Source organism: Cucurbita maxima, unplaced genomic scaffold, assembly GCF_002738345.1.
Source record: "Cucurbita maxima cultivar Rimu unplaced genomic scaffold, Cmax_1.0 Cma_Scf00006, whole genome shotgun sequence".
In the NCBI taxonomy this organism is placed as follows: domain Eukaryota; kingdom Viridiplantae; phylum Streptophyta; class Magnoliopsida; order Cucurbitales; family Cucurbitaceae; genus Cucurbita; species Cucurbita maxima.
In genome coordinates this window covers 1,169,873-1,241,961 of record NW_019272022.1, presented here as the reverse complement: position 1 = coordinate 1,241,961, position 72,089 = coordinate 1,169,873, and the positions used below count along the sequence as shown (strand labels likewise).

At 34.7% G+C, this 72,089-nt stretch overlaps 5 protein-coding genes and 1 long non-coding RNA gene across 15 annotated transcripts; 3 read left to right on the top strand and 3 right to left on the bottom strand.

The window, feature by feature from the left end:
• The first annotated feature begins 2,395 nt into the window (after nt 1-2,395).
• Nucleotides 2,396-5,318, top strand: LOC111480578 (2-oxoisovalerate dehydrogenase subunit alpha 1, mitochondrial-like). 3 transcript variants are annotated; one of them, XM_023125699.1, is made up of 8 exons: nt 2,396-2,642; nt 3,071-3,208; nt 3,270-3,452; nt 3,543-3,700; nt 3,797-3,896; nt 4,163-4,274; nt 4,349-4,674; nt 4,866-5,318. In XM_023125699.1, exons 1-8 carry the CDS (start codon nt 2,466-2,468, stop codon nt 5,013-5,015), a joined length of 1,344 nt encoding a protein of 447 aa, XP_022981467.1. In that variant the 5' UTR covers nt 2,396-2,465; the 3' UTR covers nt 5,016-5,318. The 3 variants fall into 3 exon arrangements, with proteins under 3 accessions (XP_022981467.1, XP_022981468.1, XP_022981466.1); XM_023125700.1 differs by having other exon boundaries at nt 2,397-2,642; nt 3,294-3,452; nt 4,848-5,318; XM_023125698.1 differs by having other exon boundaries at nt 2,400-2,642; nt 4,848-5,318.
• Nucleotides 5,319-6,717: 1,399 nt separating this feature from the next.
• Nucleotides 6,718-11,540, bottom strand: LOC111480676 (ras-related protein RABC1-like). The gene is made up of 7 exons (XM_023125839.1): nt 11,378-11,540; nt 11,121-11,283; nt 9,264-9,332; nt 8,145-8,210; nt 7,768-7,889; nt 7,393-7,521; nt 6,718-7,130 (listed from the first exon to the last, which is right to left on the bottom strand). The coding sequence occupies exons 2-7, from the start codon at nt 11,260-11,262 to the stop codon at nt 7,017-7,019; spliced, it is 642 nt and encodes a 213-aa protein (XP_022981607.1). The 5' UTR covers nt 11,263-11,283; nt 11,378-11,540; the 3' UTR covers nt 6,718-7,016.
• A 2,792-nt stretch (nt 11,541-14,332) lies between these two features.
• LOC111480605 (probable indole-3-pyruvate monooxygenase YUCCA11) lies at nt 14,333-15,929 on the top strand. Its single transcript, XM_023125747.1, has 4 exons — nt 14,333-14,953; nt 15,066-15,299; nt 15,458-15,580; nt 15,666-15,929. The coding sequence occupies exons 1-4, from the start codon at nt 14,342-14,344 to the stop codon at nt 15,834-15,836; spliced, it is 1,140 nt and encodes a 379-aa protein (XP_022981515.1). The 5' UTR covers nt 14,333-14,341; the 3' UTR covers nt 15,837-15,929.
• A 779-nt stretch (nt 15,930-16,708) lies between these two features.
• Nucleotides 16,709-21,834, bottom strand: LOC111480724. Of its 4 annotated transcripts, none has more exons than XR_002717890.1 (4): nt 19,589-21,834; nt 19,006-19,165; nt 17,495-17,790; nt 16,709-16,998 (listed from the first exon to the last, which is right to left on the bottom strand). It is a non-coding gene; the product is annotated as an uncharacterized LOC111480724 (long non-coding RNA). The 4 variants fall into 4 exon arrangements; XR_002717892.1 differs by lacking the exon at nt 19,006-19,165 and having other exon boundaries at nt 17,495-17,586; nt 17,680-17,790; nt 19,589-21,833; XR_002717891.1 differs by lacking the exon at nt 19,006-19,165 and having other exon boundaries at nt 16,709-17,086; nt 19,589-21,833.
• A 19,202-nt stretch (nt 21,835-41,036) lies between these two features.
• LOC111480587 (tubby-like F-box protein 8) lies at nt 41,037-44,853 on the bottom strand. Of its 2 annotated transcripts, none has more exons than XM_023125708.1 (5): nt 44,406-44,853; nt 43,318-43,744; nt 43,099-43,186; nt 42,326-42,458; nt 41,037-41,961 (listed from the first exon to the last, which is right to left on the bottom strand). In XM_023125708.1, the coding sequence occupies exons 2-5, from the start codon at nt 43,663-43,665 to the stop codon at nt 41,250-41,252; spliced, it is 1,281 nt and encodes a 426-aa protein (XP_022981476.1). In that variant the 5' UTR covers nt 43,666-43,744; nt 44,406-44,853; the 3' UTR covers nt 41,037-41,249. The 2 variants fall into 2 exon arrangements, with proteins under 2 accessions (XP_022981476.1, XP_022981477.1); XM_023125709.1 differs by lacking the exon at nt 44,406-44,853 and adding an exon at nt 43,869-44,365.
• Nucleotides 44,854-64,396: 19,543 nt separating this feature from the next.
• Nucleotides 64,397-66,492, top strand: LOC111480603. 4 transcript variants are annotated; one of them, XM_023125744.1, is made up of 2 exons: nt 64,397-64,581; nt 64,874-66,492. In XM_023125744.1, the coding sequence occupies exon 2, from the start codon at nt 64,889-64,891 to the stop codon at nt 66,035-66,037; it is 1,149 nt and encodes a 382-aa protein (XP_022981512.1). In that variant the 5' UTR covers nt 64,397-64,581; nt 64,874-64,888; the 3' UTR covers nt 66,038-66,492. The 4 variants fall into 4 exon arrangements, with proteins under 4 accessions (XP_022981512.1, XP_022981513.1, XP_022981511.1 ...); XM_023125745.1 differs by having other exon boundaries at nt 64,832-66,492; XM_023125743.1 differs by having other exon boundaries at nt 64,790-66,492.
• The last annotated feature ends 5,597 nt before the right edge of the window (nt 66,493-72,089 follow it).

The window sequence follows — 72,089 nt, the reverse complement described above, 5'->3', positions numbered from 1 at the left end:
AACACCATACCAAAACTCGATCACCAAAATTTTCAACGTAAATTGAGAAGAATACAACACACCACGTCGAAACTCGGTCACCAAAATTCTTTAACTTACCCACTAAAAGCCTTTGTCCGTTCAAATAAAAAAGCATATGAACAGTTCCAAACTTGGAAACTACAACCAAGTGGGATACCTAATTCTTTGGAAGTTTTCCATCATTATTTACCTTTTATTTCATTTTTGACACGAAAAATTTTAAATTATAAACAACAAAGTGTCTATTGAATAGAGAGAACTCTCCCTTTGAAAAGGATACAACATATTGAAATAAAGGAATGGGTGGATCTCCCCCATTGGCCAGATCAAGGGCACAAACATGGGATACAGAGGCAAGAGAGTTGATTTGACCAGACAGACCAGATGAGCGAGATTGATTTAAAGCGAAAGAAAGCGTTGCACCAACTTGTGTACAAAATTGATATATGAATTTGAGACGGTAGTCAAAATCCTCTTCAACGGTCTCAATTTAAGGATTTAATTGATATAATTATAAGTTAATTTTATAGGTTAAATGGTAATTTTAATTTCATAATTACCTAAATTTAATGGTATTAAAAAGTTGTAATAAATTGCTTTATTAATTTTTATTTATCGCACTTACTACCATTAGGGCAAAACTACAATTCTACCCAACTTATTAATGCATTTTTGTGCCACATAAGTTGGCTAAAAAAATATTAATAGTTTGTTCATAATTATTAATATTAATGCACTTTTTTTTATTTTTTCAAATGAGAACCGAATTAAAAGTTTAATATTATTGGAATGAAATCTTAAAATTTAAAACAAAGTTCATAATTAAATTTAAAAAAAATGAAGAAAGTTACAATATTATTGTTCAGAAATAATAGACTAAATTAAAATAGACCATTAAGAAAAATTAACTAGAGGAAGACTAGGAAATTGATTCTTTTCGAGCTATAATCTCTCATTGCATCATAGGAATTAAAAAAAAGGGTTTGGGGGAAGAATCCGCACGAATCAGATTTTTTGAGCAACATATCGAGAGAGATATTTGGTCAAACACCTAGTTACAAACTCCTATTTTCCTTTGAGTACAGTATTTTTCGGATAAAAAAAAGACCAAGATAAGAGTCAAAAAAATGAAAGGGCAACTAAACTATAAGACAAGTAAGTTTCTCCAAACCGTACAAGTGCTCGGCGAGCCCATCCCACCTTAATGCACTTCAAATTTAGTTGCCAGTGTGACAACAGTTCTTTTCTTTTCTAGCCTTGCCAGTTGCTTATCCATTAAGCAGAGGAAATCCTATTTAATAGAAGGATTATGACCTTATGCTTCCAAGAACGGACTAAGAGGGTCAGCTATATGGGTGCTTCCCTCTAAGGCGGAACGTTCTCCTACCGATGCATTTTTACATCTCACAGCTTAGCCTCGTTCATTTTCGTCAAAGTCTTAGATTGGCGACTAAGTCCCTTATCCTTCTCGTTTCCAAGGAAGGGGTGATTGCATTTGTGTTATGTGTCAAGAAAATGATCAAGAAATTCTCTCTACACAGCTGAGAAATGACCGTGTTGTTGCACATACGGAACAAACGTTTCTCCTTTAAAACCACCTTTTAAGAGCTTTTAAAAATTTTTAAAATGAGTAATATCATATTCATTTACAACCATTGACATTTATGATTATTATTATTATTAAAAAAAATCAGATTTATTGAATTTGTTGAAAATCTAAAATGTTGATCCAATTTGAAGTTTTAAAACCATTATAAAGTTTTTTAAAATATGAAATGTGCAATTAAAATATATTTTAAGCTTAAAAATAGATTATGGTCCGATTCTATACAAATAAAAGTACAAAGTATAAATTTTAGATTTTTTTTTCTTTTTAAATCTCAATTAAATAAAATAAATTCTAATTTCCATATTATTTTATCAAATTTCATATAAAAGAAAATACCTTAAAATTTTAATAATTCAATATAGTCTAAAATGATAAAAATTTATATATTCTAAAAACAAAACGGGGAAGATAAGACCGAGGAGAATATATTCTGTCACCAAATTCTAACACGTAAATTTTAAGGTATCTTTTCATCTATGAGCAAAATAAGGTTACAATCCAACTCAACTCATACTCAACTCATAGATGAAATATTTATGAAAAGAAAAAGGAGAGAGAGTAAAATTGGAAATGACAAAAATGGGCTTGCGTCTGATTTCTCCGGAAGCACATCTCTAGAGTTCCAGAAGTTGGCACCCCATGGGTAGCAATGGCAAGGCATTGGGGGGGGGTGGAAGAGGCAGTCCCCACCACGCCACCACCACCTTCCAAACAAAATCAAACCCAACCCAAAAACTGACACCTCTATTTATGCACATCCACTCTTTCACATCGTTTTCATCTCTTCCTCTTCTCTCTCTCAATTTTATTCTCTTTCTTTTCCCATTCCCTCACTATGATTCGGACTTCCCTCGGCCTTCTCAGTCGGGATTTTCCTGGCGGCGGCGGCGGCGCCCGTCAGAATGCCTCGGTGTTACTTTCCTCTTCTAACCGCTCCGCTTTGCTTTCGCCGACACGTCGTTTCGAATCCCCCGAAGCCGCGCGACTCCATGAAGACGAAAACGATGCTCAGGTTGGTGGCTTTATCATTTTTCTATCTCTTTATTTAAATATTAATAATAATCTATATTTGTTTTATAAAAATTATTTTCTAAAATAAAATGTTTTTTTTTCTTTTCATAATTATGAAAGGAAAATAATTTAATGTTTTTTTTTTCTTTTATTTGGGAAAAAAAAAGTCAAATCTGAAATTTCTTTACCATTTATAATGATCTTAAAATTTACTTACCATCCTTGTGTATATTATATAATATAATACAATAATGAGATAACTTTTAGTATTTAATATTAAAAATTTATCAAATAATATAATATCATTTATGTTAACTATTTCAATTAAAACATTTGATTATTAACTTTTTAAACTTTTAATTAAAATATATATATATATATATATATATATATATATATATATATATATATATATATTTACTGTGGTAGGAGTTGGATTTTCCGGGAGGAAGAGTTCCATTTACGAGTGAAATGAAATTCATTGCTGAGTCGAGTGAGAAGCGGGTGTCGTGTTTTCGAATTCTCCACGAAAATGGGGAGACGATTAAGCCCACCAATTTCAAGCAGGTTTTACTTTCTTTTTTTTTTTCTTTTTTTTTTTTTTAATAATAATATAATTTATATATAGTTGAGCAAGGATGTATCGATGAAGATGTACAAAGACATGATTACCCTTCAAACCATGGACACCATATTCTTCGAAGCACAAAGGCAAGGAAGAATCTCATTTTACTTAACTTCAGCCGGAGAAGAAGCAGTGACCATTGCTTCAGCAGCTGCGCTTCACTCCGACGACGTGGTTTTGGCTCAGGTACGTATGTATGTATGTATGTATGTACCTTAATTTAGCTTATAATATAATCTCGTTTTGGTTTAAGAGAGTCGGGTTGATTTATTACAGTACAGGGAGCCGGGAGTGTTGTTATGGCGTGGATTTGGATTGCAAGAATTTGCAGATCAGGTGTTTGGAAACAGAAGTGATTATGGAAAAGGTAGGCAGATGCCCATTCACTATGGCTCCAATCTGCTCAATTTCCTCACCATTTCATCGCCAATTGGGTAACACAACGCGCCTTCATCCCTCAATACTTCATACTTAACTTTGTGGCTATCAAATTGAAACAATGTGTGTCCTTTATTAACTGTCTGTTGCAGAACGCAGCTTCCACATGCTGTTGGCGTTGCTTATTCTCTTAAAATGGACAGAAAAGACGCCTGCGCTGTGACTTATTTTGGAGATGGCGGCACCAGCGAGGTAGATACCTTAAATATCCTCTTCTCTTTTTCCAATCTTGAACACTTAATAATGTTAGATGAACACGAGTCTTCACGATTGTATGATATTGTCTACTTTGAGCATAAGTTCTCGTGACTTTGTTTTGAGCTTTCCCAAAAGGGCTCATACGAATGAAGATAGTATTCTTTGATTATAAACCCATGATCATTCCCTAAATTAGTCGATGTGTGGGACTTTCAGCCTCCAACACATGGAACTTTAATTGAATTTTGTTACTTACACAGGGGGATTTCCACGCGGCATTGAACTTTGCAGCAGTGTTAGGAGCGCCGGTGGTTTTCATCTGCCGGAACAACGGCTGGGCTATCAGTACTTCCATCCAAGAACAATTCCGAAGTACCAAATCCATTCTAAAATCTCACACCTCTCAATCCCAACCTCTGATTCCCTTTTTTTGTTTCCATTTTCAGGCGACGGGGTGGTGGTTAAAGGTCAGGCCTATGGAGTCCGAAGCATTAGGATTGATGGCAATGATGCTCTGGCTGTTTATAGCGCCACTCGCAGAGCGAGAGAGATGGCGGTTGCCGAGCAGATGCCGGTTCTGATCGAGGCTCTAACTTACAGAGTTGGCCACCATTCCACCTCCGATGATTCCACCAAGTATCGGGGTGTGGATGAGATTGAGTATTGGAAAACAAAGAGGAGCCCTATGGATCGGTTTGCAAGATGGTTAAGAAATAATGGATGGTTGAGTGAAGAAGATGAGTCCATGCATCGATCCACTGTAAAAAAACAGGTCAGATCCTTTGTTTTTAAATACACCTTCACCTCTTATACCACTGTTTCAAGCTCTTTTCCAATACAAAATCGTTATCAAACAAGATCCGGTTGAAACTAAGATCAAGACATAACTGGATTACAGTAGAGTTCTTGTTGAAACTAAAAATAATCAAATTGTTGGTTTTTTGGTTGTTGCAAGCAATCCAGAAAGCAGAGAAGGCAGAGAAAGCTCCAGTTTCAGCATTGTTCAGTGATGTCTATGATCACATACCCTCAAACCTTCATGAGCAAGAACAGGTACTGAGGCAAACAATGAAGAGGTATCCCCAAGATTACCCTTCTGATGTTCCTCTTTAGAAGAAGATTCTATCCAAAAGTGTACATCAGCAGCGTGTGCCAAATAAATGTAAAATAAAGCGTACATCAGCAGCTTGTGCCAAATAAATGTAAACTCATGATATGATATGAATGATATGACTGTAGTATCAGCTTGGTGGGTTAAGATCATGCTACCGCTATGGCTCTTTAGAAGATCTTGACGATGATGATGATAATGTCATTACGTAAATTGATCTGAAACTCTAGAGCCTTATTCAGAGTTATTTGGATTAATGGGAACACGTTGTGTTCTTCAATGGACACTAATTTCCTTCAACTTAACTTCAGTGCTTCATTATGTACTCTCATAACCTTCTATTGGGCAAGTCATTCCTATGAAGAAGCCATTCACCATTATAATCACTCCATTGCCTGAACAAACAGCTACCTTTCAATTTAATTCTATGAAGAAGTGTTTTCAAAATCTAGCCAAACTGAAATAGTAATAATAATAACAATAAATATATAGTTTTTCTAAAAAATATATTTTTGTTTTTGAAATTTGGTAGGAAATATGTGTTTGCAAAAATAGTGAAAACAAACCATAGAAGTTAAAGGTGGGTTGACATAATTTTTAGACACAAAAGAGGAACCTTTTATTTAAATAAGCACATCAAGTTAGCATGTGAGATCCCACTTCGAATGGAGAGAGAAACGAATGTCAGCAAAGACGATGGGCTCTGAATGGAGACTGGATTATGAGATCCCACGTCGATTGGAGAGAGGAACGAGTGTCAGCGAAGACATGGAACCCTGAAGGGGGGTAGATTGTAAGATCCCATGTCGATTGGAAAGAGGAACAAGTGTCAATGAAGATATTGAGCCCTGAAGGGCGGTAGGATTGTGAAATCGCACATCAGGTGAAGAGGAGAACGAAACATTTTTTATAAGGATGTAAAAACTTCTCCCAAGTAGACGTGTTTTAAAAACTTTGAATGGAAACCCAAAAAGAAAAGTTTAAGGAAGACAATATCTGCTAGCGGTGGGCTTAGGCTGCTATATAGCATAGAGTTGAGCGAAGTGAAACTTGGTAACTAGATTTAGAAACATTTGCATTGGAAAACTGGTTGAACTACATAGGGAGGCAGCCAATGATCATCTTCAACAATCTAATTCAGAGTTACTTTCCCAAGGCTAAATCATGTTCTACTCCACTCATTGAATTCTACACAAGGTTTATGAGATTTGCACTATTATGATTGTGACATAATCTTAGGTCCCTCAACAGCTTAAGAGGTTTATGGTTGGGAAATATTTGCCACAATAAAGTTGATCCAACAACTAAAAGAGGTTACAGGTAGAACACCTATCAGATGTCAACAAACGTTTGATGTTGAAATGCAAATACTTGATTTCTTAGTTAAAATGGGGATCGATTTCAACTAAGATTGATCCTTCACTTAGTTGAACTTGATAACTTGCAACTTTTTACTTTCTTGAATCATACTTGAATCCATTTCTTGTTTTCCCAAAAGAGAGAAACAAACAAGGCACACATTTTCATACAGAAACAAGTGAAGGATAATAGCAAGAAAAGTTTTGGCAATTAGACAGGCAGTGGAATTAGTCCAAATATTCGTAGATGCAAGCAAGCGGGGTGAATCACATAGATAATCCCCTATTTGCCAACGTGCACATAGATATGGCAGGTGAAAAACGAAAGGGATGGATATCTAAACAATTAAAAGAACCCAGTCTCCAAACCGAAGTATTGATAGGATTCCCAAGGTTTTGGATCCTTTTCCATCTGTGAAGTTGCAAGTTCATGGTAAATCAATAAATTGTCAACCTAGTAACAAAGGCTAAAAGAAGACGAGCAAATAACTCTGGCAGATATTCTAGCTCAACGAACTCATAATCCATAAAAGGAAGATTGAAGAACATAAACCTTTTGACTTCAAGGGTGTGCTAAAATGGAATAACAGCATAACGAGTATCCTAAAACCAAATGAAGATGCTCCTGGAGTCCTTCACATAAAATCAATATGAGCAGCAGCCACCGGCTGATGCGTTCTCTTGAGGAGGTTTCTCTTTGAAGATGTTCTTTTTCAAACCTGTTGAGCCATCAGCCAAAAGACTGGGCGTATCCAAAATCTGCAAACACATTTTTGGAGCAGCAAGTTACTGAATGGCTTATGGAGGATTGGTGGGGCAAATTATAAACAATCTGAGATGTTCTTGAATAGGTTCTAGTTTTGGTTCTACCTAATAAAAAGCATTTCTAAGCTAAATGCCTATTTGAATAACTTGAAAATTTACAATTGCATTCTTGGGCTAACTTGAAAGCAACTCGACATTAATATAGGAGGTTCATGCTGTCCATATGAGTGCAGAAGAGGTTCAAGTTTTCACGCACCTTTAACACAAGCTCATCAAAGCATTGTTCCACATTGACTCGAGTTTTTGCGCTACATTCAAGAAATAGGCATCCATATTCTCGAGCAAAGTCGATTCCCTCTTTTTTACTGACTACCCTTTCACTTTCCTGAAAGATAAGATTGCTCGAATTTAAATATCTAAAGCTAAGAATAAGGATTAATTGATTTACAGAAGAAAAATATTCTAAACAATTTGTAGCCAATAAACCAAGCTCAATAGAATATACTGGGTTACTTCAGTAACTATGGCACTAATTAAGCCAGATGGTCATACTAATTCAAATCCATAGTTAATCAAATAGGGCAGGGTAGTTACTAGTTACTACTGAATTTCGTAAGAGTTAATGGCATACCTTATCCACTTTGTTTCCAACAAGCATCTTGATGCAATCCTGATTTGTTGAGTACAGGTCAATTTCTTTAGCCCATATGTCAGAGAGATTTGTGAATGTCTCACGGCGGGTCACATCATACACTAAATTTTTAGGTTGCAACAGTATTTGGTTAACTTAAGAGCTAATTGAATAATAGAAAAAGTAATTAAGACTTAAGAATTTATCAAAACAAGTCATCCCTAGAAGATTAGGAAAAGCCATAAGTTCCAAAGTTGAACCTAAAATCCAAGCTTTTCTGAGGCTCAAAAACCCAAACGAGATTTCATAAGTGGAGCAATGATAGCATGCTAGTATTATAATTGTAGATAGAAAGTGATGAAATAAAAAGAAGATACCCATAATGATTCCTTGAGCGCCTCTGTAATATGAACCTGTTAATGTTCGAAACCTCTCCTGCCCAGCTGCAAATAGAGAACATTTAAATAACAATAAAAAAATTAAAAAATTAAAAAAAAACTTAGACAGATACTAAGGAATAAAGAATTTAATTTTCTTCAAATAAAGGTATGGAAAATGTGCTTACTAGATCAAATCTCATCAAAATACACTTAATAATAGGAGGTAGCCACTTACGGAATAAAAGTTCGAACTTTCAAGTAAAGATGTGGAGGATGCGTTTACATAAATCAATTTTATCTTAGTATACCACTGCCAAGCTACATCACACAGACTTGAAAAGCATACTGCATGTCTTAGCTGATTACTTACAAAGACCAAAGTTTTTTATATTCAACAGCTATCATAACAAGCCCCAAGTTGCACCATACAGAAACTAAATTAATCCCTACTCTACAATGGTTTTTGTTTCTCTGCTTCTGGTTTTTTGTTATCATCAGTGAAATCGTAGATTGAAAAACAGAAATCGTCTTTGAGGATGTCCTTTACTTATTCCTAATAATTTCCAACAACAATATAATACCACAAGATAACCAGTATAATTTTACATGCATGAGATTTTCAAAGATACTAAGTCAGTTAGTGGGCAGAAGAATCCACTACCTTATCTATCGGAATCATATAACTAGAATTTCAAACTGCAACATTTTATAATATGAAAAGAAAAACGATGATCAATGCAATTAATGAAATTTTACGTGCATGGTACACCCCCCAGACACTGTCAAGGTCAGCCGATATATGTAAATCCAACCCCTACAATTTCATAATTTAAACATTTATAGGAAAAGCATGTTAAGGTTGAAGCAAACTGACTCAATAAGCCAGTACTAAGGTTTTATAATATAAATAATTCTCATGCATACTTCTTTATCCATGAAAAAAGTATGTTAAATGCATATCTAACATTCAAAACAAAAATGTAGAAATTAAAATACAGATCAATAACACAATGGGTGAATCCAAAAGAGGACAGAAACAAATCAAACGACACCATTGTTTTTCCCCAATCATGTTCATACACATGCATAACATGAAACACAACAGCAAGATTTCACCTGTGTCCCATATTGCAAGCTTCAACTTCTTTCCCCCAACTGTAACATGCTTAATCTTGAAATCCACACCTAAAAATTATGTAGAGAATTACATTTAGTATGTAACAAGATGAGTAATAGATCATATAATTTTTTTTTCTATAAGAAACAAAAGAATACTTCATTGAAGTAAATGAAATATATTGAAGAAAACCAAATGAGTTACAAAAAGGATCTTCAATTAGTTGGGAGGATTGGAGGGTGGGGATAGTTTCGTTTCCGTATGTGACCTTCGTCTTTGTTACCTTTCATCACTAATATATGCCTTTGCGGCTTTTGTCCAATTTTGGACATCCCTTGTCTAATAGGGAGCTTATAATGTATCTTCTTTGCTCTCTAAGTTGGCTAGGCTGGTTTTGATGTTCGTTTGTTACCCCTAATCATTTTTTAAGCTTTACTATAGTTATCTAATCTCTCGTTTGTAGTCGAATGACTCGATTACCCAAACAATCCAAACTACCCGACCCAAACCAGAAGTTAATTTTTTTTTTTTTTAAATTTGGCTTGGTTTGAATTTTTGGAGGACTGAAAATCTGATTCGGTTTGCAGGTTGGATTTTTTTGGTTGGGTCAACCAAACCAACCCAATTCCCTAACCCAACCCATCCTAACCCCTACTTCTAGAATTGTTACAAAGATGGAGACCAATAGTAGATGATAATGCATTGTGACTTGTGGATGTTTGATATATGAGCTTAAGAGATTTTAGCTATTAATGTGACATATATTGTGGATAAGTAGGATCTTTTGAATTAATTAAAAAAAAATTGAAAAGCCGGCAAGCCAACCTGAAAAATAGAGAGTCAGGTTGGATTGGGTTGTGAACCCTATTTGATTCATTTTGGTAGGTAACCCGACCAACCCGGAATTTCGGGTTGGTCCAAAAAATTTCCAACTCAACCCATGTACAACTCTACTCATTTGTGCAATTTTCACCGCCTCACACCATCTCTATAGTACTCGCTCTAGAAGGTTGAAGTCTAAAGAAGGTAAAAAATTTCAATTGGAAAATCTGACGCTAAAGGATTAACACTATTGACTCTATCCAGAGATCATTTTATGTTAACAGGGCCTCAATAGAGCATGCTACGTAAGGGTACTTCTAAGGATATGGATCATGTCATGTGGAGTTGTCAGTTCATAGATTCAATTTGGGACAGTCTGTAGGAGACTTTGGAGGTAACAATCCATACAACATGATCCTTATCAAATTTATGAACTGACTGATTCACATGCCAGTTCGTTGGAGACTGCATTTGGTTCATAACATATAGTGTCAAGTCATGATGGAAGAGCCATTGTTCATTCACCTGCCTTTACAAGATAACAGGGAATTTAATGTCTTTCATTTTCCTTTTTTTTTATCCTTCTCTATACTGTAGAACATTGGACTAGAGAAGAACAGGAAAATTTTAGAAGGATTGAGAGCATTTTGGGAGGTGTGGGCTTAGCATAAAAGTTTTTAGTTCAAAACACCAACAAGTCTTTCATATGTTTTCACCTACATATTTGAATTCTTAGCCAATTTTTTAAAATATATATATATTGAAAAACTACTTTCAGCAGCTTCCTAAGTTGAGTTTGAAAACATTTCTAAAAACTAGATAGCAAAACAAAGTAAATAAACAAACACCTAATGTTTATAAAATCAATCGTAACCGCTATCAAACAGGGCTTCATTCTTTCATCTTCTGGAATTCAAGACAAATTCAAGCTAAATTGAATGATCATCCGAGACAGATTCAAATAAACAAACGAAGAAAGCCACAAGCCATTGATTACAAAGACGCGATTAGAGTAGAAGAAATCACAGTCATACCAATAGTCGGAGAAAGTTCCTCAAATGAATCAGAAGTGAATCGCAAAAGAAGCGTACTCTTCCCAACTCCAGAGTCCCCAATCAACAGCAACTTAAACAAGTAATCAAACTCCGGTTGACTTGAAGACGGTGCCGACGACATCAGAAACACAGAAAAAAACACCTTAATCAACCACCATCAACAAAACCCAAATTCAGTCGCAATCAATTTCCCGATCAACACAAATAAAGCATTAGAAGTAAAAGAAGCAAAATACCTTGAAAAAAGCAAATCCAGTACAGGAAAAGGGAAAGGGAAAGTAAAAACTGAGTGAGTAGAGAGGGAAGGAAAAAGCCTTTGAAATTGTTTTTCAGACAGAATTTAGAACTCGCTTGCTTCCCACCGAATCCTCTTCCTCAACTCTTATTTCGAAAAGTGTGCCGACGCCTTTGATTGATATACAGTACGAACAAATCTATTTTTGCAAATTGAAACTGCCGTTGGATTGATGGTCAACCCATCCAATGGTTGGTTTTATTCTAATTAAACACTTCCCTTTAGGTTTTCCCTGCTGTTTTAAAATGTCTAGTAGTGACAGATTTTCACATCCTTACCATAATGTTTCGTTCCCCTTTACAATAGATATGAGATGTCACAATCTACCTTCCTTGGAAGCCCAACATTCCCACTAGCACACTGCCTAGTGTCTAACTTGATACTATTTATAACAGCTCAACCCCACCTTTAGCAGATATTATTCTCTTTGGGCTTTTCCTTGAAGAACCTCCCCTCAAGGTTTTAAAATACGTCAGTTAGGGGAGGCTTCTACACCCTTATAAAAAATGATTTATTCCCCTTTCCACACCAATGTAGGTCTCACAAGATTCGACCGATTCAATCAAGCTTGGATTATATTTAACTTTTAAGAGGTAATCTAATTCTGGTCTTGTCTATTGATTGATCTATATTTTGTATAAAGAGATGTTAATTTCTTTGATTTAATGATTCTTGATTTCACAGAAACTAAGGTTGTCTTATCATTTATGTTCTCAATCATTTCTCTATTGTCATTTCGAATCATGATAAGGTGAAGCATGAACTTCACTATCATCCTAACTCTAGGATGTATACGCTCCAATCTCACTAGCCAATTCATTACTAAAGAATTAGTTGACTATTTTTTAATCGTTTCCATATGGCATATCAATGTGGGAGTAACCTAGGTGTGCTGGCCGACCATCAATATTATGTGAACCTGCTACTCAAAAAATGTTTATTGTTGAAAGACCGGGTATACATTCAACCCAGCAATCCGACAATCCGGACCAATCCAACCCGAAATATAAGGGTTGGGTTGAGTTGAATTAGTATTTCCTGTGGGGTTGGGTTCATTTGTTTGAACATGAATTTGTATTCGAATAATTATAAATTGTGAATAAATAAAATTTTTCTTTTTTAAAAATAATTTTTTTTAACAACCAGACAACCAACCCAACAAAGGTTGGGTTTGAAAATTTTCGAGTAGGGTTACCAATCTAACCAACCCATAACTTTTGAGTAAAAAAAAAATCCATCGACCCAATCAAACACGGACTACGTACACCCCTATTGTTCATATCAAAATATTAGTGAGAAATGTATGATTTTATTTTTTACATAGGCAAGCTAAAATCAATGGTACGTACCACCCATTTTGATAAAAAAAATTTGGAACAATTATTTGAGATGAAATCATTTCCATTTAAGAATTTTAGCACGTGTGACATAGGACTTTGCATATCCATACGAGTTCTTAAATTTGATTGATTAGATTTTTCATATTTGTTGGTTTTCAATTATTGATAGTCTTTCTGTTTTGGTTTCATGTCTATTAGTTGTTAGGTAAACGTACGGTTTTCATAGTTACCTCGCGATGCCGTCTAATTTTTTTTGGGTAATACAACGAGATTGTTGATACTCCTCTTAAGATCAATACACAATACTCTTTAGTATATGCTCTTCATTTCTCGAATCCTAGTTTGTATCGTACTCTTAGTTTGTATTCATTTGTCTTTTGTGTTCTATGCATCTTCAAGACACTTAGTTTAAAAACCTCGTGTTTTCTTCCACATTAGACTTGCATGCCTAACGTGATGGCGCGAAATTCAAATGTGTATTGTTGTAGTAGGGTGATGGGATCAAAGATAATTTAAACTAGTTCGTTTTTAGACAGTGACATCCTTAATCGACATTAATAAAAAAAACTACTTAGTTTTGAGATGAAATTGCAATTCTTAAATAGTGAACATACCTCGAGCTAAATGCGTAATAAATAATAAAATATGTTATATTTCAATAGGACTTGTTTAGTTATATTATTAATAGGTATTTGTAGTGTAACTGTCTAGGTTGCTAGCAAATATTGTCTTTTAAAAACTCCCTTCAGGGTCCAGCGTTCTCGCTGGCACTCGTTCATTTCTCCAATCGATGTGGGACCCCCACCAAATTCACCCCGTTCGTGGTTCAACGTCCTTACTGGCACATCGCCTCATGTCTACCCGCTTTAAGGAAGGGCCTCCTTGCTGGCACATAGTTCAGTGTCTGGCTCTAATACCATCAGCTCGGACTCACTGCTAGCAGATATTATCTTCTTCGGGCTTTCCCTTTTAGGCTTACCCTTAAGGTTTTTAAAACGCGTGTGTCATATAAAAATTTTCTTATCGTCTTTCTTCTCCCCAACCCATATGGGATATGGAGATTATATTACTATTAAACTAAAAAAACAATGAAAAAAAATCTTAAAACTCTAACCCTACAGACATGGAATTATCGTCATAATTGACTCATTTTAAGGTTTTTTTTTCAGACAATGTTAGATATTTATTTAAGCCCGACATGATAACCAAATCTTTTTATAGTATAATTATTAATAAGTAATCAATTATAAATTTAATTTCGATAACAAAAATGAAACTAATTAATTAAGATTCTAAAAACAGATTTGCAAACGTATTCAACGATGATGTTTTTAGCAATCGAACAATGTTGTTTAGGATAAATCTATTTTAAGAAAACTACTTAAACCACAATTTTTTTTTTATTTTTTTTTTATGGCTATTAATTATTGCGACAACCTAAATTTGATAATGTAACAAGATTTGTCTAATTCTCATAATATATATAAACACCCAAAGGTGTGTTAATTTTGATGGGCAAAGAGTAAGCCACACCCTCCATCCTAGAGACCCTTAATTGTTTCGCCATGGAAGAAACGCAGGTGGTGATCGTGGGCGGTGGCCCGGCGGGGCTTGCAACGGCGGCATGCCTCAACCGTCTTTCGATACAAAACATCGTACTCGAAAGAGACGATTGCTGCGCTTCTCTATGGCGAAAAAGGGCTTATGACAGGTTGAAGCTTCACTTAGCCAAACCCTATTGTCAACTTCCTTACATGCCATTCCCACACAATGCACCAACCTACATTTCCCGGTTGGATTTCATTGCTTATTTGGATAACTACATGTCGTGTTTCGGGATCGAACCGCGGTGTTGTCGGAGCGTGGAACGAGCTTGGTACGACAAGGTGGAGGGGAAGTGGATGGTGGTGGTGAATAACAAGGGTAGTGGTGTGGAAGAGAGGTATGTTTGTAGGTATCTCGTGGCTGCCAGTGGGGAGAATAGTGAGGGGTTTTTGCCGGATGTTCCTGGATTGAAGAGCTTCCATGGTGAGGTATTGCATTCAAGTGGGTATGAGAATGGAGAGAGGTTTAGAGGGAAGGATGTTTTGGTTGTTGGATGTGGGAATTCTGGCATGGAAATTGCTTATGATTTGTCTAATTATGCTGCAAATACTTCCATCGTCGTTCGGAGCCCGGTAATAATCTCGTTTCTTCATGTTTTTCTTACCTAGACTCATGAATCTTCGTTTAAACGTGGAATGACGGGGGAGTTATAAACCCAATTTAGTGTTTTATTGTGTCGGGCAGGTACACGTGTTAACGAAAGACATCGTTCGGGTAGGGATGTTTTTATTGAAATATCTTCCATGTAAGGTTGTGGATCCAATCTGCATTAATCTTGCCAAGATGAAGTATGGAAATTCATCTAAGTATGGGATTCGTAGGCCAAAAGGAGGCCCTTTTCTTATCAAAGCCAAAACTGGTCGTTCTCCCACGATTGATGTTGGATGCATGAACAGAATCAAGAAAGGAGAGATCAAGGTAAAAATTCCTAACCTTTCTTAACAATATCGTGTTAACCCTATCCAGTTCAATCTCTCATAAATGTTTTGAATAGTTCGACCCCTAGTTCGCAAATGCTAAATCCCTCGATAAGAAATAACTAGAAAGGAAAGTAAGATCTAGATTATCTTCTTCAGGTTCTTCCATCGATAACATACGTAAAGGAAGATCACGTGAGGTTTGCATATGGCATTGTGAATTGCTTCGATGCGATAATTTTTGCGACGGGGTACAAGAGCACGGTGCTGAATTGGCTGGAGGTAAGGGGGGTAAAACCCTATTGTTCATCATTGAAATCATGAAATATGAAAAGGGTTTGAAGCAATTATATGAAACATTTGACAGGATGAGAAGGGGCAGTTCAATGAGGAAGATGGGTTTCCAAAGCAAAGACCCCCAAATCATTGGAAAGGAGAAAGTGGGTTGTACTGCGCAGGATTTGGAAGGCAGGGGTTGCTTGGGATTTCAAATGATGCACAAAACATCGCAAGGGATATAGCAACCTTGGCAGCATGAGATATGAACAACACCCAATGGTGTTGAATGAAGTTTGGGTGTTCTTAATGATTCACCTGTCATACAGGGGTGGAGGTATTGTATGTAATATTGTTATTTGGGAATATTTCCTATCATTAAATTGGATAATTAATTTTTTTTTATTATTTCTTCTTTTTAAAATATATTATCAACTATTTGTAACTTATAACTAGATATTTAAGAAAGTAAATTTTTAATAACTAATTACATCAATTATACTAAATTAGCTACCATGTTTAGTTCAAATTCCTAACGGAATTGTAGAATTATGTATATATTTAGCACATATTTCCTAATTTGAATTCAACACATTCAATTGATTTATGGTCCCACCATTATGCCAAATCCCTCTCGAATCAAGGAGTCTTATTTGAGAACTCGAGTCACTCTCACCCATGCAAATCTAAGGATAATTCTGAATAAACAAAAGTTTATGGTTAGCTCATGCAAATCAAATTAGATCATCGAATGAAAAAATCATTCTCAACCAGTAAACAACATTATAAAGTGTGATTTTCTCCATGGTCCGATTACTCATGGAGCATGTACAATTTAGTTGAAACACTCTTATGTCCCTACATATAGTTCAAATAATAAAAAACTATAGTTGGAATGTTCTAATTTGATAACAATCTTTTACTTAAAAAAAATCATTTAAAACTTTGCTGGCACTTATTTCTTGTGCAAATAAAATATTTGTTTAAAAGTTTTACATCAATAATAACTTTATTGGAAATAAAATATATTTTTGTTTATCCAACAAAAATGTTTATATATAATTAACAAAAATGTACATTCAACGGGGTGTACATTCAACCCCAACTCGAATCAACCCAAGTAGGGTTAAATTCTTTTCGTATTAATAAGTTTGCTAGAGTGGTACACCTCTCTACGGACACCCACGCCGAGTTCAACCCAACCCAGGTACACCCCTAATTAACAATTAACAAGAAGAACAATTGTTCTTGAATCAAATCAAATCTATGAACTCAGACATCATGTTTCGGCTGTTCAGACCCAAGAAAATCTATGAACTTAACATCTTCCTTCTAGTCTGAAAGCCAATCTTCGATTCTCTAAAAATGAGAAAAGTTCTGAATAAGTTTTCTTTTCACAGAGGTTGGAGTGTTGTCTTGGTTTCCTGGCCATGATTGACTCTCCAGTGCAAGTGCTCAAAGGAGATTTTTGTAGCATAAAATGTTTTCTAGGCATGATTGATTCTTGGTTTTCTGCCAGTTTATAAGAACATGGCAAAGGGTAAATCATACATCATTTGTGCATTTAAGTTGACTAACAAACAATCAAAGTACGAACGGTAAAATTTTATCCTATCTAAAACTCGAAGTATTACACAGATGCTCACCCATGAGCTTTCCCCTCATGGTCAAGGTAATGATGACACAAGGCAACAGGAAAATAACACTCAAATCAAATAAATCCCTGTTGTGTGTGTGTGTGTGTGTGTGTGTGTGTGTGTGTTGTGTGTGGAGACCAACCAACAAAGCAAGTGATCAAACTCATATAAACTTCAAAAGGAAACACACAGCAAAGACAGCGCTATTAGTATAATCTCCCAAAAAGAAGCATGCAAGGGCTCCAAAGGGCAAAGAGCGCAGAAAAAGGACATTGACTCATACCTCAGTTATCAAATGGGCGCTATACAATTAACGCATTCCATTTGGGCAGATGCAAGAAACAATGAAGCTTTACACTTTAAGATACCGAAGAACTCATGGCCACAATCGAGCATCTAAGGCTTGAGAAAAGACAACAAGAAGAAGCGTGCAAGGGCTCGTAAGGGAATAATGTGCAGAATTAGGACATTGAGTCGTACCTCGGTTATCAAATGGGCACTATACAACTATACAACTCAAACATTCCCATTTAGGCAGATGCAATTACCATCACAGAGAGCACCAAGCAAACACTACGTCTACAATAAGGATAACAGGTAATGCATTAAAACCGAACACAAAGCTAAATGATTACTTGAAGGTAAAAATAGTATCAAAGTTCACGTGAATCATTAAGGATGACATTTTTGCACGATGCCCTCAGAACTCATAGCCTAATTCCTCATTGACAATGCTTGCATTTCATTCGCATACTAGCCTCTACTCATCTACAGCCACTATAAAAGAAAAGAAAGGAAATGGAAAGCGTATAATGTATATATATATATATGTATGTATGTATGTATGTGTTTGTGTTTGAGAAAGAGAGAGAGAGAGAAAGAGTTATGGTTGAGGGCAAAGGCTAGTACTAGAAATCAATGCAAATGCTTCAGAGCACGAGTTTTTCCATCATCGGGCACAGGCAATTTCAAGATGCCAGAGGGAATTTGTAGAAATTGGTTGACGATAAATAACATCATGCACATTCCAGCTATTTTTTCTAATGCAGATTCCTACTCCTTAAATTGTTCTCCTTATCTTTATCAGCTATTTTTTCTATAGCATAGCATCTTTCATGCTTATTAAATTTCCTAATAAACTATCCCACAAAAGGCAGGCATTTACATCCAGGAACATCCAGGAGTTTCAGGGACATGAAAGTTGAGACAAAATATAGCATTTAGACCTTAATACAATTTTTTGCAAATCTAACGAGTGCAAATCTTGTTCGGTAAGAAAAGAGAGAAAACCCATTGCATGAGAAGCATAACCATCAAGAAACATTTTAAAATGAAATAGTTTTATTCTCCATAATATTTAATCTTAAGAGAAAGATATCCAAAACTTAAACGAAAAAAAAAGTCAGATTTTTTATATTATTTTCGAAGTAAACTTAACAGGCAGAATATAAATCTAGAGAAATTTTCAAACAAAATTACAAAGTCATTTAGAAGAATTTTTTTTAAAAACGTGTTTTTAATTGATAAACACAATTCACAAATACACTACTTCTGTAAAATCTGATTACAACATCAGTTACAGTTTCATGTAGATTAACCAATTCCAAGATGCCCTCAGATATCATAATCATACTTCATCATTTCTAGATGTATTTGATTTTCATTACTAGCCTCTGCACATCCTTAACCACTCACAAAAAAGAAGAAGAAAAAGAAGAAACCAGATATATGGATCATCAGATAGGCAGATAGATAGAGAGATAGAGAGAGAGAGAGTGAGAGAGAGACACAGACAGACAGATTATGTGTGAGTTGGTTAATGGCAAAGGCTTATAATGAAGATCATTGGTATCTGCTCTAATCAGTGAATTCCATCATCGGGCAGATGCAACTTTTAAAGCAAAGTCAATTTCATCATACAAAAAAGTCCAAATACCATACAATCAGCACATCGCTGAAAATACAATTGAAAGGAACCAACTTATCAGAAGTGCATCCCACCCCCACCAATTTATATATATATATATATGCACATTAAAAAACAATTATAATAATAATAATAAGAAGAAGAAGAATTACAAAAATGTGTCCTGTGAAAACAAAGAGAAAAGAAATACAGTAAAATATAGAAATCTTTTGAGTTCAAGCCAAACCCAATTTTATAATGTCAAATGTGATTTTGTATGAGATCTGTCATGACAAATGACTTTACACCCAATATAAAAGTCACATATATGATCATATATACATGTCTATAAATAGCGACAGCATATCATGAATAAAAACAAAATATTGAAAACAAAAGGACAGAAGAATCACTAATTCAGAAAGAAACAAAGATTCAAAATTTATCATGATCCTGAACTATCACCTTTACCTGTTTCGATCCATGTACTTGGGGAAAGAATGCTTTTAGGTCCTTATCATTAAATTTATGTCAGGCGTGAACGGTTCGAGGTGCTACCATAACTTTAGAACCCAAAAGCTCTATATTGAATATCAGCCTCTTTAAATTGGCCATATAGAACCAGCCTATGTGACACTCCCACCTTGCTGCAACGACCTAAGAAAAACCAACTAAATGAAGCTACAAGCATTCAAAAGAATGGACAACCCTATATATAAAAATCTGGTATTGGAATTGGAAAAATGGTGGTCAAACACTTATATGTCTATATAAAAATATTTAACAGCTGATTTCAAAAAAAAAAAATTATTATAATGCTCTAAGCCAAAACAAAATATTTAAATGCATATAAACCAGAATGGATTAAAAAAAAAATTATATCAACGAGTGTCCAAGCCAACTCAAATGCATCTCGACTAATTTCACCAAAACACCACCCAACTCTGTTACATTGGTTGATAAGAAACGCGTAAGATACTAAATCTGAGATAGGTGACCACCATTTCTCTTATTTCTCCCAGGCCTTTATGCCCACTAAGTCAACACATGATGGTTAGCCAAAATTGATTAAATTAAAAAAAAAATTCTCGAAATAAGATTTGGAGAACAAAAAATAACTTTATGCACAAGTTCCTTGCACTTCAAAATTAGATGTTTCAATATTTAATATCATTCTTGAAACAAAATCGTCACTTTAAAGTTAAATCGTGCAAACTGGGAAAGAAAATTAGTAAACCAATTCAGTGAACCTTTAAGATCAAAGAGTATGTGTAAATGCCCTCAGTCAAAATTGATTTTCATCACTACCTCTACACAGCACAGCCACTATAATAATTTACCAAAAGAGAAGGCAAAATATTGGGAAAAGACAGATAGATTGGATGGGTTTGTGTTTGAAGAAAGAGAGAGAGAGAGAGAGAGAGAGAGAGAGAGAGAAAGAGAGTTGTGGTTGAGGGCAAAGGCTTGTGATAAGAATCAACTTAACAACTCCAGAAATGAGTTTCTCCATCATTGGGCAGGTGCAATTTTCTGATGAAAAGGGGAAAAATGCGAACATAGAGATCAATAATCAAGATACTAAAATAGGCAAAACAAAAATTTCAGATCACAGTTGTTACATATGAGAGTCATTTAGAAATTAGATCATTTAAAAGAAAACAATCCTATTTGCATGTAGAAGATTAAAACGTTGAAAAACAAGCGAACTTAAAAAACTTAGTACAAAAACAGTAATACATCTAACAAACTTCTCATTCAATACAATGCAACTCAACCAAAAAAAAAAAAAAACAAAAATGCTATCTGAAATTAGAAAAACAAATAATAATAAATAATAAAACCGTGGCTATTTAATCCAAATGAGTTATGACTGGATACTTTATAAAGAACAATAAACAGATACGCTTCAAATGCATATACTGCAGATGAAAAATGATGATGAACATATATATTAAACAAATGACTAGAAACAAAATCAAGTTTAGAGGGATCAGATTCAGCATCCTAAGCATCACTCACCTCACACATAATTCGTAATACCTCCAAACAGATTTACCAGATCCTAATCAACAGCATAAAACATACAAATATAAGAAAATCTAGGTAGGACTTGCCATTAAGCCAGGACCCAGTTAATAAAAACAAAAGAAAATCCAAAACATGAATGATCGACACATTGACAACTGAAACTCACCCATTTTAGGCAAACCCCAACAAAAACAAAAAACATTAAAATAACCAGAGTGCTTAGTACTATGAAATCTGGACATGCAAGGGAGAAAAAAAATGAAGTTAACGCACACCCACAAAGACTCGGGGTGAAATAGTTGAGATCAACTCCATAAATAAGAGAAGCCCTCAGATCTAATCGCGTAAACTAAATCATCCATGGAATAGACGAAATGAGGTTCACCAAAATCCCTTAGTAAATGTCAGAAGGCAGTGAAGGGGGGAGTAAAGGGTGATTAACGATGACATAGGGGACAGCAAGAGATTAACATGGGGTATGTTTGACAAAAATGGGGGAAATTGAGGTGTTTGATCTCGTCTCTCCAGACTGCCACGGCTAAATTAATGGAGGAAGGGAAACTAAAGGAAGCCCCAAGAAATGATGGAAGAGAGAAACAAAAAAAACATAAATATGGCTTTTGAAGGGGTCAGATAGAACTGTGATTTGATAGCACCAGAGCCTCGGCTTCGCAGCCGAGTCGAGGTAAAAAATGCTACGTTTCGTACCTCCAACTGTGTTCAAATATATATCTTTTTTATTCGTCTTTGAACCTAATATATTTAACGATGTTAATTGAAATTTTTTTTGTATGAACGCAAAAATTACACTAATATTCTGAGTTATAATAGAATTTGGTTTCATTATTGAATTTTTTATGTTGATTAACTCATTCCCCATTTTTTACTCACCAATTTGGACATCCATCAACTTTCCATAAATTACTATTATGAGGTAGAGGTATAATAAATGAAAAATATTGTGATTAAATGTTAAAAACAATAATCATATATCAAACCGAATCTGCATTTTTTCAAGGTTACTGACATATAGAAATTTTATAGAAATAATTCAACCATTACACAATAATCCAAAATACAATTCGAAACTATGAATTTCTTCCTTCACCAACATTTCCCCACTACGACTAACACACAATTTTCTTCAAAATTGTAGGAGTATTATTCTGTCCCTAAATTTTTATTATGTAAAAAAAATATATATTTCAACTCGAAATAGTATTGAATAGGTATCAGTATCATATAATTATCGATTGATTGTTCTTTTGAAGCAAAATCTGAAGACAGCCGAATTCCACCTACCGTATTAATAACGATCTTGAATATATGCCCATCCCATTTCCATTTGTTTTGCAATCAATGTAGTAAAAAAACACAACATCTTCATCCTTTTTCTCAAACTTTGGATGGGCAACGCTCCTCTATCTTCCATGGATTTGCATGGCCTCTTAATTGTTAAAAAAAGGTATTTCAGGCAATGGATTTAACTATAAGAAACGTACAGCTATGCATACAGCTGAAAGCAGATGGTAAAACATTTGACCATGAAGAATTTGAGGGGATTGATGATGAAATCCATTGAGTTACTGATGAGATGAATTCGAAAATCTACAACATTATGATGATTTGATAAAAAAAAAAAAAGCATCAATCAAAAGGAGATCTGACTAAGCAAGTGTCAGAATCACAGAAACTAAGAGGATAATGCAAAAGTATAAGGTTCTTGATTATGAATTTGGAGAAATAATTTTTTTCTTATAAATTAAAAATCACAAACAAACATGGGAATTCATAGTTTACGAGTAAGAAGATTCAAAGAAAGGAAACAGAGTCCGCAAAAGAAACAGGAAACAACAGAACTAAACAACAGACAACAAACGAGAAAACATATTAAGCAACATAAAGCAAGACAAAGATACTAACTACTAAATTGTAGAAAAAAATAATTTCAAATGGGTTGAATTAATCTGCTTCCAAGGCTGCATTTTTACAGAAATACAGTAACATACTGCCCCAAATCTAGTGCAAATATCTATCATACCCCACAAGTTGCCCTAAATTCTCGAAGTCAGTATAGAATCCAAGGAAACAAGCAATACAATAAAATAACAACAACAAAGCTTGAAACAAAGGAAAAATAAATTAAGGAAACAAAAAAAATTGAGCTGCATTCAAGAAAGCAGTTAGAACCAAAGCCCTCAGATCTCATAGCTTTAATGAATCACACACGGCATAAAGCAAACGGCATTCGTTCATCAAAAGCCTTTACCAGTAGTAACGTGTGTGGAATTATATGTATGGAAAGAACGAATGAGGAGGTGATGATGGAGATGGAGATAAGCAAAGGCTAATGACGAACTAAGCCATCTGCAGCCGCTCAATAAACAATGTTTTTCCATCATTGGGCATAATTGAAGTTACCAATCTTACGCAGCAAGTAAACAAGAAAAAAAAAAAAGCAAAACCCTAAGAATCCATAGCCACAATCAACAAACATAAAGAAACCAAACAGAGGAGGACGACGGCAAAACACAAAAGCTTAGAAGGACGGAATACAGAAGAATTAGGGCAAGTAGCTTTAACCTGGATTTTATAGAGAGCTCTGCGATGGATTTTGCTGTGAACTGTCCACTGCGAGATTGGCGGCGGAGAAACCTGCTGAAAAGCCCTAGTATGCAACAGAGATGAAATGAAGGCCCAAATCATAGCTATGGGCCTGGGGCTGGGCCTGTGAGCTTAAAACAATTGGCCCAAAACTACAGAAATTCCTGTACGTTATAATTTATTTTTTCATGAATATTTATATTATTTGTTAGGTTCCGACAATTTTTGCTTAATGATGTGAAAGTTATCTATTTATAATCAAATAAATTACAAGTATATGAAAAGAATAATAAATGGAAAACAATATATGTAAAGATACCTGGTAAAAAAGCAAATATCTAGATATTTACCTATAATAAAATATTAAATAAGATATATATGCTTAAATATAATTTAGTATTACATATCCTTGACACCCCCCAAGCTAAGCGTAAAATTTGAACGAACGTGGAAGCTTGGATCTAAAAAATTAAAAGAGGTCGAGAAACACTTTTCGTGAAGATGTCAACAACCTGGTTCGAAAGAGGCGTAGAGAAACACTTTCTTGCCCATCGAAAATTGAAAAGGGATCGACGCTCAGCGGCAATGCTGTCTTGGCTTCGGCAAGAATATGTCTAACCCATGAAGAGGGATCGTCGCTCAGCGATGATGCTGTCTTGACTCCAGCAATAATATGTCTAACCCAAGTAAAAGGGGGAAACTTAGAGCCAGAAGAGTCACCACATTGGGCGAAGGAGCCAATTTTGGCGAGAATGGCAGTCGGAAGAGTCGCCACATTAGGCGAAGAAGTCAATTTGGGCGAGAAGGACGGCGGTGACTTGGTTGGCGAAAAGGCCAGTGCGGCTTCCAGATTCCAAAGGTAAAAAATCTCTGCAAAAGGTCTATAGGCTTCTCCAGATTCTGTATATTTTCGATGGGAACGTTATGAGGATTCTAAGGTTAGGGTTTTTGTGGAGGATGAAGAGCCGATTGGGAAGAAAATGAGAGAGGTTATATTGGCTAAGGGGAAACAGATTGTGTTGGAAAAGGTGAGGTTGTATGTACAGAGTATGGCGAAGGGTGATTTAAAGGTCAAAAGGGTGGAGCCGAAGAGTAATCAATCGGCTCCACAGTGGTGGTGGGGAAGAATAATAGAGGATTCAAAAGTCATTGAAAAGAAAGAATCAGAATGGTTGAATCAAAAGGGCTCTAATACCATGATAATGTTTGTTTAATTTACCATATCTAAATGGTGTGAAAGTTATCCATTTATAATGGGTTCTAATTTAAAGAATTAGGGTTAATATAATCCAAAAACAAGTAAGACATACCAACTAGTTCTTATTCAAATATCTGTCCCTCAAGCTTGTTCGGTCAGTTGGTAACTATTTTAAAACTCCAACAAAAGGGCTGCAACGATCGTATCACAATTTGAAAACAAATAAAACGAGCCAATTCAATGGATGTCACCAAAAATGGCTGGGGCATCTGTTGGATTGATTGGATCTCACAAGTAACATTCAACCTGCCCACAGAAAAGTATCAGAGAGAGAGAGAGAGAGGAAATGCGCTGACGCAGGCATAAATGCATTGCTGCCGGTCTAAACGTGTCGCTGCCCACGCTGCAGCGCCTGTAGCTTGGGTCACGTCGTGTTCTAGATACGGTCTTGTCGGAGTTCTCGCGCAAGCATACGCGTGGTGCCCGTGGGTTTGCCTCACACGTTCATGCTGCTGTCAAAGCCGCACGCCTAGGTGTTGCCCTCGATCAAAAGACAAGATTATAGATACTATCTCTATTAATACTGAGTTGGTTTAAAAAATTGAAAGAAGGGATTTAACCATTTTTATTTGTTATTTTTGGGTTAATAAGTTATAATATCTAGACTTAGCATTAATGAAGTCAAATCAAAATAAGATCGTTAAAAATATTAAATGTCACGTGACAAAAAGAAGTGTAGGGCATTGATTTTCCAAAGAAGGTAAGTGGTAGCTAGTAGCTAAAGAAGATGGCTTAAATTAGTATGTTCATCTCAAAGAATGTGATTAAAATATATAAGGGAATATACTAATGATTTCCCAAAAAGCATATAAATTAGGTGCATAGGAAAATGAAAAAGGGTTTGATTTGGAATCCTTAGTGCTTGATGCATTATGCTCTTTAGCCATGGGATTATCCTCTAAAAAGGTGGTTTAATGAATTAATGAACCTAACTTTGCCCTATCCCTTCATAGTGCTTTTCCAATTAGATTCTCCTACAATTGAAAACAAAGTTTGATTTCATGCTCAAATATTTGCCAAATGTAATAAACGAATATTAAATGTGAGCATGATATATATAGAAATTTCAAATTACAAAATTACATGTTCACTACCATCCCTACAAAATATATCAACATTTAATACTTTAGTTGTGCAAAAAATATTATGATCGTACATACTTGATCAAGATGAAGAACATAAATAATAAAAAAGAGAAGATGTAATAAGAAATATACATGGAGACACCGAGATAGAAAACTCTAGGTCATCTAGGGTTGTCTGTATTGGTGGGCGACTTATTGTTACTCTAACTTTCACTTGTGTATAGCACTTATTCATCACCCTTCATTCGAGATTCTTTAGTGATGGACTTCAAATTTAGTTCAGTAATTTCCTGACAGATCGACTTGATCCTATGAAAGTACTGTGCAATTGTCTTGTCATGCTGTAAGATTAATGAGAGCTTGTTCTCTTGAAGTTGTAGTCTCGTATCGTTCTTTTTTTAGAAAAGTGTCACGAACATGTTTCATGCTTCTTTGGGTTTCTTATGATCTCGAATGTGCTCTAATCTCTCTTCTTCGAATGTAGTTTTCAAAGCAAACATTATCTTTTCTTCTTTTATTCTCCATTTGTGCTAGGTGTCATTAAGATTTCCTTGGGTGGCATAGTTTAGCTTCTACTAATGACCTTCCAAAGGTCTTGTCTTTGTAGATAGAACAAACATGTTGCTATTGTAGTTGTTGAGTTTCTTGATTCTTTCGACCACTTGGAGATCACTCATTGTGTTGACAATATCTCAATAATACCAAACAAACTTTTTCGAAACAAAATGTGCAGGGTCATGCACTACTCACAACACAAAAAAACTCACTAATAATCTCAAGAAATTGTTTCTGATATGGAAGATCCGATATAGATGCAACCACACATTATACTAAGAATTTTAAGAGACTTACAAATTTTTTCCAACATCGTTCTGATACCAAGTTATTGAACACAACTCTTTTGTAGAAATACTCACACTTTTATTAAAACCAACCAAGAAGAGATTACAAGATACTCTGAATTGCTTTAGATTAAAAATTTAATAGGGTGGTGTGGTATTTATAGTAGAGGCTAAACAACTTACCCCACATTTATTCCTAAAATATTTAAATGTTTATTCCTAGGATACATAGATATTTTTGTTCCTCAAATACCAACCTTTTTTTTTCTTAAAAATATCTAAATATCTTTATTCTTAAGTTTTTAGACAATTGACTCATACAATTAATTGAGTTCAAACTCTGTTAGGTTAGTGATGATATTTTAACATCTAGTTTTTAAAAGTTAGTTTTAAAACCATTTGTTTTATAGAAAAGTGTTGGGTTTTATGTCCTAAAACTCATAGTTTGCAAACAAAAACATATTCTATTTTCAATAAAGTTATTATTGATGTTTATTTAGTAACGATTGTTATTGAATAAAGTGAATTTTACGATCATTAATGTAAATCTAATAAACTAAGAACACTCTGACTATATTATGATTACTTCAATTATATGTAGAGATATAAGAGTGGATATGTGATGTCCCACATTGGTTGGGGAGGAGAACAAAACATCATTTATAAGGATGTGAAAACCTTCCCCTAGCAGACGCGTTTTAAAGCCTTGAGGGGAAGCCCGAAAGAGAGTCCAAAGAGGACAATATTTGCTAGCGGTGGATCTGGGTCGTTACAAATGGTATCAGAGCTAGACATCGGACGATGTCCCATCCTTCTCGCTGTTCCTCGAAGGAGGGTAGACACGAGGTGGTGTGCCAATAAGGACGCTGGGCCCCAAAGGGGGGGGGGAGGATTTGGGGCGGTCCCACGTCCTTGGAGGAAGGAAAGAGTGCCAACGAAGGCGCTGGGCCCTGAAGGGGGTGGATTGTGATGTCCCACATTGGTTAAGGAGGAGAACAAAACGCCAACACCATTTATAAGGGTGTGGAAACTGGTCTATAGTACAGTCTTTATCCCAGGACACTATGGATGCGGCTCACTTTATAATATTGTTTACTGTTGAGACTTATTCGATGACCTAGGTAACTTGATCTTAATCTTGAGCTAACTATGAACTCTTGTTTATTCGAAATTATCCTAGGTAACTTGATCTTAATCTTGAGCTAACTATGAACTCTTGTTTATTCGAAATTATTCTTAGATTTGCATGGAAACTCGACTAAAAAAGCTAGGGGTACTCAAAAAGCTAGGGGTAAGACTGGGTCTAGGTAACTTGATCTTAATCTTGAGCTAACTATGAACTCTTGTTTATTCGAAATTATTCTTAGATTTGCATGGAAACTCGACTAAAAAAGCTAGGGGTACTCAAAAAGCTAGGGGTAAGACTGGGTCTAGGTAACTTGATCTTAATCTTGAGCTAACTATGAACTCTTGTTTATTCGAAATTATTCTTAGATTTGCATGGAAACTCGACTAAAAAAGCTAGGGGTACTCAAAAAGCTAGGGGTAAGACTGGGTCTAGGTAACTTGATCTTAATCTTGAGCTAACTATGAACTCTTGTTTATTCGAAATTATTCTTAGATTTGCATGGAAACTCGACTAAAAAAGCTAGGGGTACTCAAAAAGCTAGGGGTAAGACTGGGTCAATAGTTGGGGCATAGGGTACATGATAGAATTCGCTCCTACCCGCTTTTAGAGATAGTAGAGAGGTTCCCTTAAGTACTGACTTCAGGTCTTGAACAAGGGGCCCCACCCTCTCATTGGCATGAGAGGGATTCGGTTTGGTGGTTGGACCACAAACCAATTAACTTTAAGCGTAAAACGGTAAATTGACCAAACTCTAGTTACGAACAACCTGTGAAGGATCGACTTAATAATCATGGTTATATCAAATGGGCAAAAATAAATCTATATTGAGGGGAGAGCAACTACTAGGCTATAGTGGAGTGTCCTAGTAGTTAACGAATATTGGTTAACAAGGTTAATGAGTTTAGCCGATTAGTTTCGGATCGTTGGAGCCCATGATCTATAGGTTCATTAGGTCCCCCTGCTAGCTCATATCGGACTAAACCTTAGAACAGTGTGACGAGTGAGCTCGAAGTGTTCAAATTCAAATTATGGAATATGCACTACATGTATACGATATATTTAACTTTATTTTGTTTTAATTACGAATTAAACAAAATAAGATTTAAATATTTTAATTATGAATAGGGATTCATAATCACTGTGTGCCCGAATTGATTGGAATTGACATTTGAATTAATGTTAAATATTAATTAAATTGTTTAATTAATCATTTAATATTGTTTTAATGTGAAACTAATTATTTAAATTAATTGTTGAATTAAAATGGAGAAAGTCAAAATGTTGACTCCCCTAATAGAAAAATTCATGTTTGAGTAAGTGGAATATTGAGTGTCAATGTATAGTTTAACCAAACTTGCATATTTGCCACATAATCCCACAAATTTGAGTGGAATTTTGAGTGTCAAAATTTGATAATCTCAATTTTGCATGAACATGCAAATATAACTCTATAAATAAAGTGATCAAGGTACATGCAAATTCTTCTGGAAAACTTTGAGAAAATCTCTCAAAACTCTCTCTTTACATATACAAATTTCCTATCAAGTTTAGTCACTCACTGGATTCCACAATCCCGTTCTAAGGCTGGAGAATAGTAGGGAAGACACTAGTGATGGTTCCAAATCGGTTTGTGAGGAAAATGGAATTTGAACTACAAAATGTTAGTATTCAAACTCATTGAGTTTTAATGCTTTTGAACATGCTAGCTAATTTACTATAATTGATGTACTTAGAGTGCCTAAGATCCAAATTACTTCCTCACGTGTTATAGTAACACCATCAAAAAGATCATTGAAACTGATTGGACCTTGCTTTCATATATAGTTAGGTTTTTACTACTTTTTTGATGTCAATACATGGGTGTGTGACTATTCATCAGAATTATGTCTATACCTGCTAGGACTAAAGTGCCCCAAAATATACTATGGGGGGATGTGACTAGTCGTTAGTTCTTTCTACTCGAGTTATATACTATTACAGTTATGGTGGTTACTTATTAGTTTTTAGCCTATAACATTGCATTCTTACCAATTATTTCTAACGCATTTTCTAAAATGCGTTCTCACAATGTGAATCGAGGCTCGATATACATCTAAATTACGATTTTCACACAACTAACTTGTAACAGCCCAAACCCACCACTAGCAGATATTGTCCCTTTTGTGCTTCTCTTCTTGGGCTTTCTCTCAAGGCTTTAAAACGTGTCTACTAGGAGGTTTCTACACCTTTATAAAGGGTATTTCATTCTCCTTCCGAACCAATGTAGGATATCACAATCTATGTAACTGTAATAGCCCAAAAAAATAAAAATAAAGATAAATAAACAAATAAAAAAATTATATGTCTAATTATAATAATAATTCATAAATAAATAACTATATTACTTAAAAAATAAAATAAAATAAAATTATCTGTGAATCGATATGCTTATATTATGTTTATGTTATGTTATAATATGTGAATTATATGATTATAATTGTGGTACGGTGTGTTCAAGGATATGTTTGAGATAGGATACGAGAAGGATGCACAAAACAAGATGTAACGATTGGAGTAAGATACGTTCATGAAACATTAAGGTTAGGTTACATATTGGAGTGCTATGAATAGGAGAGATTGTTGAAAGAATATGGTTAGGATATGAGTAGAAAGGGATAGGTTTGTGATAGATTGATAGAACGATAGCGTTAGGATATGTTCCTGTGATGATATGACTCAGGTACGTTCACATAACGATATGAATGTAATAGGTATAAAAACGTTAAGGTTATGATAAGTTAGGAAACGATATGACCACGAAGTGTTTACGATATGAAATGTTATGATACGATATATTGTGATGTGATGTGTTATGTTTAGATTGTTTTGTGTGACCATTGAGGTAATTGTTGTATGAACTGCACGTTATGAAATGACATGTTAAAAGCATGGAGCATTATATTATGTTTTCTAAATTGTATGCATAAAGCATGTTATGAATGACATGATATCACGATAAATAAAATGAAATGTAACCCCTTTAGAATTATGTATGATACGTAGACTGAAAAATGAAAAATGACATGTTAAGCATGAAAAATGATAGCTGGGTTATATTCATTAATGATAAAAGTAGAAATATTGGGGACCTCATGCATTATGTGTGCTCATGCATTCGGGAGGATACCCCTATTCCATCACGAGGGTACGGACGCGTACATCCAATGGCAGGACAACGATTGTTATGTTTTGCATAGCGCTGTCGTGACAGTTACTAGTTCTAACAGGTGTCCGGCTTAAGGAGCTCCCAGCGTATGCTCGCTAGACAAGGAAAGTGGTCAGCGGTGTGCAAACTGACTGGTGACCTTATACTCGCATGTATGGGCTGTGTGTAGAGTATATGGTACATGTCCAAATTACCTGTTAGGGTAGTACCGTAGGAAAAGAGATTGAAAGGATAGGTTCCGTCATTGCATTCACATGTTCTTGCATCTAACCCCAATATTTGGGTCACTTAATGAGTATTTCTTAAAATACTCAAGCCATGTGCTACTACATTTTTCAAGTTAAGGCAAGACATTCCTGTACGGCCGACGACGGCATCGCAACTCGAGACCATAACATATGCATAGGATAATGGTATTTATTTTCTTAGACTTAGGCTAGAGCAAGATGTTTTTAATTTAAACGCTTATTTATTTTATTTCGGGTCTTTTTTGTGTCTTAAAGACGTTTTCGAAACACGTAAGTCCATGACTGTATTTTAAGATAAATGATATGTTTTATGAAATTTAAACGAAATCTTCCGCATTCAATGTTTAGGATGTGTATACAGAAGCGACCTTAAATTAAGTAGAAAATTTCGGATCGTTACAGTAACGACCCTAAATTTCCACATACTCAGAGTCGTTACTAACATCTCATGCTCATCTATAATGTGAAAATATAACTCTTACATGAACATCATTTATAACATAAAATTTGAAAAACGCTTAAAACAAGTTCTCTGAAAAACACAATCATGGTCTTACATGTTTAAATACAAAATACTGAAATTTAGATAAAACAAAAACAAATACGAAATAATTTAAAATAATGAAATGCAAAACAAACTATTTTAACTTAAGACTAGGAATTTAAATATGAGTATACCCTATGCACGTGCCACAATCTTTGCTCGCGATGTCGCCGTCCTCTGTACAAATGCACCTTGCATTTACCTGAAAAAGGATGTGTCACACTGCCTGAGTATTTAAAAGAATACTCAGTAAGTGGTTCCACTATAGGGGCCATGCAAATGCAAATACATGCAATCATGATTTAAGGACCTATCTCTAATCATCATAAGGGTGGCCTCCAGTTGCAAATTGGATGTGTAGTACTTCCCTACACACGATTCAAACGTGCGAGTGTGAATCCCCAAGGCACTCGCCCACCCCTTGGACACTTTGGTCAAGCTAATCGGTAACGACATCCGGAGATCAGTGGAACCTCACAGTGTCATGCGCCTCATGAACACCCTCATTTGTGCGCATTCACACTCATCATCATACTGTGAGCGTCCACACTCATCATCTCAAGTGGAATTTGCCCTATGCTTATGAACATACAAAATGCATGAGGTCCCTCTAAATCCATCATAATGTCTCTTCGGACACAACCCTCTAGTCTCATCTTTTTGTTACTCTAGGTAACACATACTCGTGGATATTTATATTAATATCATTTTCATGCTCTTAGGGTTGAGTCTTATATCAATCTAACGACATGATGCAATATGACACTCATCATCATATAACATGTTCAATATGGAAAACATCATCATATTAAGGTAAACTTCACGCAATCATCATACTCATTATATTACCATAAAGTGCATCAACCATATCAAGTACGTCATTCATCGAAATATATATATACTATGCACATCATCAAGCATCAGAACTCATACATCATCATATACTATCATACGGCATCGTACGACACAGTTCATACATCATCATAATTCATACAATTTTTAGCTTATCCTATAGTAAGACCACTCATTTGATTAGCTTAGGCTGGTGTCACCAATTTATCCTTAATGAAAGTTCGATTTTATTCTTTGTAACCAATTTAACCTATATGAATCCACGACATCAATTTCACATTCAATTCTCTAAATCTTACAATGGTTCATGTGCTAAACTTCATGCGAGCATTAAAGAATTTGCAAGAGTAAAGTCTTAGAAAGTTATAATATGCCTCTATCTATCCTGTCTATGATATTTATTCTAATCTTTTAATTTCTATCTACATATACTATGATTCATCTTTTAATTTTTTTTTTTTGAGAGATATTCTTGTCCAATTTTTAATATATTCTTACTCCCCAATCATATTATTGGTCAATTCTTATCGATTATCCCTCCAACTTTTTGGCATACTTTCTATATTTCATGATTTTGTCAACAATGTTATGGCCTTCTTTCTGGTTCTATGCATTTTTCTTCTCTTTATTTTACTTATTTTCGACTCTGTATTTTTGTTTTGCCTTTGTTCGGTTAACAATGTATTATTTTTTGTTTTGCCTTTGTTCCATTAACTGGGTACTCTTGACAATTTTCAACCGATTCTGATTTTCCTTTTCTTTCCTAAAAATATCGGTAACTTTTTAATTCTATACTTTTGGTCATTTTCATATGATTTTTGTTGTGCGCCAAAAGAGGAACGAATGTTCTCACAACACCAAAGAACGGAATTACACAAAAAGACACCAAGATATTTACGTGGTTTAGAGAGAAGAAGTTTCCCTACATCCACGGGTAGCAACCAATCACTAATAATCAAAGTGTTACAATTGAATATCACATTACAAAGATTCTCACCAAAATTTCACTCAAGAATACAATGTGACACACAAGACTCAATCAAACTTTAATATCAAATTCAAATGTCACACCAACCTCCTAGACAAGCCCATTATATAGGGATTGTATAGGGACAATCATGTAGAATATTAATAAATGATTATAAATTAAACCTGAGTAATATTCTTATTTAATGAAAATGGTTATATGAATGAATTTAATTGTAGGTAAGATATTTATTATCTAAATAATTGCAAAAGTAAAAGTAAAAAAGATATAATATAACTTTCCTATCTCTCCCACGAGATAAAAGAAAAAGAGATCTAACTTACGGACTACTTTTCCATCTCTTTACTCTTCGTGTTAAATCAAACAAAAACATTTCTAATTTTTCTCTCCACCAGATCTGCCATCTTTTGTTTTGATTTGTCTCTTCCCATCTGACATTTTTTTCTTCTCCTTCTCTTCCCAAATTTAATGACATTTTTTTTTATTTTTTTTTTTTTGCTATAGTCGTAGGGGAGATATTTAGAGGTGGAGAGAGGATCATTTATTTATTTATTTATTATTATATTTATTTATTTATTTATTTTTCAATTTTTTATAATCCACCTTTTCTAGGTCTAGCATTTTTCCTGTCATACCACCTAGCATGCAATGGTTACACATCCTTATTATTTTTTTTTAAATTTCGCATGAGGTCCCAACATTTTTTCGTTTTCAACATTATTAAATATAATCCGCTATCATTTTTCATGCAAATCATGTCGTTTCTCATTTTTTAGTCTACATATCATAGGGGAGTTATATTTCAGGTTATTTATCGTGATTTCATGTTGTTTACATTCAAAATTATAGTACCGTTCATACAAGAATCATCTAGAAATATCCTAAACATCATTAGCACAACACATCCATCATACTAAATAGCATACATTCATATTTCATAAGCTTACGTATTCAAGCATAATAGTCTTGCATGCAATTTAATGGCACGTGTGAATCCACAGGCATGTGCCAATATACAACATACAATGCGTAACTAATAACAAGTGAGCCACTTACTTGGTAGGCCTTAGCCGAAGTACTCCTAAAATATAAATGTAAGCTCCTAGCTCCTCGTATACGTCCTACGCTTTCGTTGGTGGTTGGTTCCTATTGGATCATTTGACACCTTCTTTAGTATCTCACAAACATAATTAATTTCCGACCTGAATTTGTGAAATACGACCTTAAAATGATCTATTTTACCTTAAACAGAGTCGAAATCGAGTATGGGAGGGTCGGAACAGTGTGGAACAGGTCGGAATTAGGTTTCTCGAGTCGAATAAGCTGTCAAAGCCAAGAAGCTGCCGCCGAGCCGATTAAGTCGCTGGCATCAAGGGGAGTTTTGCGCCAAATGCTGACACGTGGCGCATCCAAGAGAGGCTGCGTGTGCTAGTCGAAGTCGGGTTGAGGTGCAGGTCGTTGGTTCAAAGCGCGGGTTTTTGGGTTGCAATCACGGGTCTGGGTTAATAGCGGGTAGTGGACCGAGCCTAGGTTATTTCGTTGGGCCGAGTGGGTTTGGGCAGTCAGTGTCGGTATTGGATTGCGCTTGTAGGTCTCTAGTTGGTTTGGTTTTTAGTCTCGGGTTGCGATTGATGGGTTAGGCCGTAATTGGGCTTTCTGGTTTGGGCCGAGGTGTCTGGGCCACAGGGGTTTCGTCGGTCGAGGGTATGGACTGGAGCAGGTCATATTGGTTTCGATCGCGGGTCCGAATCTCGGTTGGACTTTGTCTCCTTCGCCCAATTAACAGCAAAATTTTCTGGCGACTCTCTCTCTCTCCTCGGTCACGTCGTTTCAACGTCCTTTTTCCTCTGTTTCCGAGTCTTCTCCTCCCCTTAAATCCTTTTTATGGTGTTCGTTTGGTTCGTAAGGGCCTAACACTTTCGGATCTGAAAAGGTCTAAAAACCCAATGTTCTGTCTTCTTTCCCCGACAGTGTGCGACGTGTAAGCAACGTCAAAATCTATCCTTGGAGTGTGTAAAGGTCTCTGGGATTGTTTTCATGATGTAGATCAAAGGTTTTGAAGTCGATTGCGTATGGTTTGGCTTTGTCGGAGCGTCGTCGGTTTCTTCCTCAAACTCTCACGTTTTCTCGTTTCTTCCTTGCAGGTGGTTTGGCTGAAGATCGGGTCTGTTGTTGTGGTGACCCCCGAAGTTTGGCGAGGCTTGTGGGTCGTGTGAGAACGAAAACTTTGGCGTTAGCCGGAGTTTTCGGTCTTGCCGACGACCGCATAATTTATTTTATTTTTTATCTCATTTGTTACATTATTGTGATGTCCCACATCAGTTGGGGAGGAGAACAAAACACTATTTATAAGGGTGTGGAAACCTTCCACTAGTAGAAGCGTTTTAAAGCCTTAAGGGGAAGCCCAAAAGGAAAAGCCCAAAGAAGACAATATTTACTAGCCGTGGATCTGGGACGTTACACAGGCCGCCGAAAGACTCAGTGTTGGAGCATTCGAGGGTTGTGCAGTCACGGAAGGGTTGTTCTCAAGGGGTGTGAAGTATTAATCTTCTCAATTACTAGATTTATAAAGAGAGATAAAATATTTCAACTTATTGCACTCACAATTACAAAGTAAGTCGTATCAATAGTCTTACCTAAGATATTCAACATTATCCATATACTATAACTCATTTAGATTATTACTTACTTATGCATGGTCATCATCTAATATGTCAACCACAACGTTTCACTAATAATCTTGAATATTTCAAACAAGGTATAATATTAAATTACAAATAAAATAATAAAATTTATTATTAAATAATAAATTACAAGACTTTAGAATATAAATCTCAACACTATATACATAAAAGTTATGTGAGGTGTTTGTTGTATCAAATTGACGTACATGGAACAATCCCGCATAAAAAGAAAAAAAAAAGTGAAAACCAAAAAGCAAATGGTTCGGTCATATATATCTTTACCATTTTCTCGTTGCTCTCTGTTATTCAAGAGGAGTAACACTCTACATAATTTTGCTTAATTAGTTTAAAATCGTCGACACCCATTTGAATAATACAAAAAAAATCACCTAATTTCCAGCCATAAAAGTAACCAAAGAAATAAATTTGTTGTAGAATTAATAATTTACTTATTAATTCCTACTTGTGATAGTTTATACCTACACTATTCTCGTGAATTTTACACCATTATATAACATTAAGTTACAAATAAAGAGGAGATAAAGCCTATAACCTAGAGGGTATGAAGCCATGGAAAAAGAGATCCACACCTTTAACCTTTAACCTCTCACCTCGTTTATTCATTTATTTATTTAACCAAAGACAGTATAGTTATTTAAGTGCACCACCCATGATGCCAACCAGAATTAATTTCCACGCCTTTATATATATATATGTGTGTGTGTGTAGACACACAAGCACACAACTCGATCAGAGAGGCAGAGAGAAAAGATGTGTCCATGCCATTGAAAGGGTACCATCATCGTATTGGAAGCATCGGAGTGTGGAGCATCTTCATACACAACCCTCCATGAAGACATACAACACTTCCAACAAAACCCAACCGGTGTCGGTGTGCTCCCTCGCAAATCTGTCAAAAACCTGTTTTTTTCTCTCTCCGACAACATTCTCACCTTCTTCACTTATCCAATTTGTTCTTTTTGGGGTTTTTTTTGTTCATGTATTCGACCTTGTTCTGATCTAATTTTAAGTTTTAAGTTTTCTCTCCGTCTTTGCCAAGATTATGAACTTGTTCGTTGTAGTTTTTTTTTTTTTTTTTTTTTTTTTTTACCATATTGGTGAGAGAAAGAGAGAGAACCATCTTTGTAAGTATGAAAAGAAAAAAAAGCTATTTTTACCGTAGATGAGCTTCATCCAGCTACTACCTGAATAATGATAATAATAAATAAATAAGGGAGGAAAAAGGGAAAAGAGGAACAGACTTTTGTTCGATTTTTACCATCAATAATTGCTTTCATTTTTGTCGATTCCAAACGTTAAAAAAATATTATTTTTATGAGTACCCAATGATATATGGCTTTTTTTTTTAGTGTACGGTGCTCGTACTAATGAAAACTGATAAAAAAGAAAGGAAAATGAATAGTATCGTGAGTGTAACGCGCTAATATTTTTACTCTAAATTAGTGACGTTATTACATATCGGTTTTGAACACATATGTAGAAATTCATATTAAATACTTTTAAGAAAAAGCTATGAATTTACCTATTCAATTTGAGATAAAATAAAATGAAATAAAAATATTTATCAACTACTAAATGAAATTCAATCCTAACCTTCATGGCCTCTCCAACACTCGTCGTCATCTGTATATGGGAGATTTACCTTTACCTTGAGAGTAGCACATAGCTTAAATATTTGAAGAAATACTCGGTAGTAAGTCACTCCACTGTTGAGGTTAGTAATGCAATCACACACATAACTTACTTGGTTGGCCTTGGCCGATGTTAGTAATTACTCAGTAGCTGTATCGAGCACTATACTTTGACGTTAAATCTCACATATATTAATCCATATCACGTACTTAGGGCATATTAATATCTGGGCGTATTAATCCATATGTGTGGGTTGCGAATGAAGGCATGAATGAATGTGTGAATGAGGGGCGTGAGATGGGGTTACGAAGGGTTGTGGGAGGTATCGCCTCGCTGAAAATCTCACGATTTTCCAACAAGATTTGAATTTTCTTTTTAACTCAAATCGTTACAATATGAGCATCAATACGTATGAGATCTCATAATTAAAATTATGGTGGAATGAAATGATGTTCATAATAATTCCTGAATTAAATTCCTTACAAGTCATGTATGCATATTCCTAGTATTTCAAAATGCTTATACTACATTGTTCATCATGACATCTCGCAAGACATAAACATGAACATGTTAGCATATTAGTCATACTCGAACGTACATGGAAGCACATATATCATATAATTCATACAACTATCATAATAATTTAATAACATATAATTAGAAGTTACAAGTTACGAGTTATTTGTTAAACATACAATTTCATTCCACTTAACCCGTAGACGTTTCTAAAAAAGTACATTCCTAAATTTTGAATTATAATGTTATTTCATTCGTTTGGTTAGTGATTTAGTTAAACTCGTGCATGTTCATTTTAATGAACGAAATAAATTAATATCCATTAAATAAATTCTAGACAGCTCCCCATAAACCCTAGTTTAGAATCTCCGCATCCAATTACTCGTCTGTTTGACAATTTAACCAAGCCTACTACTCCTAATTTAGCCCTACTCTAATCGTAATAATTCAAAATTTAAAGAACGTGTTTATTGATAGACACTTTTCGGTGAATTATATATCAATTGTAAAACACTTTTTTTTACACTTATTTAGATTTTTTGACCGACGTTTTTCGAGATAGATTTTGCAATTGCAACAATCGAGGTTAATGTTAGGTAGGCAAGATGTAGATGAGATGTTAATGTTGTTGAAGAGAATTGAATAAAAACAGTGTTTAAAAGTTTGGGAACCACTAAATTTGAAGTACTACTTTGTCTTCAATTCTTTCAATGCCAAACTATTCACTTCTTGACCTCACTTCCACCAAATTTGTCTACTCTTAATTCAAATCTCATCCTTATTCATGTACCTACTTTGACCTACCCATTTCATTTCAAATATATATATATATATTCGCTATGATTATACACTTAAGGATTAGATTGACAGCGGTAAGTTAAAATAAGAGCATGACTCTATGATATTGTACTGTTTGACCATAAACTCTTAGGGTTTTATGTAATTAAGATGTTCTTTTCGATAAGCTAACATGGGATTTCAAGGACACCTTTTTATTAAAAAAAATTAATAAATTTTAAAATATGAGAAGAAAATTATAAATGTGGTCGGAAATAAATTTGTAGTGTGGAATGAAAAATGAGGAAATTAAGTGTAGATCATAAATAAAATTTGTATGGAGGTAAGTTATTAAATTTAACAGTGATAAATGAAGGGTCAAAATTTACTTATTGTACGGAATTGAATGGTGGATTAAAATTCATTTAATTGCACAAAGACAGAGAATGTGTGTGCTAGAGACGCTTGAAATAAATTTTAGAGACATGAGATGATGTCGTAAATGTAGAATATCTTCTTCTCCCCACTCACGGCCATGCCTCACCGTCCCCAAATCTCAACTACCAAACCTCGTTAGAGATCTCAAATTCCTAGTCAAAGAACTCGATCTACGTGAACACAAAGAACTTGATCTAGATGAACACAAAGAACCTGAGAAAAAAAAAATAAAAAATTGAAGCAAAGCCCAAACCCGAACTGTTGGTGTGCGGACAGCCCATACAAATGTACAATCTTTCAGCCGAGGCCTAGCCCACGTGTCCTCAGTTCAGCCCACTTGGCCCAGACACGCGATCCACTTGGCCCATATCCAACCTGGCACATACACGTACTGACCCAAAAACCCGATCCAACTAACCCATGCCTACTCGACTTGAATCTGCACCTCGACCAGCTTCCAGCCGCCCTGTGCACCCATCCAATCTGGAGCCCTTCCAGCTTGCCCACGCAGCTTCATCGAGTGTGGCTCAGCCTCGGCTTTGCGGCTCCAGTCTATTTTTCCCTTGGCTCAACAACTCAAATTTGTGGCTCTAACCGACTGCTCAAATTGTAGTCTCGGAACCCTTTCCTACACTTTTAGATCATCTTAGAGTCGATTTTGATATTCTTAGGAGTGTTTGAGGTCAAAATGACTACTGTGCATGTGTTGTATCATATGATTGTTTAATGTCTGCTTATTATGTTATTGATTTGATGTGAGTGTTATTTTATGTCATGTTATGAAATTTATTATGTTATTTTATGTTGTCATTATGAGATATACTATGGAATGCATCCGCGTGTTTCTCTAACGATTCCTACAAGTATTTCTTAACAAAAATTGTTTCCTTGAATCCTTTGGACTAATGGAGCTGAGGATCATGGAGATTCCAATGAGGACACCAGATCTACATACAAGGAGACTTGAATTATTGCTTGGTTCAGTCGAACCATTGAATTTCAGCTTTCACAACATTTTTAAACTCCGATCTATTCCCAACTTATGATATTATCCATTTCGAGCTTAAATTGACATGGAACTATATTCACATTCCCAACATTCGATACCGAACAACAAACTAAGCAATAGGAATTAAAGCTGGGTCAGAGGGGCAGGGGAGAAAGTCAATTCTTTAGGGTGCACACATTGTTCTACAAATTTTATGAGACAGGCGATTTTTACAGAACTAAACACAATCTATTTGGAAGAAGGAAAGCATGACATGGGTCAGTTGATTCTACTTATTCACAAGCCAACTTGGTGTCAAAGCTACTCAAACAGATAGCAAAAGCTTGAAATGCAGACAATGGATATCGGTAATCCATTGTAAACATGTCCTTCCCGACCTTCCCGAATTGAAGAATGATCTTGTCGTGGTCGGACTGGGAAGATTGTGCGTGTTGGTTTGTAGCTGTAGAAGAAGAAGCCTCTGTTGAAGCGATCAGTTGGAAGTTTTTAACAGATGCAACGGTTACTCGTCCCCTGAAATTAAGGCACCAACACTGCAACTGCTCGTGCCACCGCGGTGGCTTATTCCTAAGAATCAATGGCCTCTCCTTCCCCGCTTCATCTTCATCCCGTGAACCAACGATATCAGAGAAGCGGGAACTACTGAACTCTGTAGAGTTTAATACAGACTTCGAAAACGATATACTTCGAAACGAATCACCAAGGAGTCGAGTGACGACTTGGGGCTGGCCAGGAACAGTGCCACCGGGCTCAAGACATGAGATGGGGATGGAGTGCATTGTGCAATGCATCTTTCGGGGGCCTCTAGTGCCAAGAACGTTCAGCTCATAGGAGACTTGAGCAATATTATAGCTACCGGATGGGATCTTCGGAGAAACTTTTTTCGAGTAGAATCTACGACTATGGCCTGGGGGGGAAATCTGGGCATTGTTGTATGGAGGCTGTGTATCATAGATAATAAATTTGGTCCCTAGAAAATTCGACCTGAAATGAAGAGAACAGACCACAAGAAAACGCTTCAAGAACTGAATCAGAATAACTCGACGAAATCTAAAAAACATGTGCTTCTTGTACTTTTTTACGAACAATTTTAGAAGTCGAAAACTAAAAACCACGTGGCAAATGGCTACAGGCTTACGACGTTCAATATTAGAACTGCAAGTTCCTATCTCAAATTAAATTTCTTCTAAATTTCAATGTACTCGACTTCTCGATTTGAACACGATCCATATGAAGTGTAAACTGATAAGCATTCAGCATGGCATATAGCTTAAATTACTTTAGGAAAGGCGTGTTGCGAGGTATCTTCAAGAAATAAGGAACTTAGGATGAAGATAAACAATCCTACCTTAGTTTTCCAATGTAGGTGTTGCTCGATCTTGATATATTATCCGCATCCATGGAAATCATGTACTCAGTGCAAGTCGTTCTCCTTGTTCTTTTCGCAGAAAGAAGAAACTTCCCATTATCAACAAGTAAAGCTGCAAGAGTATCATTATTTAGAAACATATCCGTGACTACATACGTATATTTATACATATTCATAGTCGAATACCTAGAAGCTGATACATAACAACTAACAATAGTACAACGAAGAAGATTCACATCTCAAAACCGAACCAGTACTACATTATGCTTACTTGTACTTAACCCATTTTAGAAACCGGGCAATTGATGCATAAAAGGTCAAAGCGATTCATTTACAATGTAAAAACAAACAATAAAGTGAATGTAGATGATATGGTGACTTAAATAAATGAGCCACTCACACATATACTGTAACAGCCCACAATTCACCACTAGTAAATATTATCATTTTTGGGTTTTCTCTCAAGGTTTTTAAAACACGTCTGTTAGGGAGATGTTTCCACATCCTTATAAAGAATGCTTCGTTCTCCTCCCCAACCGATGTGGGGATCTCACAATCCACCCCCCTTGAGACCCAGCGTCCTCGTTGGCACTCGTTCTCTTCTCCAGTCGATGTGGGACTCCCCAATCCACCCTCTCAAGTATCTCAACGATTTGATTCTAATGATCAAATTTAGCTTAAAAGAATTGATATCCATAAGGCGTGAGATAAGGATCAAGAATGAATGCAACAACAATGAAAGAGGAGCTTACCAGTACTAAGGCAAAGGTAAAGGTGGTATGTCAAATTAGATTTGTCCCTCTTAATGAAGCATTGCATCGTTCCATCGCGAGTCCCGGGCTGCAAAGAGAAATGAATTAAGAAATTAGCTTAGTCTTCAGTCTTCACAAAATGTATACTTAAATGTTCTTTTATATCCAACATATGGGTGGAAATTAATTAGGAATTACAACATTTTGTTGCTTTTGTACCTGCTTTAAGGAGACAGGGAACGTAATTTTCCCAGAGAACTCGGGAGTTTTTACGATCTCTTTGCACATATCCCTCCATGACCTACAAACAGCAGCACAAGCAACAACATTCCTGCGAGCAGGCCACACGCTCTCACTCTCCTCCAATCTCATGACAACATCCCGCAATAGCTCAGGTGGAAGGCTAGCCCATCGACTGGACTGAATTACCAGAGGTTGATCGAGCAGATCATGGACTGATCCATGAGATTTACCTCTATGGTGACCAGGTAGTCTGAACTCAAAACTACGCCTCGATAAACTTCCAAACCCCTCTCTAACATCACGGACTATACTACGAAATGACATCACTCAAAGAAACACAAAACTCTGATTAACGCCTAAATGCCAGTTACAAGATAATTCGTACCACGATCTACACCATCAACTGCATATCAAAAAGATAGAATTCAAATGTCAATCATTATGCTCAAAAAACAACAAAAAAACATGAAAAATAGATGCTTGGACCAAGCATAGATCATGAAATCTCTGCTAAGATGCTAACCAACCTGCGCATCAGATTCTATGGAACAACCAAAATGATGGATTTTAAACCTGGTATGAGCCAAATTTCCAGATGCGCGCATCCAGTTTTTCATATTTTAAGCTGAACAGATTATGCAAAAGTATTTTTACTTTATGAAAGTACAAGAATGGATCTAACTTCTAGTCTGGATTGAATTTCAGAAACAGCTACAAATCATTGAAGCAACAGAACATGACTTACAAAATTAGGAATCATATGATCAAGAGATTAAACAACAACGCCTAAAATGAGAACCCTAGAAAGAAAACAGAACAAAGAACAGACCCAATTGGTAACACAAGTCAAAGATCCATTTCCTCACCAAGAGGGTTTCTTAAACATAGAAACTAGAAGTAAATGATATCCAATGTGGATTTAGAAACAAACCCTAGACAATAGAACCAGCAGCTAAGAAACCCCATTAGAGAGCTTGAATAAATAGACACAAAAAGAACCATAAGAGAGCAGAGGAAACAAACTTAAAAGAACCCCAAAAGGATTATAGAAGCTGAAAACGTACCGATTGAAGTGTGAGCCAAATCCAAGCCTGAAAATGACGAAAATAGAGGAATCTGAAGATGATTTTAAAAACCCAGAAACCTAAAACTAATAATCCCCAGAGGAAAAGATGAGATTGATGAACAAGGGGATGAAGAGAATCAGTTTGAAGCTTCTTAAGAACTCCCTCTCGCTCTCTGTTCGCTCTCTGTTCGCTGATGTAGAACCCGAGTTTAGCAGGCTTATAATAAATCCAACGCGTGAACTAATTTCTCACAAAATTTTAAAACAAATTAAAAATAAATAAACTTCTTGCTTGCTTGCTTCCTTGCTTGACTCAAATTTTAAATGGACGAATCCTTCTTTCCACTTTCGAAGATCCAAGAAATCAATTCATTTTATTTTTCTTAAATTCAATCCGGGTTTTAATTAATCTTCACAAACACTGTTAGTTGGGTATAGAACTAATGCATTTTTAGAATCTTAAAAGTTTTATTTACCCAATATGAACGTCATCTCAACCTCTTAACTACCACTAAAAATGGTTTGAATTTTAATTTTAATACATTTCGTTTTCAAGTATTAAATGGTTGTTTCTTAATATATGCTTTGTGCTATAAATTTGTTTCATAACTAATCCTTCAAAAAAAAAAAAAAATCAATTAGTTCTCCTCGTGGATCCATACCCATTCGGTAACTCAACTGAAAAATATTAATTAGTCATTTGGATGGAATATTTGGTTGGTCACGATATAACTCTAATTTATTATTACTATTTTTTTAATGGTGATTTTTCCTAAATTTAAAAATTATATTATCAAATTTCGTTAGACATATATTAATTTTGTATTTTGTTTATTATCGTAGCTGAAATGATCTTATCAATAAATAATAATTTATAAAGAGGTGGCTCAACTCCAAATTTTAATATCACGAGTGAGTCTACCACCAATTAATAATTTATATTGAAAAAATGTATACATTAAAAAATTCTTTAAAAATAATAATAAATGGAAACAATTTTACACAGAAAACTCAATCGCTGCAAAAATAAATGAAATTTTCATGGAGACGAGGAATAAAATAAGTGATGTGTATAAGAACGGAGAAGACTTTCCCTCCTCACCCTCGTGAACATCTCTAATCGATTTTTATTTTTTAATGTTTTCAAATATATATATATATATATATAATTATGGATATTCTGAAAAGAAAGAAATAAAAACAAATTCATATATTATAATTACTTGTATTTATCTCGTATTTCCTTGATGTACCTTGATATAGGCGGTGAAACCTATGTTTCTTCTTCTTTATAAATAAATAAATAAATAAATAATTTAGAATTTTTTAAAATTTAATCCACCAATCTAATTTGTCCCACATGAAAGATCATTCCAACAGCTGAAAAAACATATTCCATTATTTTATTTAAATCTCCCACTGGGTTTAATTATTTATATTTATATTTATTGGCCTCCTCCCAGACAGAGCCCACTGAAACGTAGGACACGTCAGCCAAACTGAAATTACTGAATTATCCCTGAATGAAGGTTGACTTCTGAACGAACGGAAAAATAACCCGACAACCCTACCGGCCCATATCTTTGAGACATTTCTACGAGATCCGCGGACACGTTATCCAGATTTTGCCACGTGTCTCTTTTACATACGAGGTTATTTTATTTAATCTAAAATATTGCTAATAATAACTATAATGACGATATATAATTTTAATAATACTAACCTATTTTAATCGATTAAAAAGACGTTTGCATTGAAAATTATATTAATACTAACAATAGATAACAATAACTGATTATAATATTTGTTTTGGATATAGTATATGACATAAGCCAATTACAAGTTCTACAACTAAAAGAAAATTTTAAAACATTTCAACGTATTTCAAAGCCAAAACCTACTAGCAGTCCACATCAAAAAATAATAAATAAATAAATAATATAATATAATGCATAAATTATATTAAATAATACCCTTTAGGATATTATGTTTTTAGATTTAAAATATATTAGTTGAATTATAAATTTGATTTTTGTCAATTTATATTTTTAAATTCTTAGCTATTAAGAATAGCATAATATCATAGATAAAACAACCGTGATGTTCTTTAACTATTTTTTTTTTTCTCAATTTAGAATTAATGTGAGATTAATTATCTTGTTTGCTTCCATTCTTATAGTGCCTAATTATTTAAACAATTTTGTGTTTATCCGTGAATCAAATGTCATCCGGTTTGGAATGAAATTCTATTGGATGATGAATGTCTCGGGTTGGAGAATAATCATGGATTTATAAACCAAGAATACTTTTTCCATTGGTACGACGTCTTTTGAGTAAGCCCAAAGCAAAACCATGAGAGTTTATGCTCATGCTCAAAGTGGACAATATCATATCATTGTGGAGAGTTGTGTTCTCGTCTAACAAATTCAACTTGGGCGACGAATTTAAATGTAATGATCCGAAATTTCCTACTTAATTTAAGGTTGCTATTGTATACATATCATAAACATGATTGCGGAAATACTTCATTTACACTTTCATTCTAGATTGTCATGGACTTACGTGTTTTGTAAAGTAAATAAACGTTTAAATAAAAAACATCATATTCTAGCCTAAGTCTATGAAAATAATACGACTACCCTATGCATGTGTCATTGTCTCAAGTTGCAATGTCGTCGTCAGCCGTACAAAAATGTCTTGCCTTAACCTGAAATAAAGATAACACGTGAGTTGAGTATTTTAAGAAGTACTTAGTAAGTGATCCACTATTGAGATTAAATGCAAGAACATACGAATGCAATGACGGGATCTATCATATCAATCTATTTTTCCTACGACACTATTCTAATGAGCAGCTTGGATGTGTACCATATACTCTTACACACAGCCCATACGTGCGGGTATGAGCTCACCAGACACAATTTGCAAACCATTGGGCCCCTTTTCTTGTCGGACGAGTCTCCTTTAGTAGCTCTCCTTCTGCCGACACCCATTAGAATTAGTAACAGTTACGACAGAATTATGTAAAACATAATGATACTTCGTCTGCCTAGTGGATGTACACGTCTGTACCCTCGTGATGGAATAAGGGTATCCCCCAATGCATGAGCACACATAGTGCATGAGGTCCCAACATTTTTCCATTTTTATTATCATTTAATACAACCCCGCTAGCATTTTGTACATATCATATCGTTTTTTATATCATTTCAAATATCGTTCATCATTCATATCATATCGTTTCTCATGCTTTAGTTCTCATATCATACATAATTCTAATGGGGTTATATTTCATGTCATTTATCCTGATTTCATGTCATTCATATCATGTTGTGTACACACAATTTAAGAGACATAACATAATGTTTCATGCTTTTAACATAACATTTCATCATATACCTACCATAACATAACATATTGCATCACAATATATCATATCATAAACATGTCAGCCATAACATATTTCATATCATATGACAATATATATATATATATATATCCATAGTTCACATGTCATATTATAATCATATCAGGTTGTAAACATTTCGGGGTCATATCGTTCCCTAATTTATCATAGCCTTAACGTTCTTATACCTATCACAATCATATCGTTACATGAACGTACCCTAGTCATATCCTCACAAGGGCATATCCTAACGCTATCGTTCTATCAATCTATCATAAACCTATTCCTTTCTACCCATAACCTAACCGTATTATTTTATCAATCTCTCATATCCATAGCACTTAAGTATGTAACCTAACTTTAACGTTTCATGAATGTATCTTACTCCGATCGTTACATTTCGTTTGTGCATCTTTCTCGTATTCTATCTCAAACAAATCATTGAACATATCATACCGTAGTTATTATCATATAATTCACATATTATAACATATACATAACATATCATAAGCATATCGATCCACAAACAATTCACACATATCAAGATATGCACGTGTCGAATCACGGGACAAGTGTCAACATCAAATATAAGCATGCTGATAGTAAGGTCACTTACCTAGTTAGCTTAAGTTGTTGTCACGAATATATTTTTAATGAAAGTTAGATTTTGTCTTTTGAAATCCAAGTCAACCTATGTGAGCCCATGACATCAGTTTCAAGTCTATAAAATTATCTCTCATTCACATGGGTCTATTGTTAAAAGTCTTGAAATGTTATATATTTATAATTATGTTTTTATTAAAAATCTTATTTTCTATGGTTAGTGTTAGACTTATTTAAGTCATTTTATACTTTCATATATTTTTTTTTTCTCTATATTTAGTTTAAGTTTTTAATTCTTTAATTTTTTTTATTTTATTTTATTTTTTTTATTTTTTATTTTATTTTTATTTTTTTTATAATAACTCGGTCCTAATTTTATGGGTTTTTTGTTAAGTCTTGAAGTACTCAAGAAAAATTCTTAACAAGTGTACCCTAATTCATATGAGTCATAAACATTTATTTGCATGCATAAAACTTTCGTAAGCCTATCATTTGGTATTCATAAAATATTTGATTTATTATAACGTGTTTGATAGATAGTTATGTATTTTAAATCTTAATTCATACTCCAAAAATTTCATAATTCCCTAAAATCTTTCATATTTACCCTTAATATCATAAATGAGTCTCATATAATTTTCTATAGTATTTTGAGTCTTCTAGGATCTTGAAAACGTCATAGAATTGTCATAAGGGTCTTTTGGTCATTTACCACCCCAAATCTTGGTTTAATTCTTCAACATATTCCAATGCCTTGTAACTTTTGTGTAATCCTTTTACACCATGACATAAAACTCCTCATCAAATTTCATTTTACTTAGAGGTCACTTTGGTCATAAGCTAGTGGTGCATAATTATAGGGACATTTTAGTCATTTTACACCTTCACTTGGTTTAGCCCATTATCCTAACCTAATGGTCACCAAATTTCGTACCTAACATTATCATGTCATATTGAGCCTTCTCTTAAATTTTCATGCGCAACATAATTCATCTAAGGTTTATGGAAACTATGTGGAAACTAAATTAAAATATTTTGGAAAAGGTTGAGTATTATAAATATGTCATTATTGCGTCGAAAAATACAATCACGTGCAACATAAAATTGTTTTTAGTGGAACCTAAAACCATGGTATTGGGCTCCAATTTTTTGTTACACGGGGATGTAATCACTTTCATACACACGTTTCGGTATGCACCACTTTGGTACACACATAATCCACCAAGCCCGTATTCCCATTCGTATATACAAGTGACATCGACCCATACAAAATATAATTATTATAGAAGATTTGGAAAGAGATAGACAATAAAGAATGGGGTTGAAACAACTTATTGAAGAAAGGAGGATAGAAAGCATATTCTATGAAGTGTACCAAACACTTTTGGTATGAATTCTTCATTGGAAACACCGATGCATTTTTTTTATTTTTTATTTTTTTATATAAGATTCCAAATAAAGATTCCATCACGACATTGAACGTCTGTGTTGTAGTCCATAAATTGATACTACCAATTGAATTGCTCATAATTTTTTGCCATAATCTACCCTACACATTCACATCATGGTTAATTCAAGTTCCATTTCGATGGTCAAATACGAACATATGGCCCACATGTCCGTAGAAAGCTCATTCTCAAAAGGGTAAAAATGTAATTGGGTTATCGACTTATTTAGAACTAATTTTCCTAAAATTAGATAGGATACATTTATATATACATCTTCTTTAATTTTGAAAATTAAATTCAAAGATGTAAAATGATGAACATCTACTAAGTATTATAGGAATAAGAATTATTCTAGTGTAATATTTAGTTGTTCGTATCTCTTAGTTGACATATTAGATGTTAAGGCAAAGAGATCGGACAAAAACGTTTGTTTATGTTTAAGTCAATAGGAGCTAACTTTAGATACTTATCTAAGTAATCTCGAAATTAAGTATTATAAAATTTAACAAAAATAATCTTACAAAATATTTGTTGTGTCATAGCCCAAAAAAATACTAAATAAATTAAAAAAGAATAATGATAAATAAATAAATAAACAAAAAAGGAAGAACTCTTCCCACTCCTTTCCGCTAAACTCTCATCCCTCCCTTAAATCATAACCATGGTCAGATTTACTGGCCACCAATTGAGATTCACCTATAGCAGGTGAAGATAGATCTCATCAAGTAAGGTATATATTAAATCTTCATTTCTTTTATTTTATTACAACCACTTATAATTAGATTTTGACTAGATCATTACCATTGTCCTCAATTATAATTTAAATGTCAATTATTTATATAAATTCTATTAAATCTAATATTAGATCAGTAAATTTATATATTTAATAAATTAAAAATAAAATGATCAAAAAAATTTGTGACTAGAAATTAAAGTGTTAACAATAAAAAAAAAAAACAGTAAAAAGGAATCCACCTAACAAAATTAAAAGGTACTAATACGATAAAAGAAAAAAGAAAAAAAAAAAGAAGAAGGAAGATTCGAGAATTAAAAACTTAAAGAAATAACTTAAAATGACTCTAATTAAACATTTTTTTTTTTTTGAAAATAAGATTTTTAATAAATAAATAAATAAATAAATAAATATATATATATATATATATATATATATATATATATATATATATAACATTTTCAGAGTTTTAACTATGAACCAATTTTAGAGGAATAATTTTAGAGAATTTCAAACTTGAATTTGATGTATAAGCTCATATAGTTTAACTTGGATTTCAAAGGACAAAATCGAAACTTTTATTAAGGATATATTAGTGACAACGACGTAAGCTAATCAGGTAAGTGATCTTACTATTGACATGATTATATTTGATGTTGATACGTGCCTCGTAGTTCTGCACGTGTCATATATATTGATATGTGTGAATTGTTTATGTATCGATATGCTTATATGTATATGTTATAATATGTAAATTGTTTATGGAATTGTATGTGTTATAATATGTGAATTGTATGATAACACTTACCGTACAAGGTGTTAAATGATATGTTTGAGATAAGATATGAAAAGAATGCACTAAACATAATGTAATGATAGGAGTAAGATATATTTATGAAACATTAAGGTTAGGTTATGTATCGAAGTGCTATGAATATGAGAGGTTGATAAAAAAAAATGATATGATCTCACAATCGATTGATAAAAGAATATGGTTAGGTTGTGGGTAGAAAGGGATAAGATTATGATAGATTGATAGAACGATTAGCGTTAGGATACATTCCTGTAACGATATGACTAAAATACATTCATGTAACCATATGATTGTGATAGGGATAAGAATGTCAAGACTATGATAAGTTAGAGAGCGATATGATTACGAAATGTTTACGATATGATATGATATGATTATGATATATATATATGTATATTTATTGTGATATGATATGAAATATGTTATGGTACGAGATATGTGATAAATTGATATGTTTATGATATGATATATTATGATGCAATATGTTATGATATGATATATTATGATGTAATATGTTATGATATGATATATAATGAAAATTGTTATGCCTGGAAGCATGAAATGTTATGATATGATATATTTATGTAATTTGAATGATATGATATGATTGACATGCAAAACGACGAACTAGCATGAAATACAACCCCGACGTATGCATGGAAGATATGATAACGATATGTGAAATGATATGAAAGACAATATGATATTTATGGAACGCTAGCGGGGTTGTATTAAATGATAATGAAAATTGAAAAATGTTGGGATCTCATGCATTATTGCATGCTCATGCATTGGGGTATACCTCTTACCCTTCAAGATATTACGAACGCGTACGTTATGAGGTAGGAAAACTATCATTATGGTTAACATAATGCTATGATGACCAAGCAAGAGAACGATCATTATGGTTAATATAATGCAGCGATGACCAAGCAAGAGAACGATCATTATGTTTATCATAATGTTGCGACGGTCAATCAAGAGAACGATCATTATGTTTAACCTAATGTTGTGTGACAGTTACTAGTTCTAATGAGTGTCCTACATAAGGAGCTCTCAGAGTATGCTCACCCGATAAGAAAAGGGACCAGCGGTGTGCGAACTGACTGGTGAGTCCAAACTCGAACATATGGGTTGTGTGTAGGAAAATAGACTGAAAGGATAGGTCCCGTCATTGCATTCGCATGTTCTTGCCTTTAACCCCAATAGTGGAGTCACTTACTGAGTATTTATTTAAATACTAAGCCATGTGCTACTAGATTCTTTTAGGTTAAGGCAAGACATTCCTGTACGGCCGATGACGACATTGCAACTTGAGACCATGACACATGCATAGGTTAGTCGTACTTATTTTCTTAGATTTAGCCTAGAATAGGATATTTTTAATTTAAACGTTTATTTATTTTATTTTTTTTGTTGTGTCATTTTTTAAGGTGTTTTTAAAAACACGTCCATGGTGTTTTAAGATGAAAATGATCGTTTTATGAAAGTTTAAATGAAATATTTTCGCATTCAATGTTCATGATATGTATATAGTAGCGATGTTGAATTAAGTAGAAAATTTCGGTTTGTTATATGTTGCCACTAAGAAATCAATCTCAGTTGGTGCATTGAGAGATACTAAAATGTCGTTAAAAAAAACGGTTACTTAAGGCTGAAAATGGTGTTTTCAATAACCATAAGAGATAATTCAATTTCTCAAATGTAACGACCTGAAATTTTCTACTCAATTTAAGGTTGCTACTGTATACATATCCTAAACATTGAATGCTGAAGACTTCATTTAAACTCCATAAAACATAACCTTTATCTTAAAATACAGTCATGAACTTACGTGTTTCGAAAACATCTTTAAAACGACACAACAAAAGGTTAAATAAAACAAATAAGAGTTTAAATTAAAAACATCATATTCTAGCCTAAGTTTAAGAAAATAAATATCACTACCCTATACACGTGTCATGGTCTCAAGTTGAGATGTCGTCGTTAGCTGTACAAGAATGCTTTGCCTTAACCTGAAAAAATGTAATAGCACATGACTTGAGTAGTTAGTGATCTCACTATTGGGGTTAAATGCATGAACATGCAAATGCAATGATGGGACCTATCATATCAGTCTATTTTTCCTACGACACTATTCTAATTGGAAAACTTGGATGTGTACCATATACTCTACACACAACCCATACATGCGAGTATGAGCTCACCAGTCAGTTTGCACACTGCTGGGCCCCCTTACTTGTCGAGCAATCCTTCTCTAGTAGCTCAACTTTTGCCGGACACCCATTAGAATTAGTAACCGTCACAGAAGCATTATGTAAAACATAACGATACTTTGCCTGCCTAATGGATGTAAGTGTCCATACCCTCGTGATGGAATAGGGGTATCCTCAATGCATGAGCACACATAATGCATGAGGTCCCAACAGTTTTCCGTTTTCATTATCATTTAATACAACCCTACTAGCATTATGTACATATTATATCATTTTCCATATCGTATCATAATCATATCATGTCGTAAACACTTCTTGGTCATATCGTCCCCTAACTTATCATAGTCTTAACGTTTTTATACCTATCACAATCATGTCGTTACATGAGCGTACTTTAGTCATATCATCACGTGAACATATCCTAACGCTATCGTTCTATCAATCTATCACACACCTATCCCTTTCTACCTATAACCTAACCGTAATCTTTTATTAATCTCTCATATCCATAGCACATCGGTATGTAACCTAACCTTAACGTTTCATGAATGTATCTTACTCCTATCGTTACATTTCGTTTGTGCATCCTTCTCGTATCCTATCTCAAACATATCATTGAACATATCGTACCGTAGTTATTATCATACAATTCACACATTATAACATATACATAACATATCATAAGCATATCGATCCATAAACAATTCACACATATCAATATATGACACGTGTCGAATCATGGGACACGTGTCAACATCAAATATAACCATGCTGATAGTAAGGTCACTTACCTGGTTAGCTTAAGTCGTTGTCACGAATATATCCTTAATGAAAGTTCGATTCCATCCTTTGAAATCCAAGTCAACCTATGTAAGCTCATGACATCATTTTCAAGTTTGAACTCTATAAAATTATTTCTCTAATCTACCTTGATCCATTTTTAAAAGTCTCGAAATGATATCTATATATATATATATATATATATATATATAAAATGTTATTTTCACTAAAGATCTTATTTTTTATTATTACTAAGGAAATATATTGTTACCGGACAAAATTTAATGGAGTTTCTTGTACTCTCTATATTTCCGATTTTATTTTTAAATTCTATTCCTAAATCTTTCTTCAATCTTCTCTCCTCACTTCTGATTGTGTAAATAGATATTAACTCCTACCGTATTTATTTTTAAATCGATATTATTGGCCCATTTTATTGGATTGTTTGACTAATCTTACATAGAACTGCAACAAAAATATTTTCTAAACAATTATTATTGGTGAATTTTAATTGATGGTTTACTAATAGATTTATAGAACTGCCAACAAAAATCTAATTAATTGGATACTAAAAAATGAGATCGGATTATATGATCAGGTAAAATATTGAATATTGGATAAAGGGAGAAGATCTATCCTAAATTAATTTCTTATAAACATAACTATAAAGGAAAAGGAAATCTGAAATAGGATTTTACAGTAATAACATATCTAAATCTGTAATCTGCATGAAAGCCATTTTACTTTTTTCTCAAATCTTACGTTTTTGTGTTTATTTTTGGACAAACTGTGATGTTGTTGTGCAGTGGTTGAGGAGAGAGGATGAGATTGAGATGAGAGGCTAGGGGAGGGTGAGCAAGTTTTGTTTTATTTTATTTTATTTTTAAGTAATCATTTTTAGTTATTTATTTATGAATTATTATTATTACTATTATTTTGACCTACGCTTTTTTATAATTTTTTTATTTGTTTATTTATTCTTATTTTTTTGGGCTATTAAATAAGTGGTTCATATAGAGTAGGGATTATTTTGTAGTATCATATTTCAAAAATGTTTTAAATTATGTTTAGTTCAAATTAACTACCATTAGTATGTGTTAAAATGTTAATACTTACTATACTACAAAATACTAAGGTATTTATGATTATAGAGTTGAGCCTTTATAGGATAAGAATACAAGGCCAAAAAGCACCTCGGGCCTATACATTTTGACCCAAATGTTCTAATAAATGTAGAAGCCAAGCCGAAGAACATTGTGCGAATATTTGGTCAATGTGATTGATAATTATTCAATTTATAAGTATATTTATCAAATGCAACCGAAGTCTATTTTTTTTTTTTTTTTGAAAAGTTCAAGAAGAGTGAGACTACAGTTGAAATTCATTTAGGTAAATCTATCAACATATTATAATAAGATCATAATCGATGCTACAAGAACCTTGTATACTAAGATAATTGAAAGAAAGTGAAATTGGATTGCTAAGTATATATATACGTTGAAACAAATATATATATATATATATATATATATATATATATATATATATACGAAACAAATACAATAAGCACAAATATGTTCAAAGATATGCTTAATTACAGGCTATTCTAAAAAGATAAAATGGTAATTTATCTCATCCTAACGAAAAAAGTATTTTTTATGTCGAATTTCATTTTTTTAAAATTTTTTTAAATGAAAGACCATAAACATATAAGAAAATGGGTTAGTGTTAATAAAATATTTCCAATTGAAGTCACTATTAACAAAATTGATTACCGATTTAATTGCATTTGAGAGTCAAATAGATCTAGTCGTGATTTTGATAACTTCATTTTAGTGGAGAGTTATGAGATGACCTGTACAAGGAGAGTTATTTTTAATCTATCTAAGTTGACCCAAATGATTTAAAAACTTTTCCGAGTCTTCAATAAATTCTAAATGAAATCTATAAACACGTCATTCCACTTCCATTGAGGTACATTTAGTTGCTATAATAATCTCGAAAGCCTTTGTTTTGGTGTCTTTATTTGCACATAATTCAAACTTAGACTCACATACTTAGCTATATCTCTCTTCATTCCATGTCATCAATAATAGGTCTTCAAATCCTAACAAATCTTTGTACTTTCGCGGTGGAATGTATATGATGTATCTTTTGGGCTTCAATCATGATCTCCTTCACGATACCATCTTCTTGTGGGATGATAAATGGTCTTGCAATAGCAAATCATCATCTGATGAGACTGTAAACAAAGGTACGTATCAGTTCTCTAAGCATCTTTGACATGTTTTTTGAGTGTGAATCGGACTATCAACTAAGCTAACTTTGTTGTGATACCTATAACCATGATCTCAATCCCAACTCTATATATCTCATCCTACAACTCTCTCTAAATTGTGATCAGTGTAGAAGAGTGAGTTGTCTTTCTACTTAGTGCATTAGTCACACCATTAACTTTTCTTACGTGATAAAGGATATCAATATCAGTCTTTTATCAACTTCAACCATCTCCTTTGTCTCATGTTCAACTCTTTCTATATAAAAAGATACTTGAGACTCTTATGGTCGATAAATACTTGTTCATTCTCATCATACAAATAGTGCCAACAAATTTCAACATGAACACCATGGTCGCCAATTTCATGTCATTGGTCGGATAGTTGCATTCACATTTCTTAAACTTTTTCAAGCCTATGCAATTCCTTTTCCTTTCTACATCAACATTCAACCTAGTCCTTTCCCTAATTGATACAATATGTCAAAGAAAAACGATCTCGTAAAGGCAAAATTCACACTTCAAGTATTAGGCATATAACTAGTGCTCTCTCAGCATCATTAAGAATTTTCTTAGGTGATTCACCACTATTTAGGAATACGCTGTGAGCTAATAAACTTGACTTATTAGAATACGTTAGTAACTTATGGAGTAATTTTAGGAGAATTGTTTGGAGACTTAGTAGAATAAATTACTAAAGCAATTACAGGAGAATTGTTAGTAGTTGCCATATTGTGGACCAAGTTTAGTTCTTTAATTAAGAAGATTGTTAGTCGTTTTTAACTTGGAAAAGTTTTGGAAACTAGTTAGTGATTTGTTCACTATAAATACTCATTAGATGTATGCTTTTTTCACAACAACAATGGGAATTGAAAAGCATAAATGCTTATGGTTCCTCTATTCAAAAGTTTTCTGTCATTAAGTTGTTCTTCATGTTTCAGTTGTTTGTTTTGACATATTTCGATTGTAGGCTACATCCAACATTTGGTATTAGAGTTAGAATGCCGAAAAAAATATCGTTACTACACAAAGTCTTCGGAGGAGATATGATGACGATAAAGAGTGAAAAGGAGGGGAGTGTAACGCTCTAGTACCTATTACTCATGAAGAGTAACTATGTAGCATGGTCGATAAAGATGGGTGTCAACTTACAGACATAAGGCGTGTGAGGCGCCATCGAGCATGGTGACGTTGAGGAGCGTAATGATAGGATGACTCTTGCACCCATCTACCAAGCAGTCCTGGAGGACATCTCATGTTGGCAGAGAAGGATTTGTAAAAGGTAGCATAGGAGATGTTGCAAACAATGCATGTGTGTGTGGAACGTGTCAAGGAAGCAAAATTGCAGGCCTTAAAGAGTGAGTTCGATTCTATTCACATTAAGGAAGAGAATCAATAGACAAATTTTTTTATGAAATTGACGACGATCATCAACGACATCCATTTGTTAGGCAACAAGGTGGATGAGATCTCCATCCTTAAAAAGTTCCTTCAAGTTGTTCCCTTGAGATTCATGCAGATTCTTACCTTCATCGAGTAGTTTAGCAACCTCAAGAACATATCAGTTGAGTTGGTCATTTGTGTCTTAAGGTCCATGAGGAGAGAGTTCGTGGCTACAAAGACAAAGAGGTGGTTCTTTTTTCGTGGGGCTTTGCCCATTTTCAATGCCATTCCTAAACAAGCAACTGCCTTCTATCTTCTATTCTATCTACCTACCAATCTATCCACGGATATCATTTTAATTTTCTGTTTTAACCTTTGATCCTTTGACTTTGTACACACAAAATCGTACTCAAAATTCCTAAACTATCACCATTGTCTTAAAATTTGGGTATAATCTAATTACGTCATTTAAAGCTTTCCATTTATAACCAGAAAAGAAAAAGGGGAAACTTGCTTGGAAATGGATTTTAGAAAACCGTGCACAAGCTTCCAAAACAAAACAGCGTTTTAGAAACATGCATGTGAATGGTGACGTGGCATCGTCTAATTAATACCAACACAATACATCCAATCGCATAACTTGCTGCCTTTGGTTTCTGGTCTTGCGAGAAATAGAAAGGAAAAAAAAGTAAATAAAAAACCAAAGTGACAATGTACAGCCAAAAGCCCTCTTTATCTTCAGGGTATTAGATCTCCTAAGAAACGTCAATGTTTTCATTGATATATTCATTTATACATTTTGATGAGTTTGATTAACACATCAACATTGTGCGTAAATTCACTGCTTCCTATTGGACTTGATTCAGGTTCACATCCAGTGAGTTTCTCTATTGAGTCAATATCTCTATATCTTTTTTCTCCCTTACTAGCTCTTCCACTAAACCTCTTCCACTAAACCCTCAATCTCCATGAGTAGGCCTTTCTCTTTCTTCGCAGAGATCGTCTTCTCATTCTTTTCTTTCTCTTGTTTTAGACAGAAGGAACTCTTACTCAGCTCAATCACTTCCTTCTCTAACCGTTGAGCCTTTATTTCCAGCTCTTTTCTTCAATTTTCATCCTCTTTCTTCTTTCTACCTCGAATTGCTTTTCCAGCCATTTGAGCTCTCTCTCTTCGAGTTCGGGCTATCTGTTTTTCGGTTGTTCATCATTCTTCAATTTTCTCGTCTCTAATACCACAATTTCGCCAAATCCGCTGCGAGTCAGATCATTTATGATAGTTTATACCACCTCAAGACTACCACCGTTATCTTTCGTGTCCCCGTCTCCTTTTGTGTTCGGCTCTTCGTTTTGAGCCATCAAGAGGATGCCTCCATTTGTTGTGTCATCCAAGGCTAGGTTGATGGTTTCTTCTACCTTCTCTTTGGCTCGACAATATCTCGCATAGTGACCCATTCTGTCACAATTGTAACATCTGTTTGAGTTACAATTATCCGCGTAATGACCATATTTTTGACATTTAAAGCATTGGATGTTGGAATTGTATCCTTGACTGCGCCCTTGAATACGTCCTCTTCCACGCCAATTTGCTTGGCTCGATAGTCTCTTCTCCTGATAGTTTTCTTTGTGACTATTGCCTTGAGCAGCTCGACCATTCCCGCGGCTTCCACTATCTCTACCTTGAAAATTCTGTAAGTAGAGTATTTTTCCATCCTTTATTGTTGCCTTCGTCTGAAAGGCTTGATCGAGTGACTCCTTCTTCTTTTTCTTACGTTGCTCGTGTGCCTCGAGAGAACCGACAAACTCATCGACTGTGAACTTCGCTAGGTCCTTCAACTCTTCTATGACACACACGACATTTTCGAAGTGTCTATTAACGACCTCAGGATTTTTTCCACAACCCGCGTCTCGGGTAACATTTCTCTGTTCCGATTTAGTTGATTCGCCACGGTCTGTACACGTGTAATGTAGTCAAATACATTTTCTGACTCCTTCATCTTTATGCTCTCCAACTTGCCATGTAAAGTCTGGAGACGCACCTGCTTAACTCGGTCACTTTCTTTGAACACCTTTTCTAGAGTGTCTCATGCTTCTTTTGAAGTAGTTGCCCTTGCAATCTTCTCAAAGCCCGACTCATCAACAGCCCGGAACAGCATGTATAATGCTGCTTTATCCTTTGACAGTAATTCCTTTAGCGTCTTGTTTTGCGCCACCGTATAACCCGTGGTATCAATCGGTTCTTCGAAACCATCTTCGGCCACCTCCCATGCGTCTTGCGAACCAAGAAGAGCTTTTATTTGGATGCTCCAATTCTCGTAGTTCATCTTCGTCAAGCGTGGTAGCGACATTTGTCCCATCATGTTTGCCATCTGCTTTGATACCAAATTGTAGAAAAATAAAGGCGCTCCAATACCAACTTGAGAGAAAAAAACGCTCGCTCTAAATCTAACTCGTTTAGATAACTCTTACGAAACTTTAAAGGAGGTGTCGAAAGGGGAGAGACAAGGAGACAAAGAAGTTCTCAAAAGGTTTTTTGTATTACACACTAACTCAAACAAGTTTGTTGTGCCCCTCTATGTTGTTCTTTCTTGTTCTCACTTGTTGTTTTCTGTCTCGCATTTACAACAATAGTTAAAGCCCTTTATATAGTTTTTTATAAGACTAAGTTTAGCCATACCTCATCACTTTTCTCTCTCCCATAACCCATTTCTTTCTTAAATTATGTAAGAGCTTTTTGACATAATTTAAAACAAAAATAATTCATAACTACTTTTTTTTTTCCTCTCTCCTGCAAGTTTATTTCTCAAGAGTACTTTGATGTAGAGAATGAGACCAAGAGACGTAGATGAGACCAAGAGACAGGTTGTATTATTCGCAATATGAGAAAATTTATGTAAGTAGAGATGTCATCGTTGAAGAAGAGAAGAAGTGAGATTGTGCAGCGTTGACGACAACAAGTAGACTGTTATAGAATTCACCTAGAAAGTGCACCGACAAATCCACACATGTCATCATTGGTGACACTGAAAGGTGTAATGAATTCTCTAAAACAAGAGAGCTTAGGCGAGAGCATATGAGGATCCATAATAGAGGATGTACCAAAGAAGTTTAGTTCTCTTGCTGAAATTTATGCGAATACACTTGAAGAAGAATTGGATCCCGACAAGTTTAGTTCTCTTGTTGAAACCATTGAGAAGAACAAGATGTGGGCACTGACTAATGTACATCCAGAACACAAGCCCATCGATTTGAAGTAGATGTTTAAGTTGAAGAAGAATAGTGAAAGAAATGACAGCAAGCATAAAGCAAGACTCATGGTGAAGGGATATGTGCAATGATAAGGAGTCGATTTTGTGGAGGTTTTTGCGCCTGTGGTTAGACTAGACACGATAAAGTTGATTCTTGCTCTTACAGCTCAACATGGGTGAGAGGTTCATCACTTATGATACTAAGAAAGCTTCGACAGTCTCTAGCTGCTTACCCTTATGCTTCTATATATCTATCACAATAGCTATTCATAATATTGTGATGTAATTTGATAAAGCTTGGGCCACTTCAAAGCCTTAAATCTGGTCTCTAAGACCTTAGATAAAACTATCAATCTTCTTTTTATCTATATCCGCAAACTCATGAAGCAAACTGAGAAAAGTTGTTTAACTCGAGGTCATACTCATTGATTGTTCTATCACCTTGCTTCATATCTAAATATGTAGTATGGTTCTTATATCTTGTGACAACGAGATAGGGCCATGTCATAGAACCTCCATCGACACTGAGCATGCATTGTGCGCTCTTCAACCAGAAATATGTTTCACCCGTTAACATGTAAGTGGTCTAGTGCACCTGGTATGGGCATTTCATATACTAGAAGGTCATTTTTATTGCCTCCAACCAAGCCTCAATGGCTACTTGATCTACCTTTCCACCGTCAAAGAAGGGTGAGTTGTAATTTTTAAAATCCCTTAGGTCACTGGATTCAACTTTTGTCCCTCTAATTTAGTCTAGCTCTCTATTGTGGTTGTCATAACCAATTGCATGGACTCCCGGGTGAAAGTAATGGTAGGTTGTGCTAGTGGCACGTCCTGGATAAGCGCTAGTACTTGAGGGATCTCTTTGGGGATACCTCCAAAGGTTAGTTGTCTTAACTTCTAGGACTTTCACTATGGTGCCATCTGCAACCATTCTCCTGCCCCTCTTAGTCACTAGTCTGTCAATTGAAATCCTTGTCGTGGGATCCATGATTATCAAAAGATAATTAACCTACTCACCCTTGCATCTACGTTAAATTATGGCCCTTGCATCTACGTTAAATTATGGTTCTTACAGGGTTCTATCTCATGAAACTCAATCACATTTTAAATTAAGACTTCTTACCTGATTGTGGCAGGATGTATCATCGAGCTAAGTCATAGATGATGTACAACTCTCTATCTAAACCAATGTACAAGACCTATGACTTAATTGTGTTGATACCAATTAGTCAAGACCTGACTTTCAAGGATTTGAGTCACGCATTCCAATGGAGTACAAAATAAAAATAAAAAAGTACAATAAAAAATTTGAGCAAATTAAAAAACAAACAACCAAACCTTTAACCTTTAAAAGATGAAAATAAAAAAATTTACAAATTCAATGGTTGTTTAAAAGTTTATTATAAAAGAGGGAATGAGATACAAAACAGTAAACAACTCCTAAGTACATAAGGGTTGATGCTTCGGGACAACTCTCCTTTGTGAACCGTACAACTCTCGCACAGTCCCCCACCTTAACTAACAATTAGCAGTTACGTGAAAAAAAAAATGTAATATTTAGTGTACTCGATAAGCAACCTAACTCTAATCATATCCATGACCCAGTAGGCTATCAAACCTAAGTTCTATAGCTATTTGAGCTTCTTGGAGGTCTTGAAGTTTCAAGCGGTTTTCATGTATGTTGCAAACTCAATTGGGTCTAGAAAATTGTTCCCTTCCTTACATCAAACCCAATCGGGTTTTGGAAGTTATTCACCTATTCTGGCATGTGGATCTACTATACGACTTATTTGAGTTATGTGGTGAACCAATTTTTCTATTATTTAGACTTAGCTAACTACATTACCTTGGAAGTGAATCATTAGTCTATTTAGGAGGTGAGACCTTATCATAATCATCTCAAAAATGATAATATGTATTATCTCTCCCGAACATCATCTGTGTGAGGATAGTTTGCATCCCTTACACAAGACTATAAATTCACACTAAATCCGGGGGAGCGATTCTATGTGTCGATAAACTACAAAGTCTACTTGTGTGGTCTGTCGCCCCCTTTTAGGATAAGTTTACAAAGTCTCCTTGTTCATTTTCACACACGATGGAGGCACCAAAATCACCTCGATGCACTATCCTATAGGACTGACCTAGGTTAAGCTTGAAGGTACAAGTTTCTGAATCCTACGGCGATGTTATTTCTTTGATTTTCCTAGTGTTGACACGTGTCCCCATTAAAGCCCGCATTCCTCTCTTCGATTCCAACAGTGTGGTTACAATTTTTCCACATTATTTCTGTGTCAACATGTGTACCTAGTGTGGCGCAAGTGCGCCTCCCTTCGAACCCTCTTCAACGCATCTGCAAATAGAATTCGAAAATCTGATCACGATAATGTACTTTTTCTATTTTCTTTCAATATTCCTATCTTTTTCTACCTAACTTGATTAAACTGGATTCCTTCGTCAAAGTTGGAAGAACTTTAATCCAATTTTTCAATAAAATTATCCTCATTCAAATTTAGTAACTATGGATAGAATGAAATGCCTTCCAAAATCTAAAATGGTACGGTTCTTAAGATTCAATCAAAACTTCGACTTCTGATCAATTTTTCTCATAAATTCCTTCTTGAGTTTTGTACTAACTAATTGAGGAATACCTCGAATCTAAAACGAAAACAAAATGTAAAATTTCAAAATCCTTACCTCTAGATCTTTCTTGTTTCTAGATGAATTCGGATGATTCAAAACCTCAAACTTAATCTCCTCGACCAAAACAACTCTTTCCAATATTGTCTCTAAGATCCCTAGTAAAAGCCCTCTAGATTGGCTCAGAGATTCGTTCGTGTGGTTCCGAGAAATCACATGTAGCCTATAAAAATTAAAAAAATTGATGAAAAGGTCTCAACTTTAGTTGAATTTTTATATGTTTGGATATTTACATTTAGATTTGTTCTGTAGTTAATGAGGAGAGTGAAAAGGTTGCAACAGGAGGTTGGAATTTAATGAAGATTTCTACTAGTTCAAATATTTGCAGACACCCCAATAATTGGGGCCTATCCAAATATGGGCATTTAGCCTTCGCAATATCATAATAATTTCCCGTATTAGCACTACGCTCATTTCGTCGGCAAACGAGCCCTTCAATTAATAATCTATAATGGGTTCTCTGAACCTTCCCTCCCTCCGTTTCTTATTATTATTATTTGATTTGCGGTTCTTCATCAGACCTGATACTCTAACACACTGATTACGGAGTTCTTCGCCTCATTTTCAGGTAATGGATTTTAATACCCTAATGCCGTTTCTATCTTTATCTGTGATGTTCTTTAAATTGCAAAGCTTTTCTGTGGATTTCGCATTGGTTTCTGAGTTTCTATGTATGTGCATTTGAATGTGGTTTTGGATCTTTGATTTAGGAAATGGATTTCTGTTTGGATTGATTGATGTTGTTGGGAGAATTACTCGCTTGCGTTAGGGTTTAGATTACTGGAATTGATTGATTGATTGAAGCAATTCAAAATCAGGGGAAAATAAGAACTACTGTGCTTCTATTTGGATCCAAACAGGGCGTGAATTAGAGTATGAAATATTTGAAGGCATCCATGATTCCCGAGGGGGTTTCTTATGGAGGTGGTGACTGGCAAGGATCTATGGGGGTTCCTTGTCAACAGCCACAATATACCCTAAACTTATGCCACCAATATCATGATAGTAGTCGATATCAATCTTCGGTTGGATCCTCGGTTCGTGGCAGCTTTCCATTGACAATGGGAAGCTTGCAACAGAGGGATCATTGGATTGGACTTGCAGATCATGATAACAGGGAGATGGGCAATGATATGACAAGCGATGAAGATGAGGAGGGGATCTATGTTCATAATGATGCTCGTAACGAGAAGAATGGATCGCAATGGCAGCGTGTGAAGTGGACGAACAAGATGGTGAAGCTCTTGATTACTGTTTTATCCTACATGGGAGAGGATTCTGGTTCTGGATGTGGAAGCTTAGGGACAAGGAGACTTGTAGTGTTACAAAAGAAGGGGAAGTGGAAATCGGTTTCGAAGGTAATGGGCGAGCGAGGTTATCATGTTTCGCCCCAGCAATGTGAGGATAAATTTAATGATCTCAACAAAAGGTATAAGAGACTGAATGATATGCTCGGTAGGGGGACGTCCTGCGAAGTTGTCGAGAACCCTGTGCTTTTGGACGGGATAGATTACTTGAAAGCAAAGGAAAAGGATGATGTTAGGAAGATTCTAAACTCCAAGCATTTATTCTATGAGGAGATGTGTTCTTATCATAATGGTAATAGACTGCATTTGCCTCATGATCCAGAATTGCTTCATTCTTTACAGTTGGTTCTCGGAAATAGAATCGATTGCGACAACGATGATCTGTGGAAGCTCCAACATGGCTACGAAGAAGGCAACAATAGTTCTCGAGTTGCTCGATTTGTAACGAATCAAGTTGTAGCTGAAACTGATAGAATTTGTGAGGTACAACAGGTACGGATCGAGTCGCATTGTATTGAGTTAGAAGAGAAACGGGTTCGAATCGAAATAGAGAGATTGGAATTGGAGGACGATCGTATGAAGTGGGAGCGATTTAAGAAGAAACGAGATTGGGAATTGGAAAAGTTGAAGTTGGAAAATGAGAGGATGAGGCTTGAGAATGGACTCATAGCATCACAACTGAAGAAAAGGAGATGCTCTCATCTTCACAGGATTTGAACTCTGTTTTTGAAGAACTTATTCCAAAGGCTCATCTCATATGAACCAAATATTCCCCTTGGAGTCTCCATTTCCGAAGCCATGTAGCGGCCCATATAGAGGCCCATATAGAGGCCCATATAGAGGCCCATATAGAGGCCCAACTGAATCATTAAAAGAATGAAAAAACAGCCCAAGCTTTATCCTCTTATCCATTTGCATCTCTCAACATCAGAGAGAGAGAGAGAGAGAGAGAGAGAGAGAGATACACAAATTCTTGGTCTTTATTTTTGTTGTGTGGGCACATGGGGGGCCTCCCATAATGGGCTTTTTTGGGGAATTGTTTGGGCCCACATGGGGGCCCATATACAAAATGTACCACTTCCCTTAATTAACTTTGTACTTGTTTTTAATTGTTTATAATAAGTTAGTGGGTAATCATTATTTGATTAAGCTTAGAAGCTTTATGATTAGTATAGAATTAAGCATATATATATATATATATATATATATATATATATTACACACAAAAAGCTTACTACTTCATCACCACATGCTCTCATGTTCCAATGATGTCCACAATTGCAACAATCCAATGTGTATGTGTTCTTTTTTTAGATATTAAATAAAAAAAAAAGAAAAAAAAGGCATAATAATAATAATAATAATAATAATAATAATAATAATGTGAAAAGTGATAATTCAGCATTAAAAACACTATTAATGCAAGAAATCCACAGCACATGCTTTTGATGACCCTTCTAATTTACTCTTTTCTTTCAACCCCACATTCACTTTTAAGTAAAGTACCATTTAAATTGTAATGTAATCAAACTTCACCCAGTAATATTCAAAATAGGTTACTTTTAGAATAGTAAAAAAAAAAGAAAAAAAGAAAAAAGTGGTAGTTGAACCGTTTATGGTAAATTTGAAGGGCATTTTAGGTAATTTTAATAAGTACATGATGATTAAGAAAAAGAAAATTAGAGAATTAAAAAAAAGCTACTCTCTAAAAAGACCTTATAATATTATTATAATTATTATTCCAAGCTTATTCTAAAACCAAAGGTGCTTTTGAAAAGTACTTAATTAGTTTTGTTTTTCTAAAATCAGCCCTACAAAATATCCTTTATTCCAAATTCAGAGGTAAAAACGTGGGTGATTGATTAAGTTACCCACATTTTTGAATAAATTATAAATAATAAAAGAAATGTATAATTATAGTTAAGGTTATGTTAAGGGGAGTCTTGTTTTCACACCTCTCATGTCATGTCATGTTATAATTTAACTATATATATTAAAAATAATAATTTGTGGACAAAATTTCACCCCTCCCTCAGCCCCCACAAAACAAGGGAAGAAGATGCAAGTGACATTCACATCACATGCCCATGTGAACTAACCCTTTTGTCTTTCACAATTTTATTTTTAAAATTATCCCAAACCTCCACACGATATTATCTGCGGTTAAAAGGTAAAATCGGAAGGTGAAAGTAAAAAACATAACCCAACATGATGATTACAAATTTGGAAGTGGGTGTGTGAGATCCAATGTGGTTGTTCCACCTTTTTCTAAAATAATAAAACTTAAATTTGGAACCACCATACACATGGAGCCACGTGATTGGGTTGTAAAGACACTATGCGTGTTTCTTACTGTACACCCCACCTCATTCTATGCCATCCATATTCATCACCTTCTAATAAGAATCACATTTAGAGAGAGAAAAAGAAGAGAGAGAGAGAGTTGTGGAAGTAGGTGTTAGGCTGTAAATACAAAACAAGGTGGGGGCATAGTGGGGGGTACCCCCCCCATCTCTCTTCCACCCCTCTTACATAAGGCATCTATCCCTTCCCATATATTATTATTATAATACTTTCAAAATAAAATTATGTCCTATTTCAAAATAAAATTCAAATTAAAATACAATATCTCATACTATTATTATATTGTTAATAATAATAACAATAATAAAAGATTACAAAAACAAAATACTTTTCTTTCCTTCAAAGCAAATGCAATAAATCACTCCACCGGTTCTTTTTTATATACAAACCCTTTTCTTTCTATTATTTATATATATTTTTATTTTTTTCTTTAAATAATTAAGGTTATTATCTGTAACCATCTAAATTCAGGTTCCTTTCGAGCTTCTCTTTAAAGAAGGTTTCTATACTCTTATTAATGGTGTTTTGTTCTCTTCCCCAACCAATGTGAGACATCACATTATCGTCCAACAAGCTTACATTTTGCAAAACATCAAGTTAAATCAATATTTCGAGAACAAAGATTATTTCACTATGAAGTGAAAGTTTTCAAAACTCAGATGCGCAAAAGACTATTATTTGAACTTTGGGGACCAACTAAAAATTGAAGACATCGAACGATACGGTAAAATTTAGGGTTTAGTTGAGAATGGTAAACTAATTGAAATTCTCGAAAAATTGAGCTGAATTGACCTGACAAATTTCATCGTGAGTTTCTTTTTCGGATTCCTAACCTAGACATCATGTGAAGAGACTTATTAATGGAAGTTAAAGTTTTGAAGCTGAAAAAGTAGAGGGTAGTTAATAATTATTTACCTGATCAACCTAACAAAAGTGAATACTCTTTTTCTTTTTATCTGTTGCAATCTGATAATTCAAAGAACAATCTATACACAGAATCTCTCAATGTCCCATCATTTTTTCAACAAAATTACAACTGAAATAAATAGAATTTGAATCATGAATCAAAATTCTAAATAGGATTTTGTTTGCTGCCAATGAACATAAATTTATTGTACATGGATAGCGATGGTCCATGCAAAATAATGTGGGATAGAGAGGATGAGAGACATAGTAAAACTTTTAATGATTTCGCAAGAAAGATTTTACCTTAAATATTATAATACGCTAGAACACGAATGAATTCAGAGTTATTAGGTCATATAGATTCAATGGAGTGGAGGACATGGATGAGTAAAGTTTCCCATTTAATTTGAGAAATTTTATTGAGATTTCTTGTATCACGAACACAGAAAAATAAAGACAAGCATGTTTTGATTGGCTATGAGTTGCATGTGATCATTGTCAAATGTTCTTCATTATCGGAGTTAATTTAGACTATGGATAGTTTTTTTAAGTTATGTGAAGTAGAAAATCAAGAAGAGTTCACTTAAACCTTGGTCTTTTGAGACAAGAATCTTATCTACTCATTTTCCAAATTTAATAACTTCTTTCATTAGCTATCAACCTTCATTGTTTCATTTACGGTCGAACCATCATTGCTATGATTAGTTTTTGATCGAAATAGAAACCGAATTAACGTAACTCTTCTAACCTAGAATCCTTAGTCAAATTGAGATCGGCCAAGAACATTGCCATGTAACTAATCTCTGCCTTTGAAATCTTTGTGTGATATTAAAATAACCAATATAATGGATTAGTAGAGTCATCTAATTAGGGTATGAGCTAATTGTTAGTACGTAGGGTACCCTTATAGGTGGTCATTGTTACAAACATGTTAAATAGAGACTTCCCAAAAGAAGCGGAAGCTTGTGTAATTAGATGGAGACGTTTGAAGTTAAAAGTTTTGGAACCCATCAAAATATTAAAACCATAAAACCGACAACTCAATAAAAATTTAATATAAAAAATTTCATTAAAAAATCGTGTAAAACAATGACAAAAGAAAAAGGAGAAAACAAAGTCGAGAGGTACTAGGATCTAAAGTAAGACTTTGTTCCATCACTGTGTCATGATAGTCGCATGCCTATCCCATATCAAACTCTTTATTTAATTTTATGTTGTATTGTTTTACTATTGTAAATTCTATTTTTATGATTGTTTGACGAAGTCATGTCTATGGCGGTGAGAAATAGATCGTCTCAAAATGTACTAGGGGACCAAGTATTGTAATCTCTCTTGTCCACATTGTTTTCAATGCAATTAAATTATACAATGCTTAATTCCCACTTGTTTTTAACGATTTTCTTCAACCACGTTTTCTAAAATCTTCTCTCAAAGCATGGCTCTGAGGCTAGACCATATGTCAGAATTGACCTCAAAGTTCGATTTTCAAATAGCTGACTTTTTCGCTAGATTAGAACAAGCGCTGCACAATCACTAATTTGCTGTCTATAAAGTGCGATTGTGACAAGTAGTATCGAAGACTGAAATGATGTCGACAAAAAAACAGTTCGCTAAGTCGCACTTGTTAAGTTGCAAGTCAAGAGACTCACTAAGATCGAATATGACATGTCCTTAAAAGAAATCTCTGACACTGTTCGCTTCCTCGAAGGACGAGTGCGAATTGAATGGAAAGGTCGATGGAATTGACACAATGGGCATTCTCCTGGATGGGTTGCCAATCAAAGAACTGATATTGAAGGTTGACTCCCTAGGAGAAAGAGCTACATGATCAAACAACTCGAAACGTGGAGGTAGCTCTGAGAGCCCTGCCGCACACAGGGAAGGACATGTTGAAGAGATAGACATTACATAAAAGACCATGTTGAAACTCTTCAGCAAGTTGACTGAAGATTTCTGTACAACAATAGACGTCATCAAGGCTGAGATGGCTGAAATGAACACCGGAGTGAACTTGACCATGTGGGACATAGAACATCAAACTCAAGGTCACACCCTAGTTGAGATTAATAAACTAAAGATCCTGGAATACAAACCCTTTAAAGGTAGCCGGGATGCAAAATAACTAAAAATTTCATCTTCAACGTCGAAAAGTACTTTAAATCATGAGGACTTGTTCAAAAGAGCTTAAGGTCACCCTAGTCACAAGGCATCTCATAGATGATGCAAAACTATGGTGGCGTTCGAAGGTAAATGACATTCAAAATGGGTTATGCACCATAAGCTCATAGAAATACCTCAAGAAGGAATTGATGACTCATTTTTTCCTCCAGAATGTAGAGTTCATAGCAAGACGAAAACTACGAGAACTGAAACACATTAGAGGAATAAGGTTCTCCAATTTGACATTAAGGATATGTCTAAGAAGGAAAAATTATTCTGTTTTGTCAAAGTTTTGCAACCCTAGCAAGGACAAAGTTATACAAGAAAAGGGTTCAAGATCTTGCCGCTATACTAGCTGCTGCAGAGAGACTCCTAGACTTTGTGGACGAAATTGGATTTCAAAGAAATAATACACCACCCCCAAAATCTAGGGCAAACCTTACAATCCACCGGGTCAGTAGAATGAAGGTTGCAATAGGCCAAATGGAGGAAAAATAAACCAAATGGGAGAACAGATAGACCTCCTCATAATACAAACTTCGGGCCATCTTGAGGGTCTTACTGCCAAAGAAACTATCCAACGATGACTTTACATTGCCTGTTATGCAAATGCCCCTATAAGTTGTCCTATTGTCCTCACCGACAATCTCTTAGTGCACTCCAAGTCTCCATACAAGAGGGTAATGATCAAGGAGTCAAATCAATAGTAGAAAAAGAAGAAGATCAAGCTATCCAAAAAAAGGTCAATATGAAGGAAGTAACCAAGAAACCCTAAACCCTAAACCCTATGCAATGATAAATTCGCAACCTAGCAAAAACACTTTGGTAGACTCAGACGCGACTCATAATTTCATCTCTGACCAAGAAGCCCACAAATTGGTATTCAAATAGAGAAAGACCCTGAAAAACTGAAAAGTGTTAATTTAGAGGCCTTACCTATCGTTTGAGTCTCCTTGAAACTAGGGGCCTGGCAAAGAGAAATGGACCGAGTCGTAGTTCGCAAGAATGACTTCAAACCGAGAAGGTCATCCCAGAACTTTGAACAATGTGATTGTACGTAACAAATATCCCCTATTGATAATATCCCACCTGTTTGATCATCTTCACAGGGCCAAATACTTCATTAAGGTGGACTTACGATTAGAGTACTACCAAGTGCGCATTGCTGAAGAGATGAAGACAACATGCATAAAGAGATGTGAGACTTTTGAGTTTTTGGTAATGCCTTTCAAATGCCCGGCTACATTCTGTATGTTGATGAATCATGTATTTCAAGAATACTTGGAACAATTCATCATTGTATACCTTGATAACATAGTCATATATAACGTGATACTAG

Excerpts from the sequence above, each read along its gene's own strand:
- LOC111480676 (XM_023125839.1), bottom strand. The coding sequence starts at position 11,262 with ATGTCGTCGGCACCGTCTTCAAGTCAACCGGAGTTTGATTACTTGTTT. Across the intron at positions 8,211-9,263 it reads GCTTGCAATATGGGACACAG|CTGGGCAGGAGAGGTTTCGA; the intron begins GTGAAATCTTGC and ends CTCTATTTGCAG. Across the intron at positions 7,522-7,767 it reads TTGGAAACAAAGTGGATAAG|GAAAGTGAAAGGGTAGTCAG; the intron begins GTATGCCATTAA and ends CTTATCTTTCAG.
- LOC111480605 (XM_023125747.1), top strand. The coding sequence starts at position 14,342 with ATGGAAGAAACGCAGGTGGTGATCGTGGGCGGTGGCCCGGCGGGGCTT. Across the intron at positions 15,300-15,457 it reads TCAAGAAAGGAGAGATCAAG|GTTCTTCCATCGATAACATA; the intron begins GTAAAAATTCCT and ends TATCTTCTTCAG. Across the intron at positions 15,581-15,665 it reads CGGTGCTGAATTGGCTGGAG|GATGAGAAGGGGCAGTTCAA; the intron begins GTAAGGGGGGTA and ends AACATTTGACAG.
- LOC111480603 (XM_023125744.1), top strand. The coding sequence starts at position 64,889 with ATGAAATATTTGAAGGCATCCATGATTCCCGAGGGGGTTTCTTATGGA.
- LOC111480578 (XM_023125698.1), top strand. The coding sequence starts at position 2,466 with ATGATTCGGACTTCCCTCGGCCTTCTCAGTCGGGATTTTCCTGGCGGC. Across the intron at positions 3,897-4,162 it reads GAGATGGCGGCACCAGCGAG|GGGGATTTCCACGCGGCATT; the intron begins GTAGATACCTTA and ends TTACTTACACAG. Across the intron at positions 4,275-4,348 it reads CATCCAAGAACAATTCCGAA|GCGACGGGGTGGTGGTTAAA; the intron begins GTACCAAATCCA and ends TTCCATTTTCAG.
- LOC111480587 (XM_023125708.1), bottom strand. The coding sequence starts at position 43,665 with ATGTCATTTCGTAGTATAGTCCGTGATGTTAGAGAGGGGTTTGGAAGT. Across the intron at positions 43,187-43,317 it reads TCCCTGTCTCCTTAAAGCAG|CCCGGGACTCGCGATGGAAC; the intron begins GTACAAAAGCAA and ends TTCTCTTTGCAG. Across the intron at positions 42,459-43,098 it reads TTACCTTTGCCTTAGTACTG|CTTTACTTGTTGATAATGGG; the intron begins GTAAGCTCCTCT and ends ATACTCTTGCAG.